Source organism: Nicotiana sylvestris, chromosome 5 (assembly GCF_000393655.2).
Source record: "Nicotiana sylvestris chromosome 5, ASM39365v2, whole genome shotgun sequence".
In the NCBI taxonomy this organism is placed as follows: domain Eukaryota; kingdom Viridiplantae; phylum Streptophyta; class Magnoliopsida; order Solanales; family Solanaceae; genus Nicotiana; species Nicotiana sylvestris.
Genome location: NC_091061.1, coordinates 79,371,747 through 79,443,835, shown reverse-complemented (window position 1 = coordinate 79,443,835; position 72,089 = coordinate 79,371,747). Strand labels below are relative to the sequence as shown.

The following is a 72,089-nucleotide window of genomic DNA, read 5'->3' as shown; positions in this document are numbered from 1 at the left end:
CGTCAAAAGTCGACAAGTTTGGAATGTTATAACATGTACTTTGGGGTGAGACTAGGGTTATTAACATGATAAGGAGGTTATTCTATGAGTTATTTTAGTCGTATGATATTCATTTTCTACATTTTGAAGGCAAGCAAGTTGTGGAACAAGAGTTGGCAAAGGTCATCACAAGTTACATTCATAAATTTGCTGAAATTTAGGTCAAATGTATCTGAGAATTTCTCCAAATATACTTGGAATCATGGGGTGTTTACCTACTAAATTGAATATCTATGAGTCTAGTTTTTAACGCATTAAACTGTTCATCAATACGACATCGGAGTAGAGAGATATTCATGTTTTCGCAAGACCGCGCAAGCAGATCCCAATGGGACCCACTTAGGCGGTGGTTGACCTACTTCAATTTATAAACGATTTGGACGCCTATTTTTGCTCATTTTTCAACTAAAATTCGTCTCCAAACTTCTCCTAACCCTCCTAAACATATACCACAAGGGTTTGAAGTGATTCCAAAGTGATTACACCATATTTCAACATCAAAACTTAGTTCTAGTGAAGAACAACACCTCTTTGAGGTTGTGTTGTCATTGAGGATTGTTGTGGGATGTATTTGGATGAAATTCCAAGTTGTTGCTGCTGTCTAAGGTGAGTATAACAGCCTACTAATTGTGCTTAATCTTTCTTGTATGTTGGTTAAGTTGTTAGGATGATAAACTACAAGATAATACTTGGGTTAGCTTAAGTCACTTCTATGGTGTTGTATTGCTATTGAGGGTTGTTGTAAACTGAATATAACTTGGATTTTGACTTGAAGTTACTGTAGGAGGTATTTATATTGTGTTCTTACTTGTCCCTAAGGTTATCTTGATGTTGATTAAGTTAAATGGATGGGCTAGACATGAACTAGTGAATAAAGTTGCTAATTGAGGATAGTTGAAGTTGTGGATTATTTTCATTGTTATAAATATATGGTATAAGGCTGGAATCATTGATTAATGACTTCATTATCATGTTAATGATACTTTTATGTTGAAGTAAGAAGTCTATAAGGATTGATAAGGGGTATACGGATTCCAATCGGAGCTTGCCGCTCGTCGTAATGTAGTTGTGACTTGTTGTTGTTATATGGTGTCTTGATATTGATAATTATGTATTGATGGATTGCTCTGGTCATTGTTGTTTGTATATGGTATTGGAGGAGGCCCTTGTTACAAGGGAGATGCTGCCAAAATTTACGTAAACGAGCTACTAGCTTAAGTTATAGACTTAGCCTTTGCTCAGCACTGATTTTGAATCTCCTTATACTATGATAGATTGAGTTGACTTGTTTGAAGAGTTGCTTGGAAGTGATTAAGGACTCAACGGGTTTAAGGTATGTTAAGGCACTTTCTTCTTTCTTTTGGCATGATCTAAAGTGAAATGAATACGCTACTTCATAACGGATCTACTCCTAGCAACTAAGGTTGTCCATGTTGTTCTTTCCTTATAAAATTATTCTAAGCAAGTGTGTATGATCCTTGAATCCTACTAAGGTTCATATTGAGGGTATGGATGTCCATAGTGTTCTTAAGTCACTCCAAAAGGTTTAGAAGGTGATTCCATGAGTCTAGCATGCATTATATATAGTATCTATTTTACTTTACCCGAGCCGCTCTATAGTCGGCCGGGTACGGCACCTATTATGAAACCACTGATCAGTTGGGTTTACCGAGCTCTACGTGGCCGGGTACGATTCTACCGAACCTTATTATGGTCGGGTATGCTTTAACCGAGTCCTCTTTGAGGCCGGGTACGATATGATGTTGATGATGCCCATAGAGGCGAATGTTTTAAAAAGTTTATGTATATATATGTATTATGCATTTCATATCAGTAACCCCCAGAGGCACTCAGATGTTACAGGTTGTATCTCCTCTATCTCTCTCTTTACATTACTGTTCTTGTTTATGCTTTCCTGCCTAACATACTCGGTACTTTATTCGTACTGACGTCCCTTTTGCCTGGGGACGCTGCATTTCATGCCCGCAGGTCCCGATTGATAGGTTGACAGTCCTCCTAGTAGGCTATCAGCTCAGCGAAGGTGTTGGTGCACTCCACTTGCTCCGGAGTTGCCTATTTGGTCAGTATGCTTTGGATATGTATTGATTGGTATGGCGGGGCCCTGTCCCGACCTTTATGATTTTATGTACTCTTAGAGGCTTGTAGACAGATGTCAGGTGTATGGATAATTGTATGGCCTTGTCGGCCTATGTTTCGAGTTTACTAATGGTCATGTCGGCCTTATAGGCCCGTATGTCACATATATTAGTTTGTATATCATGTTGGGTCTTCATATGTTGAGTATTCCCTTATGTTTTATTCTTGTTATCTCATGACGGGTTTTCTGACTCATTTATTCATGATAACATGATAAAAAAGATATGTTGCGTTGGTACTCGGTTGAGTAAGGCACCGGGTGCCCGTCGCGGTCCTTCGGTTTGGGTCGTGACAAAGGCCAGCAGACACATTCCCACTTCAATTTTAAGCAATTAAAATAATAAGTATTAAGTCTTAAACATGATAAAAACCCAAAATAAGCAGTGAACATCATAGTTTGCAAAATTAAAACCAACACGGCCCGACATCGGGGTGTCACTAGTCATGAGCATCTATCAATCTACTACAAGTCTGAAGAGTCTACACAGCTATTACAGAAACACTAAATAGAGAAAAGAAATGAGATAAGGGGGAGAAGCACGGTGATGCGTACGCCGAGCAGCTACCTCGTGAACTCCGGAATATGCTGAAAGCTCTCAACCCTCGCCAGCAGGACCTGAAGTGCCTGAATCTGCACACGGGGTGCAGGGAGTAAAGTGAGTACTCCAACTTAGTGAGTAATAATCATAAATAAAAACTTAAAAATATGAAATCACGTAAGGCACATCACAGGTTATAATGAAGCAGTAAAAGCCAGTAAAAAGTAATGAAACAGTAAAAATATACAGAGTCACTTTAGTTCAGTTTAAGCTTCTTAAAATCCTTTTTTAAACAGTTAAGCAAGTAAAAGACAAACAACTCGAGAAGGTAAACACATAAGGAACCGCCCCTCAGGCACAATAGCAATAGAATCAGCCCCTCGGACAACACATGAAACAATACCAGTCCCTCGGGCTATATCTCACATCACAATGGGTACCCACGCTAACTAGGGGTGTGCAGACTCATGGAGGGGCCCTTACGGTCCAAGAGCAATATCAAGCCATCTCGTGGCATCATCACTAAGCTCTCAGCCTCAAATCAACAAGCCACCTCGTGGCGTACAAATCTCAGGCCCTCGGCCTCATAATCATAATCAGGTGTTTCCTTACAACATAAGCCCTCGGCCTTACTCAGTCAAAATTCTCATAAGCCACTCGGGCAACAATAAAATATGATGCTCAGCCCAAAATATCTTTTAAAATATCATTTTAAGTGTTAAGTAGAGTAGACATGGCTGAGTTATTAAAACAATAGAATATAGCATGACTGAGTACAAGTATAAAGTCAAAACAGTGAGGAAATATCAGTAAAAATTCCCTAAGAGTTCAAATAGTTGGCACGAGGCTCAAATATGGCATTCAACCCAAAACATGATAATAGCAAATAGTTTTCAGTCAAATACGCAGTAAAATAGTCATTCGGGACGGACTAAGTCACAATCCCCAATAATGCACGACCCCACGCTCGTCATCTAGCATGTGTGTCACCTCAATATAGCACCACGATATGCAATTCAGGGTTTTATACCCTCAGGACAACATTTACCATCATTACTCACCTCTATCCGGTCCAAATCTCTTGCTCACGATGCCTTTGCCCCTCGAATCGGCCTCCGGATGCTCCAAATCTAACCTAAATCAGTGCAAAACCATCAAAATATGCTAAGGGAACAAAGCCCACTCGAAAGAAATCAAATTACAACACAATTCCCGAAATTGACCAAACCCGAACCCCAAACCCCGTCTCGGATTCCGATAAAAATTACATCAATAGACTCCTTATCACTCCCCGAGTTCATTCATACCAACAACATCAAAATCCAACCACAAATGACCCCTCAAATCCCAAATTCTAGGTCTCCAATTACAAGCTCTAGTTCTTCAATTTTAGGCTTAAATTCCATGATTAATTAAGTGGAATTCACACTAGAATTGAGTATTAAGTCCATGAATCTTACCTCCAAGTGTTTCCCCTTGAATCCCTGTTCAATACTCTTGAAAAAACTCCAAAATCACTCAAAAATGGTGGAAGTTAACCCCAAAATCGGGGACACAATGACTATTTAAACATTCTGCCCAGGCCTCAATTCCTTCTTCGCGAACGCGGTCAACGCCTCGTGTTCGTGAAGCACAAATTATCTTTGACCAAAAATCCTCTTAAGCGAACGCGACCTGACCCTCGCGAACACGATGGTTCCTCAGCCTAACCCTTCGCAAACGCGCTCCCTCTCTCGCGAATGCGATGAACAAAAGACCCTGAAACCCGGTTGCCCAACTTCCTCTACGCGAACGCGCTCCCCTTCTCACGAACGCGATGCATAACCTCCTAGCCCTTCGTGAACACGGAACCTTCCTCGCGAACGCGAAGGATAAAATCTCAGCCTCATCAACTAACCCTTTGCAAATGCGAGGGCCTACTCGTGAACGCGAAGGCCATTTCTCTGCAACACTTAACAGCAATTTTCTGCAACTCTCAACATCTAGAAATGATCCGATTGACCACCCAAAACTCACCCGAGGCCCCCGGGACCTCAACCAAACATGCCAACATATCTAATAACTCACAAATGACACAACGGAACTACTTTAACTCTCAAAATTCCATTCCGACCCCTATATCAAAATCTCACCTATCAACCGGAAAACGCCAAAAATTCAATTTTGCCAATTCAAGCCTAAATCTACTACGGACCTCCAAAACACATTTTAATCACCCTCCTAAGTCCCAAATCACCTCCTGAAGCTATCCAAACCATCGTAACTCACATCCAAGCCCTCTAAGACATAAGTCAACATCCGGTTGATTTTTCCAACTTAAGCTTTCTCAAAAGAGACTAAGTGTCTCAAACCTTACCAAATCCTTTCCGAACACAAGCCAGCCAATCCAATCATATATAGAATTGATAAACAAAGCAATAAGATGAAGAAATAGGGGAAACAGAGCGGTAACTCATGAGACGACTGGTCGGGTCGTCACATGACCATTCTACTAGCAGGGCTATTTCTTATGTGAATGCTCGGTGTATAGTTGAGAAGGTATGCCTAGAATATTTAGCTTATATCCATGATCCTAGTGTGGAGGTTCCTTCCATGGATTCAGTAACAGTTGTGCGTGAGTTTCCAGTGTGAGCACGTGATTTTTGCCTCACGAAAACTACTCCAAAATAAATCAAAAAAATAAAATAAGTTTCTTTAGTGTGCAATTTTTTAAATTTGCGTGGTGTTTGTTAAAAAATTTGTGTTATGTCCGTAAATGTTTACGTTGTCATAATAAAATGAAAAATAAAATAAAATACATGTTGCATGCATATAGGATTTAATTATGCATTTAAAAGATAATTTAAATGAAATCACAAAAAATATGCATTCGTTCTATTTTTAAATATGTCACTGTGTGATTAATGTTTTGACTATGTGTTAAATAGTTGTTATAAAGTAATTAATATTTTTATGTAAGGTTAAAAATTGTTTTATAATTTTTATTAGGATTTTTTATAATTAAGAATAAAATTAGAAAAAAAATAATAAGTTGTAAAAGAAAAATCGGACCTGGACATAAATCCAGGCCCAAACAAAATAAACCCCCTCAGCCCAATCCAGACAACCCAGGTCTGGTCCAATTCAAGGCAAAGACCAAACGACGACGTTTGGTCCCATTTTATCAAGGACCGTTGGATCAAAGCCAACCAACGGCTGAGATCCTACGAACCTAACCCATAATCCTTACCCGATACAATACCCGGTTCAACCTGTCCCCCCCAACTTAAACCAAACGACATCGTTTGGTTAAGTGGATAGATCCTGGCCTTTCATTCTACTTGATCTAACGGTCAGTATCAATCCACCTTCCCCCTATATAAACCCCAAATCCTTACCCCGACCCCCCTAACTAAACACCCCCCTCCTCTCTTGTTCATCGTCTTCCCCGAACCAAACCCCTAACCCTAGCCGCCCTTATTCCTCATTGCCTGAAACACGGCGGAATCAACGCCGCCGGTCACCACATTGACACCCCAGAACCCCCTGAACACCCTCTATCCGAATATGTTAGCCGCTTGGCTCGAATCTTCCTGAAGGTTCTCGAATCTTCATTTGAAGATTCGAGCCAAACTCAGATCTAAACCAAACAGCCCCTAGTTAACACCATAGCACCCCCTAGCATGCCTCGTTATGGATCCGGTGTTTGTTTGGCTCGAATCACTTCAGAGCTTCTCGAATCTTCATTTGAAGATTCGAGCCAAACATGAACTCACCTAGATCTGTTCTAAACTAACACCAAATGACCCCTAGGCTTCCCTCACCCTTGTGTCATCTTTGGTTCCCTTCGAATCTACCCGGAAATGTTCGGATTTAAAATCCAAGATCTGAAACCCTAGATTTTCTAATCTTGAAATTTTTTTTTAATTAAATAGAAGATTGAGGTTTAATTGACCTTAGTCGAAGTATTTTTAGTGGAAAATACTTCGACTAAGGTCTGTTTGATTTCAAACAAAATCCGAATCCAAGTGGAGTTCTAGTCTGAATAAATTTGAAGGTTCAGAGGTATTTTTCTATTTCTTTTGTGTATTCTACGTGTATTTTTGTTTGTTTTAATAACCTGTGTAATTTTTCACATTTTTGTTTATTTGTTCTATGGATTCTGTCTCTTACCCGTCTACTTAATCCAAATATGAATTGTTTCTGTTGGTTATGATTATTTACAATGTGTGTAATCGACTCGATTAAATTCGTCGATTAGTTGTATTATAAATCATGCTTCTGAAAATGTTGACTAAAACAACCTGTTTTGGATGGATTATTTTGCTATAATCAGTTAATTAGTTATTGTTAATCAGTTGGTTCTTGTTTAATAAATCAGTAAATTCAAATGAATGCTGTGTATATGTTGATTTCTGAGCATTAAGTTTCAGGGCATTGTCATTATATTGACAATGCTCCTCTGTTTGTTTGATCTTAGTTCAAAAGCTGAAGTTCAGTTTGAATTATTGTTGAAATTCAGTATAATGTTGTTGAGATGTTAGGTAAATTCAGTTTCACAATTGTTGGATAGATACCACTAGGATAGGAACTTAAGAGAATTGGTATTAGCTGTTTTAAACCAGGTTGATAATTAGGTTTGAACAGATTTTTAAATCTGTTTCATAATAGATTCTGATCTTGTATTAATGAGTAGTAGAAAACAGTAGGTCAGGGGCATTTCTGGGAATGAAACAGTAAAAACAGTGTGTTAGTGCTAGTGTATTATAATGTAATGTTAGTGGCTATAGTTTAAGATAATAATGGGGAACAAGGGATAATGGGGCTGCTGAAAATCAGGATAAAAGCACTTAATAGGATTTAAAGTATTCAAAAGCATATTATAATGGAACTTTCTGATTTTTTAAAGAGGAAAGGGGTCCAGGCAGCACTTAAAAAGAAAGGGGCAGGCCTGTATAAATACAGGAAGCTGGACAGAAAAAAAAAGAGAAAAAATCTGATTTGAAGGACAGATTTTAAAACTGAAGAGGAGGGGAAATCAGAAGGGAATTAGGAGAAAATTGAGAGATTTTGAGAGGGAGATCTTATCAGTTTTCATAGAAAGAAAGAAAAACAGAAACATAAAAATAGAATTCTGTCTCGGAAGTCAGGATTGAAGTTGATTCTATGTTTTAAAATTGAAAGCTTTTTCAGTCTGCTTTGTTCTAAGTCTCAAAATCAGAAATATTATTCTTTTCATTAAATCTGTCCGGATTTGTTCGATATCATTGTTCAGTTAAAAATCTGAAATTTCTTAAGAGTACTGCTACTGTGCATCTGGGTTCCTCGGGTCTTATTCTTGCTCAAATCTGTGGAAAATACTGCTATTCTGCTGACTTTTTATTACTGCTGCAACTGCGGAAATTTACTCCTTCATTTCCAGGTACATATCTTTTAAAACCTATGTTGTGAAGGGTTTCAACATGACAATAAATAAAGTTTGAATTGTAATACTATCTTCTATTCATTTGAGCTCTTTAGTTAAAAATTCAACTTTGTTTCATGATTAAATAAGTAGTATATGTTGACGGGAGGACTGTAAGTTAAATGTCATTTCTTGAAGTTTGTATAAGTGTTGTAATAAGGTTAATTTCTAAATTTTCATTAAAGTATAGTTATGATTGAATTGTTAAGATAGGGAACATGGCATGAAGTTGGCAATTAATTAAGTCCTATGACATTGTTAGTCAGGTATAGAGTATTCTGAAATATCAAGAAAATACATGGTTAGCGTATTTCGATTGTTTGGTTGTGGATTAAGGCTAGATGATGTTGGTTGCATTTTGTCCATATATGGTGTAATAGTGATTATGATTATAATCAATAGTCGAAAGTTGCATTAGTATCTTCTGCTATGTTTGCAAATGTCAAAATATGACGAATAATGTTGTATGCAATATCATCTTATTAAGTCAATTATGTAGATTTGTTCTCTCTCTTAATAACAAATGGCCTAGGAATTTCACAATGCGAATGTTAGTGTTTAGCAATAGTTCACATAAATTGAGAATCAAATCGGTTAGATTATATATATATATCTTACGTTCAACCATAAGAAGAATTAACAAAATAATTAGGCCTATTAGATTAAAAGCAAGTATATGAAAATAAGATGAGATGTACAAGCACAAATTGCAACACTTTATATCAATGGTAATTAGAAATAGAATTTGCACTAAATAAAAATAATGAAAAATTGTTCAAAAATACTTCTTCCCTTCATAAATCAATTTTTTGTTAGTTTCATATACAATTCATTCTTTGGCATATATATATGTTGTATTCGCTAAAAATAGTATTAATCATATTTTTATTCTTTTCTTTGAATTTGAATAGTTTGGATGAATATAATTTATACTCGGAAATTATAATCGACGGGCAACATTTAATAAATTGTGAATTCTTTTAAAAGAATTCAAAGACATCCCTTAAATGTGAATTTCTCAGGATTTTCATATAAAATGTGTAGATATAATAAACAATTTGTGGAAAACCCATAATACCATTAAGAATATTTGGCGTAATTAGGGATACGTTCGTGTAACCTGATTATATTGCTAAAAGCAATTCGAATTATGCGTTCGCGCAACTTCGACTGAACATTTTAATAAAAGGGATTTCTTCGAGGATGTAAAATAATTTCATATAACCCGAGATGTGCAGTTCACTGTTTAAATATAAGGGTGATGACGTTCATAATTTTATTTTAAATCACGAACATATGAATTTGTAATAAAGGACATAATATGGTCAATTATACTGTGTACACGTATGCGTGACATGATCCCCCGTAATTATGAAGGGTATATAATACGAATATACGTACGCGTAATTCGTTTATATAATTGTAAACAATAAGTAAAAGCGGTAGTAAAATCATGCAATAAAAAACGTATTTAGTAAAACCAAGATAATTAAGCCAATAATAAAAACAGTTGAGCGACCGTGCTAGAACCACGGAATTCGGAAATGCCTAATACCTTCTTCCGGATTAACAGAATTCCTTACTCAGGATTTCTGGTTCGCAGAATAACAAACAGAGTCATATTCTCCTCGATTCAGGGATTAAAACCGGTGACTTGGGACGCCTTAAAATTCCCAGGTGGCGACTCTGAAACAAACAAACAAATCCCGTTTCGACTGTCCTTTAATTGGAGAAAACTCCCTACGCGCCCCGCGGGTGCGGAAAAAGGAGGTGTGACAGCTCTGGCGACTCTGCTGGGGATCATGACCCAGAACCACTGGTTCAGGGTTTAAAGAATTCGAGCTTAAAATAACTGTCATAATTGGCTTTATTTATTATCTGATTTTTACATGATATATGCTCAATATGCTAAATGAAATTTTTACTGCTTTAATATTATTTGAATTATGCATATACAATTGCTACGAAACCTCCTTCTTTCTAAGTCTTCTGAATTTATGGTGCACACGTGCGTGTGGCCCACCTTTCTGTTAAAGTCATACCAAATAAGACGAAGTTGGGACAAGTAACTAGGCCGGGTAGACTTTCGTGCTCCCGGTACGTTGCCCCCGCTTCGGCTCAAACTGTCTGTTTGGGTAAGCCAGGTTTAGAACAATCAACCTCAGGTTTTTTACCTAGAATAACTCAGCCATGAACCGGATCCCTAGTAGGAACGTCTATTTGCATCATGTACATTTGGCCTTGGAGACTCAACACAGAGGTTGGGTCTGTCTAGGACAGGTGAACCCGAAACAAAAAGACCATCCTGATGCATCCTACCTGCTACTTGTGCATTCATTTGCCTAGAACATGCTTGTTGACCAGCTTCAATGAAATCATGGTGAGAACCGAGGAATAAAATGGGTTGTTTTAAAAATTTCCAAAAAATAGTTTTAAATCTTGAAATAAAGGTATTTAATAAATAAAAATTTTGAAAATGATTTTTTTTAGTGTATATTTTCAAAATGAGTCTTGACTTTATTAAATTAAATTTCAGATACAAAATGAGCACCACACAAAACCCCTCATCCACGAATACAGAAGAGTTTCTATTTCAGCTTCAAATGTGGTGGTATGAATTAGGCGAAGATGGTCAAAAATGGGTCGTCAAGCATTTGGGAAATCTCATGAATGTCATGAAAGTTAAACCCCGTGATGATCTGATTGCGGCGTTAGTAACTTTTTGGGACCCTGTTCACAATGTCTTTCGTTTCTCTGACTTCGAGCTTACTCCTACATTAGAGGAGATAGCTGGATATGCTGGTTTTGACGGAAGTTTAAGAAATCAAAGCCTGATATTCACAAAGGCTCCCTCGGTACATCGATTCTTCGGTCTTCTGAATATCAGCAGTCAAATCAGGAAAATCAATGTCATCAATGGATGTTGTTCCTTCAACTTTTTGTATTCAAGGTTCGGAAAGTCAGATGGGTTCGAAATTCATGAGAAAGGCCTTACTAACAAGCAAAACAAAGACACTTGGCAGATTCACCGTCGCTTTGCCTTCATGGTGGCTTTTCTAGGAATCATGGTCTTCCCAAACAAAGAGCGAACAATTGATATTCGCACCGCGAAAGTTGTGCAAATCCTCACCACCAAAGAAAATCACACCCTTGTCCCCATCATTCTCTCAGACATTTATCGGGCTTTGACTTTATGTAAATCAGGAGCAAAAGTCTTCGAAGGATGCAAAATTTTGTTGCAAATGTGGGTGATTGAACATCTCCAACAACAGCCCAAGATCATACAGTATGGGCCAAACAATGATAATTGCATCGAGAGTTATGAGGAAAGAATAAAAAATTATCAGGCTTCAGAAGGGATAGAAGCATGGGTATCTCATCTAAGGGCTTTAACGGCAAATCAAATTGAATGGACTTTGGGATGGCTCCCGATGAGGGAAGTGATACACATGTCAACCTCAAATAGTTATCTGCTACTATTGGGATTGAGAAGCATCCAGCCGTATGCGCCACTAAGAGTCCTAAGACAACTAGGGAGATATCAAGTAGTTCCTGATGATGAAGATTTGAGTATGCAAGTAATCGAATTACACCCAGAAGCCACTATTCCTGAGGCTCTACTTCAGCAGATGTGGAATGGATGTCGATACTTGAAAAGTGATACTCAAGTCCCAGACACTACAAAGGGTGAGATAAATCCTGGATATGCAAGGTGGTTTGAAAAACGGTCTCGCGTGGATGATGTACCAGAGCCTGAGCTAAGAAGGCCAACAAAAAGACCCCATGTTCAAAACTTCAATGATAAAATCCAAGAGCGGTTGATCTGGGGAGAAAAGGAAAAAGGGTACAAAGCAACTATCCATGCCCTAAAAGAAAATCTGAGAAGCCTCAGTTTGGAGAAAGATTTGCAAGCACAAGAAGCCGAAGGCGAGAAGAAGAGTCTAGCTTGTGAGAATGAAAATCTTCATGCTCGATTCCAAAAAATGAAAAGAGTTTCTGAAACACCAAAGAGGAGCTGGAAGGATCAAAAAACCATCGCCAATCTTTTTGAAAGAATGCAAGATTATGATTCCATTCTTGCGGAAAACGAAAGGGCGTTGAGCAAAGCAAAAGAAAGAATCCAACAATTAAACGAAGAAGCCAGATCTAATAAGGAACGCCAAGTAAGGCAATCCGAAGAAGACAGGGCACAATTCAAGAAGGAAAAAGACCATTGGATACGATCAGAAGACCAACTTCGTGCACAACTAGAAGAGGCAAGAAGATGCAACAGAGAACATCAACAAGCAGACATCGACAGGGAAAGAGCGCATGCAAGATTAGAGCAGGCTAGACTCCGAGCTCTATTAGAGTCAGCTCTAGATCGTGAAAACCGTGTCAGAGATATAGCCACCACTCGCCAGCAGCAATTGCAGGACCAAGACCAACATCTCCAAGATTTCAGGGCACAAATCCACGACCTGGCAGTCTACACCTCTCAAAGTTACGTAAACTGCCAAGGAATGGATTATGAAAGGTTTACAGAGCATGCACCCATTTTTGCCTGTCATCTAGCAATGGAGTTGGAAAGGATGTATCGTACGCTGGGAGGTCATCCAGGTCAAGCCCCACATTGAGCAAATAATCTAATAATTTACAACACAAGTGGAAAGTGGGGCACGTTGTGAGATGTTAAGAATTGTATCTTTTTTTTTTTGATTTAAGTGTGTGTGTTTCAAAGCCATTTTCTTACAAAGTTTTCAAGTGTAATGTCTGTTCATCTTTCTATAATGAATAAAAGTGTTTGCCTCATGTCCGAACTACGCAAGGTCTGATTCATACGGGGGCATGATACGTAGGCAATCTTTATAAGATTCGACCACTACAATAAAAGGTATATATAATAAATAAAATTAAAAGTGAATAAAAATTTCAAGAAAGCTGGGACGACACAAGCAGCCGAGCAAATGCATAATAGAAAGGGATTATTTGTCTAGGAGCATTGCATCTCAACGTGTGATTATATATGTGTTAAACTCTCAAAACTAACAAGTTTGTTCATTTCCAGAATTCAAGCAGTTAGTTTCTCTAAAGAGTATACTGGCATATTATCATTATCACACAAGATCAAAAGGACCAATACCCGAAAGTATGTCTATCCCAGATGTTGACACAGGTATGGAGCTAGAGGAGATGGATGTCGGGAAAATGAAAGAAGAGATGTTTAAACTCAAGCAACAAATGGCTGAGATGTACCAAGCCTGGTCTACAGGACAGTTACCCCCATCTTACCCAAATAACCCTGCTCCATCAATGACCCAAACTCAGGATAATATTACCACTGAATTATCCCCAAATTTCCCCATTTACCAACACTACCGAGGAACCACCTCTCAGACACCGCAGTCTCCACCTCCGAAACCAGTTTCATACTTTCCTCCACCTGTGACTCCTGTTTTCGTAGCACCTCCCCCGGCTACATTCCACAAATCTCCTAGTTAGCCTACATTCCAGGCCCAGGACAACCAATATTACCCCCGGAGCCCACCCTCAAAGCCTCCGAAATCCATTCAACTGCTCCTCGTTTTGATCTCCCAACTGAAATTGACAAGCCAGCCAAAAATGCGGAACACGAAGAGATGTTCAGGAAGGTCAAGAGTCTAGAACAATCGTTCAGAGATATGCGAGGATTAGGTGGGCAAGTCAGTGTAGCTTACAAGGATTTGTGTTTGTTCCCAAATGTACAATTACCAGTTGGCTTCAAGATGCCTAAATTTGACCTATACAATGGGCACGGCGACCCAGTAGCCCACTTAAGGGGTTTCTGCAGCAAGATGCGAGGAGCTGGGGGAAAGGACGAATTATTGATGGCTTACTTCAGTCAAAGTTTAAGCGGATCAGCTTTGGAGTGGTATACACGCCAGGACCATGGGAGATGGTACACCTGGGATGACCTGGCACAGGCATTCGCATACCATTTCCAATACAATCTGGAAATCATCCCAGATCGACTATCTTTGACAAAATTTGAGAAGAAACACAATGAAAGTTTCAGAGAGTATGGCTTCCGGTGGAGAGAACAGGCAGCAAGAGTGGATCCTCCTATGAAGGAGAGTGAAATGGTAGACTACTTCCTCCAAGCCTTGGAACCAACTTACTATGCCCATTTGGTTTCAGCGGTTGGGAAATCATTCAACGAAGTAGTAAAGATGGGAGGTATGGTGGAAGAAGGCCTCAAGACAAATAAAATCATGAGCTATTCAGCGATTAAGGCGACTACTCAAGCTATTCAAGGCGGGGTAGGAGGAATCGGAAGAAAGAAGAGGGAGGAGACAGCAGTAGTTGATTCAGGAATTTGGTCGGGACCAAGAGGTTCACCGCCTTACTATAATCAACAACGACCTCGCCAATCAACTTACCACCACGATTCATCCCAACACTACTATCACCCTTCGGAGCCTCATTTTTCCATTAACCATGCACAAGCATACAACCAGCCACCTTTTCACGCTAATTGGCATGCTCCTACTATACCAAGTACTTACCCACGAGCCTATCCCGGACCAGGTTTCAGGCCGAGGCCAGCATTCAGGGAGAAAGGGAGCAGAAAAAGAAAACCTACACTCCATTGGGAGAGTCATACACCAGTCTATTCCACAGGCTGAGACAACTGGATATGCTAAGACCAATACAATCCAAGCTACCCAATCCCCCTCCAAAGAATCTGGATTACACCATTAGCTGTGAGTATTGCTCCGGTACACCAGGCCATGATACGGAAAAATGCTGGCATTTGAAAAATGCAATACAAGAGCTAATTGATACTAATAAAATTGAGGTTCAAACCCCCGAAGCTCCCAATATCAATAGAAATCCAATGCCAGCCCATCAAGAGGCCAATATGATAGAAATCATACAAGTTGATGGGGAGACAAAGAAGCCGTCACAAACTGTCATGATGATCAAGTCTCATGAAGCCAAGCTAGATAAGCAGTTAACAGAGGAGAAGCCGGTACCTAAAGAGAGTAGAAATGGTGACGAACCATCTGTGGTAGACGAGAAGGGGTCTTCAAGCAAAGTTACCACAAAACGAGAAAGTCCGAAAGTGATAGTACCAGGGGTTTCCAACAAACCCATTGTATTCGTGGAAGGAGCCCGTACAGATCGGGTTATTATCAAGCCTGTAACCCAGCTACCAGTGATCAACAACAAAGCTATTCCATGGAACTATGAACGGGTGACTGTAATGTACAAGGGAAAAGAAGTCAAGGAAGAAGTCTGTGAGGTGCAAGGATTGACTCGTTCGGGAAGATATTTTACTCCCGAAGAGTTAAGAAAAACTAAAAATAATCCAACACCAACAAAGAAAGCTGTGACAGAAGAAGAAGCGGAGGAGTTTTTAAGAAAAATGAAACTCCATGATTATTCTGTTGTGGATCAATTGAAGAAGACGCCCGCTCAAATTTCATTATTGTCATTACTGATCCATTCAGAGGAGCACCGTCTGGCTTTGATGAAAATCCTGAATGAGGCTCATGTTCCTGAAAAAATCTCTGTAAATCATTTGGGAAGAATAGCCAACAGAATCTTTGAGGCAAACAGAATTACATTTTCTGATAATGAATTGCCTATGGAAGGTACTGAGCACAACAGAGCTATTTACCTCACCGTGAAATGTGAAAACTCCGTAGTAACCCGGGTATTGGTTGACAACGGGTCAAGTGCAAACATCTGCCCTCTCTCCACTTTAAGCAAATTAAAAATTAAAGAGGAGAGGATCCAGAAGAATAGTATCTGCGTACGGGGGTTTGACGGTGGAAGCAGAGATTCATTTGGCGACATAGTGTTGGAACTAACAATAGGGCCAGTTGAATTCACAATGGAATTTCAAGTGTTGGACATAACTGTTTCTTACAACTTGTTGTTGGGTCGACCATGGATCCATGCTGCTAAAGCAGTCCCGTCAACACTACATCAGGCTGTCAAGTTTGAATGGGATCATCAAGAAATAGTTGTGCATGGGGAAGAAAGTTTAAATGCTCGCAGCAGTGCCATTGTACCGGTCGAGGGAATAGAAAATGACCAGGGACCATGGGTATACCAAGTGTCCGATACAGTGTCGGTAGAGAAAATTCCAGAAGGGAAGTACCTTCCGAATCCAAAGATAACCTCTGCGTCAGTCATGGTAGCCTATGAAATGTTAAAAAATGGTTTTATACCCGGCAAAGGTCTGGGCTCATCTTTACAAGGAATTATACAACCAGTATCTCTCCCCGAGAACTGGGGAACATTCGGTTTGGGGTTCATACCCACTATCAATGACCTGATAAAGGCCAGAAAGTTGAAACACAAGGCATGGGTTCTTCCAAAACCAGTCCCACGTCTGTCAAAGTCTTTTGTCAAGACTGGTGCTAAAAATCGCCCGATAACAACAATTCCTAAATCCCGGGTCAATCCTGAGGAGGAATTAATTGAAAGATTCGAGAAATTGTTTAATGATGTGAATATGTTGGAAAGCGGAGAAGGGTGTAGCAACGCAGAAGTTCAATTCGTTGGGCCAGAAACAAAGCTTAATAATTGGAAAGCCACTCCTCTCCCCATTCGAAAGGAGTCTTGGTAGTTTATTTTGATTTTCTTTCAGTTTGTTTGGGTTACCTCAGGGTTGTAATCCCAATGCTTATCTTACAGTTTGTTTGAAGTGTGCAAACCTTGTTATCTTTCATCATCCAATAAAATACAGTTTCCTTTTTCATTATCATTCCTGATAGTTTTCTTTTTCCATTTCTTCTTTATCTGTACAGTTCTTTTTATGCTGGCTCTAGTGATATGGCATGCATGAGGAATCCTCAGCCCAGTCTTAAAAATCAATCTGGTTCCGAAGTAATAATTCAAGAAATATATTGTGATTATGAATCAGAATATGATGAAGATGAGGTTTTTGAAGAGATTAGTAAAGAGTTAATTCACTTTGAGGAAAAAATCAAACCTAACTTGAGTGATACCGAGGACATCAATATAGGGGACACGAGTAATATCCGGGAAACTAAAATAAGTGTCCATCTCGAACCAAAGATCCGAGAAGAGTTAATTAAAGCACTCATAGAATTCAAAGATGTTTTTGCATGGTCATATGACGACATGCCGGGCCTGAGCACTGATTTAGTGGTTCACAAATTGCCCACCGATCCAACGGTGCCTCCTGTCAAGCAGAGGCTGAGAAAATTCAAGCCTGATATGAGTGTGAGAATTAAGGAAGAAATCACCAAACAGTTGGAAGCAAAGGTCATTCGAGTCACTCGATATCCTGTTTGGTTAGCTAATATCGTTCCTGTACCAAAGAAAGACGGCAAAATTAGAGTATGCGTCGACTACCGCAATCTCAACAAAGCAAGTCCAAAGGATAATTTCCCATTACCCAATATCCATATTTTGATCGATAATTGTGCCAAGCATGATATAGGATCTTTCGTGGATTGTTATGCCGGGTATCATCAAATTCTAATGGATGAAGAAGACGCAGAAAAGACGGCATTCATCACACCATGGGGAACTTATTGCTACCGGGTAATGCCATTCGGTTTGAAGAACGCCGGAGCAACCTATATGAGAGCGATGACCACAGTGTTTCATGATATGATACACAAGGAGATTGAGGTATACGTGGACGATGTGATCATAAAATCAAAGCATCAGTCCGACCACGTTGGGGACTTGAGGAAATTCTTCTTAAGACTTCGCAGGTACAACCTCAAGCTTAACCCTGCCAAATGCGCATTTGGAGTTCCATCTGGAAAGTTGCTGGGATTCATAGTCAGTCGACGAGGTATCGAGCTAGACCCATCAAAAATCAAAGCCATCCAAGAATTGCCACCTCCAAAGAACAAAACTGAAGTAATGAGTTTGTTGGGAAGGTTGAATTACATCAGCAGGTTTATTGCTCAGCTTACAACAACCTGTGAGCCTATTTTCAAATTGTTGAAAAAGGATGTTGTGGTCGAATGGACCGACGAGTGTTAGGAGGCGTTTGACAAGATAAAAGGATACCTGTCAACCCACCCGTGTTGGTCCCGCCAGAGCCAGGAAGACCTCTGATTCTTTACTTGACGGTCTTGGAAAATTCATTTGGTTGTGTATTGGGGCAACATGACCTCATTGGCAGAAAAGAACAGGTCATCTACTACCTTAGCAAGAAGTTCACAGCTTATGAGGTTAAGTATACTCATCTGGAAAAGACATGTTGCGCCCTAACATGGGTAGCTCAAAAATTGAAACACTATTTGTCATCCTACACTACTTACCTCATTTCTCGGTTGGATCCATTGAAATACATTTTTCAAAAGCCTATGCCAACGGGAAGACTTGCAAAGTGGCAGATATTGCTCACAGAATTTGACATCATCTATGTGACTCGGACTGCAATGAAAGCCCAAGCACTGGCCAATCATTTAGCTGAAAACCCGGTCGATGAGGAATACGAGCAGTTAAAAACCTATTTTCCCGATGAAAAAATAATGCATATCGACGAGGTGGAGCGAATTGAAAAACCTGGCTGGAAACTTTTCTTTGATGGAGCCGCTAACATGAAAGGAATCGGAATAGGAGCTGTAATCATCTCTGAAACAGGGCATCACTATCCTGTTACGGCTCAACTGCGATTTTATTGCACCAATAATATGGCTGAATATGTAGCTTGTATTATGGGTTTAAGGCTAGCCGCAGACATGGGTATCCAAGAAATCTTAGTCATGGGTGATTCGGATCTTCTGGTACATCAAATTCAAGGAGAATGGGAAACCCGAGACTTAAAGCTCATACCATACCGACAATGTCTACATGATCTTTGTCAGCGGTTTCAATCAGTGGAATTCCGGCATATTCCAAGGATTCATAATGAGGTTGCCGATGCATTGGCTACTTTGGCATCAATGTTGCACCATCCAGACAAAGCTTATGTGGATCCACTACATATTCGAGTCCACGATCAGCACGCTTATTGCAATATGGTTGAAGAAGAATTTGATGGTGAACCATGGTTCCACGACATCAAGGAGTATATCAGGATGGGGATATATCCCGCACAAGCCACAGGAGATCAAAAGAGGACCATTAGGCGATTGGCAAATGGATTCTTCTTAAGCGGAGGAGTTTTGTATAAAAGAACACCAGATCTTGGATTATTAAGATGCATAGATGCCAGACAAGCTACAGCTGTCATGTCTGAAGTACATTCTGGAGTTTGCGGACCCCACATGAGTGGATATGTGTTGGCAAAGAAAATCCTCCGAGCTGGTTACTATTGGCTTACCATGGAGCGAGATTGTATCAGTTTTGTGCGCAAGTGTCATCAATGCCAGATACACGGAGATTTGATTCATTCTCCACCATCCGAGTTGCACACAATGTCGGCACCATGGCCCTTCGTTGCCTGGGGCATGGATGTGATTGGACCAATTGAGCCGGCAGCATCCAATGGGCACAGGTTCATTCTGGTAGCCATTGATTATTTTACCAAATGGGTTGAGGCCAAGACATTCAAATCGGTGACCAAGAAAGCTGTGGTCGATTTTGTCCACTCAAATATCATATGTCGATTCGGAATCCCAAAGGTGATCATCACAGATAACGGTGCTAATCTTAACAGCAACTTAATGAAGGAAGTATGTCAACAGTTTAAGATTACACATCGCAACTCTACCCCATATCGGCCCAAGGAGAATGGAGCAGTCGAGGAAGCCAACAAAAACATAAAGAAGATACTTCGGAAAATGGTAGAAGGTTCAAGACAATGGCACGAAAAACTACCATTTGCGTTATTGGGATATCGCACTACTGTTCGCACTTCAGTAGGAGCAACTCCTTATTTGTTGGTATATGGCACTGAAGCAGTAATTCCTGCAGAAGTTGAGATTCCTTCCCTTCGGATCATCGCCGAAGCAAAGATTGATGATGATGAATGGGTCAAAACCCGTCTAGAACAGTTAAACTTGATTGATGAAAAATGATTGGCCGCAGTATGTCATGGTCAATTATATCAAAGAAGAATAGCAAGAGCATACAATAAAAAGGTGCGTCCACGGAAGTTCAAGTGGGTCAACATGTGCTGAAACGTATTCTTCCACATCAGGTTGAGGCAAAAGGCAAATTTGCCCCGAATTGTCAAGGACCATTCATTGTGACCAGAGTATTATCGAATGGTGCACTATGCTTAACAGATATTGAAGGCAAATGCATAGATATGGCGATCAATTCTGACGCAGTAAAGAGATATTATGCATAACTTTTTGAATGTTTGTATTTAGCATTATTTCGAAGATTGGAATGACAAAGGCAATTTATTCTGCTATCCAAACACTATACCCTTTGCTTCCCATTTTGAGCCACATTTGTTTCTTTCTTACCCTCTCTTGGAATCAATGAAAATCAAATATGAAATAATATATATATAAAAAAAATCACTATCATTTAGTGAACTACGTTTGACCTGATTCCTCAAAGAAGGATACGTAGGCGCCTCATGGCTCGGTCATAGGGTGCACAATATACATAATGTGCACAAAAAGAAAACATCAAGAGACCCCAATCAAGAAACTGGGGCAGGAATAAGAAAAGATTCCAAGAGTTGTAATTTTAAACCCATATCAAAACTGTTTAGCTTTTGATATCTTTCCATTTCCAACCACATACCAAAAAGACCTTTCGATCAATCTTAGAAAAATGTTGAGTCAAGCAAATGAAGATAGTTCATAAAACTCTAGTACAAACAAGAAAAGAAAGTAAAAATGAGAGAGTCTTATAGGTGAAAACCCACACGGGCACCATAAGATGACAGAGGTTGAGAGAAAGTAAAAGGAGAGAGTCTTATTGGTGAAAACCTTCGCAGGCACCATAAGGCGAAAAGGAAGTAAGAAATGAACAAATGAGGAAGGTTTATCGGTGAAAACTCTTTGAGATATTGCAAGTCCAACAGGTTTGTAAAATGAAAAATGAAGTTGGATTACGGGAATTTTGGGGAAAACAAAAATAAGACAATTAAAAGGAGATTGATTAAAAGACTGGGTTGATTAATCCAAAATGCATACCCTGATCATTGGCGCCAGTAACTCCCATCAGATAAGTTTTTATTCCTTCTCCAACAGTCATCCAAATTTGGATTTTTCTTTTCATTCTATAATTGTCGAAATCAGCGCGTTTCGTCACTAATAATCTTACTTTTCTAAAGCTTTGAGATAAGTTTTATTCCAAACAAATAAGAAGGAATGTCAAGGTATACTACCAAGATTCAAGGTTACATGATGCAAAATACGGCCATGAAAGGCGAGAGATAAAAATAATAAGATATGGGAGGAAGAAAAGTGAAATCAAAAGTGGATCAGCAATGTCAGGAGAGACATATGATTACGGTTAAAAGGGTTTGAAGGAAAACATACAGAGGGGAATCCTATAGTCAAGGATCAATTACAAGGACAAAACAGTCTTTTTCAACCATTCCAAGGCAATAAAACAAGACGAAGAAGAAGCCCCACCATCGGCAAGAATACCCCAGTTAACCACCCTGCTTTAAACTAACGAAGTTTTCTTTGATTTAAAACAGGGGCAAAAACAACATTTGTGTCAGGAAACACTTGGTAGAGGATAAAGGAGTTAAGAAGAAGTCAGGCGTCCACCTGGAGAATGAGGATGAGAGTTAAAGAAATCAGGCGTCCACCTGGAGAATGAAGATAAGAATTGAAGAAGTCAGGCGTCCACCTGGAGAATGAGGATGAAGAAGTCAGGCGTCCACCTGGAGAATGAGGACGAAGAGTTGAAGAAGTCAGGCGTCCACCTGGAGAATGAGGATAAAGGAATTAAGAAGAAGTCAGGCGTCCACCTGGAGAATGAGGATGAGGAATTAAGAAGAAATCAGGCGTCCACCTGGAGAATGAGGATGAAGAATTGAAGAAATCAGGCGTCCACCTGGAGAATGAGGATAAAGGAATTAAGAAGAAGTCAGGAGTCCACCTGGAGAATGAGGATGAGAGTTAAAGAAATCAGGCGTCCACCTGGAGAATGAGGATGAAGAAGTTAAAAAGAAGTCAGGCGTCCACCTGGAGAATGAGGATGAGAATTGAAGAAGTCAGGCGTCCACCTGGAGAATGAGGATGAGAATTGAAGAAGTCAGGCGTCCACCTGGAGAATGAGGATGAAGAAGTTAAAAAGAAGTCAGGCGTCCACCTGGAGAATGAGGATGAGAATTGAAGAAGTCAGGCGTCCACCTGGAGAATGAGGATGAGAATTAAAGAAGTCAGGCGTCCACCTGGAGAATGAGGATGAGAATTGAAGAAGTCAGGCGTCCACCTGGAGAATGAGGATGAGAATTAAAGAAGTCAGGCGTCCACCTGGAGAATGAGGATGAGAATTGAAGAAGTCAGGCGTCCACCTGGAGAATGAGGATGAGAATTGAAGAAGTCAGGCGTCCACCTGGAGAATGAGGATGAAGAAGTTAAAAAGAAGTCAGGCGTCCACCTGGAGAATGAGGATGAGAATTGAAGAAGTCAGGCGTCCACCTGGAGAATGAGGATGAGAATTGAAGAAGTCAGGCGTCCACCTGGAGAATGAGGATGAAGAAGAAATCAGGCGTCCACCTGGAGAATGAGGATGAGAATTGAAGAAATCAGGCGTCCACCTGGAGAATAAGGATGAGAATTGAAGAAGTCATGCGTCCACCAGGAGAATGAGGATGAAGAAGAAATCAGGCGTCCACCTGGAGAATGAGGATGAGAATTGAAGAAATCAGGCGTCCACCTGGAGAATGAGGATGAGAATTGAAGAAGTCAGGAGTCCACCTGGAGAATGAGGATGAAGAAGAAATCAGGCGTCCACCTGGAGAATAAGGATGAGAATTGAAGAAATCAGGCGTCCACCTGGAGAATGAGGATGAGAATTGAAGAAATCAGGCGTCCACCTGGAGAATGAGGACAAAGAGTTGAAGAAGTCAGGCGTCCACCTGGAGAATGAGGATGAGAATTAAAAAAGTCAGGCGTCCACCTGGAGAATGAGGATGAAGAAAGAAAAGAAGCAGTCAGGCGCCCACCTGGAGAACAAGGGAATACAATTAAAACAGCCGAAGTCAGGCACCCACCTGGAGAACAAGGGAATACAATTGAAGTGTTGACGTCAAAAGCCCGCTCATATGAGAAAGGAGCACACCTAGAGTCAATAAAGTAGCGGAGTCCAACAAAGTCCCCAGCAGGAAACAACAAGAGTCCCAAACAGATAAAGAAAGTACGGGACACAATGAAAAGGAATACGGAATAAGCCAAATGCCCAAGAGTCACCAAGATATCAAGACAACAAGAAACGCAAGGGCATGATCTAGATAAGATTTTATAATTCATGTACCATAGTCTAGTTTAGCTTTTTGTATTACCTTTGAAGCAAGGTGTAATAAGGAGGTCAGCAAGCAGTAAAAACAGCACGAAGCAGCAGTAACATCACAGTCCCATGGTAGTCCCAGCTACCCAAAACTTCCCGAACTACATTGACCTGATTCCTTTATAGCCAAGGATATGTAGGAAACCTTTGAAGCAGAGGTTCGGTCAAATCTTTCAAAAAATGCTTCCCACGGAGTATTTGAACGGGCAAAAATCGCTAGTATCCGCTCACTTTATCTTTGCACAAAAACTCTTCGAGTTTCCGCGCAAAGAGGGGCAGCTGTGAGCACGTGATTTTTGCCTCACGAAAACTACTCCAAAATAAATCAAAAAAATAAAATAAGTTTCTTTAGTGTGCAATTTTTTAAATTTGCGTGGTGTTTGTTAAAAAATTTGTGTTATGTCCGTAAATGTTTACGTTGTCATAATAAAATGAAAAATAAATAAAATACATGTTGCATGCATATAGGATTTAATTATGCATTTAAAAGATAATTTAAATAAAATCACAAAAAATATGCATTCGTTCTATTTTTAAATATGTCACTGTGTGATTAATGTTTTGACTATGTGTTAAATAGTTGTTATAAAGTAATTAATATTTTTATGTAAGGTTAAAAATTGTTTTATAATTTTTATTAGGATTTTTTATAATTAAGAATAAAATTAGAAAAAAAATAATAAGTTGTAAAAGAAAAATCGGACCTGGACCTAAATCCAGGCCCAAACAAAATAAACCCCCTCAGCCCAATCCAGACAACCCAGGTCCGGTCCAATTCAAGGCAAAGATCAAACGACGACGTTTGGTCCCATTTTATCAAGGACCGTTGGATCAAAGCCAACCAACGGCTGAGATCCTACAAACCTAACCCATAATCCTTACCCGATCCAATACCCGGTTCAACTCGTCCCCCCCAACTTAAACCAAACGACATCGTTTGGTTAAGTGGATAGATCCTGGCCTTTCATTCTACTTGATCTAACGGTCAGTATCAATCCACATTCCCCCTATATAAACCCCAAATCCTTACCCCGGCCCCCCTAACTAAACACCCCCCTCCTCTCCTGTTAATCGTCTTCCCCGAACCAAACCCCTAACCCTAGCCGCCCTTATTCCCCACCGCCTGAAACCCGGCGGGATCAACGCCGCCGGTCACCACATTGACACCCCAAAACCCTCTGAACACCCTCTATCAGAATATGTTAGCCGCTTGGCTCGAATCTTCCTAAAGGTTCTCGAATCTTCATTTGAAGATTCGAGCCAAACTCAGATCTAAACCAAACAGCCCCTAGTTAAAACCATAGCACCCCATAGCATGCCTCGTTATGGATCCAGTGTTTGTTTGGGTCGAATCACTTCAGAGCTTCTCGAATCTTCATTTGAAGATTCGAGCCAAACATGAACTCACCCAGATCTGTTCTAAACTAACACCAAATGACCCCTAGGCTTCCCTCACCCTTGTGTCATCTTTGGTTCCCTTCGAATCTACCCGGAAATGTTCGGATTTAAAATCCAAGATCTGAAACCCTAGATTTTCTAATCTTGAAATTTTTTTTAATTAAATAGAAGATTGAGGTTTAATCGACCTTAGTAGAAGTATTTTTAGTGGAAAATACTTCGACTAAGGTCTGTTTGATTTCAAACAAAATCCGAATCCAAGTGGAGTTCTAGTCTGAATAAATTTGAAGGTTCAGAGGTATTTTTCTATTTCTTTTGTGTATTCTACGTGTATTTTTGTTTGTTTTAATAACCTGTGTAATTTTTCACATTTTTGTTTATTTGTTCTATGGATTCTGTCTCTTACCCGTCTACTTAATCCAAAAATGAATTGTTTCTGTTGGTTATGATTATTTACAATGTGTGTAATCGACTCGATTAAGTTCGTCGATTAGTTGTATTATAAATCCTGCTTCTGAAAATGTTGACTGAAACAACCTGTTTTGGATGGATTATTTTGCTATAATCAGTTAATTAGTTATTGTTAATCAGTTGGTTCTTGTTTAATAAATCAGTAAATTCAAATGAATGTTGTGTATATGTTGATTTCTGAGCATTGAGTTTCAGGGCATTGTCATTATTTGACAATGCTCCTCTGTTTGTTTGATCTTAGTTCAAAAGCTGAAGTTCAGTTTGAATTATTGTTGAAATTCAGTATAATGTTGTTGAGATGTTAGGTAAATTCAGTTTCACAATTGTTGGATAGATACCACTAGGATAGGAACTTAAGAGAATTGGTATTAGCTGTTTTAAACCAGGTTGATAATTAGGTTTGAACAGATTTTTAAATCTGTTTCATAATAGATTCTGATCTTGTATTAATGAGTAGTAGAAAACAGTAGGTCAGGGGCATTTCTGGGAATGAAACAGTAAAAACAGTGTGTTACTGCTAGTGTATTATAATGTAATGTTAGTGGCTATAGTTTAAGATAATAATGGGGAACAAGGGATAATGGGGCTGCTGAAAATCAGGATAAGAGCACTTAATAGGATTTAAAGTATTCAAAAGCATATTATAATGGAACTTTCTGATTTTTTAAAGAGGAAAGGGGTCCAGGCAGCACTTAAAAAGAAAGGGGCAGGCCTGTATAAATACAGGGAGCTGGACAGGAAAAAAAAAGAGAAAAAATCTGATTTGAAGGACAGATTTTAAAACTGAAGAGGAGGGGAAATCAAAAGGGAATTAGGAGAAAATTGAGAGATTTTGAGAGGGAGATCTTATCAGTTTTCATAGAAAGAAAGAAAAACAGAAACATAAAAATAGAATTCTGTCTCGGAAGTCAGGATTGAAGTTGATTCTATGTTTTAAAATTGAAAGCTTTTTCAGTCTGCTTTGTTCTAAGTCTCAAAATCAGAAATATTATTCTTTTCATTAAATCTGTCCGGATTTGTTCGATATCATTGTTCAGTTAAAAATCTGAAATTTCTTAAGAGTACTGCTACTGTGCATCTGGGTTCCTCGGGTCTTATTCTTGCTCAAATCTATGGAAAATACTGCTATTCTGCTGACTTTTTATTACTGCTGCAACTGCTGAAATTTACTCCTTCATTTCCAGGTACATATCTTTTAAAACCTATGTTGTGAAGGGTTTCAACATGACAATAAATAAAGTTTGAATTGTAATACTATCTTCTATTCATTTGAGCTCTTTAGTTAAAAATTCAGCTTTGTTTCATGATTAAATAAGTAGTATATGTTGACGGGAGGACTGTAAGTTAAATGTCATTTCTTGAAGTTTGTATAAGTGTTGTAATAAGGTTAATTTCTAAATTTTCATTAAAGTATAGTTATGATTGAATTGTTAAGATAGGGAACATGGCATGAAGTTGGCAATTAATTAAGTCCTATGACATTGTTAGTCAGGTATGGAGTATTCTGAAATATCAAAAAAATGCATGGTTAGCGCATTTCGATTGTTTGATTGTGGATTAAGGCTAGATGATGTTGGTTGCATTTTGTCCATATATGGTGTAATAGTGATTATGATTATAATCAATAGTCGAAAGTTGCATTAGTATCTTCTGCTATGTTTGCAAATGTCAAAATATGACGAATAATGTTGTATGCAATATCATCTTATTAAGTCAATTATGTAGATTTGTTCTCTCTCTTAATAACAAATGGCCTAGGAATTTCACAATGCGAATGTTAGTGTTTAGCAATGGTTCACATAAATTGAGAATCAAATCGGTTAGATTATATATATATCTTACGTTCAACCATAAGAAGAATTAACAAAATAATTAGGCCTATTAGATTAAAAGCAAGTATATGAAAATAAGATGAGATGTACAAGCACAAATTGCAACACTTTATATCAATGGTAATTAGAAATAGAATTTGCACTAAATAAAAATAATGAAAAATTGTTCAAAATACTTCTTCCCTTCATAAATCATTTTTTGTTAGTTTCATATACAATTCATTCTTTGGCATATATATATGTTGTATTCGCTAAAAATAGTATTAATCATATTTTTATTCTTTTCTTTGAATTTGAATAGTTTGGATGAATATAATTTATACTCGGAAATTATAATCGACGGGCAACATTTAATAAATTGTGAATTCTTTTAAAAGAATTCAAAGACATCCCTTAAATGTGAATTTCTCAGGATTTTCATATAAAATGTGTAGATATAATAAACAATTTGTGGAAAACCCATAATACCATTAAGAATATTTGGCGTAATTAGGGATACGTTCGCGTAACCTGATTATATTGCTAAAAGCAATTCGAATTATGCGTTCGCGCAACTTCGACTGAACATTTTAATAAAAGGGATTTCTTCGAGGATGTAAAATAATTTCATATAACCCGGGATGTGCAGTTCACTGTTTAAATATAAGGGTGATGACGTTCATAATTTTATTTTAAATCACGAACATATGAATTTGTAATAAAGGACATAATATGGTCAATTATACTGTGTACACGTATGCATGACATGATCCCCCGTAATTATGAAGGGTATATAATACGAATATACGTACGCGTAATTCGTTTATATAATTGTAAACAATAAGTAAAAGCGGTAGTAAAATCATGCAATAAAAAACGTATTTAGTAAAACCAAGATAATTAAGCCAATAATAAAAACAGTTGAGCGACCGTGCTAGAACCACGAAATTCGGAAATGCCTAATACCTTCTTCCGGATTAACAGAATTCCTTACTCAGGATTTCTGGTTCGCAGAATAACAAACAGAGTAATATTCTCCTCGATCCAGGGATTAAAATCGGTGACTTGGGACGCCTTAAAAATCCCAGGTGGCGACTCTGAAATAATTAAATAAATCTCGTTTCGATTGTCCTTCAATTGGAGAAAACTCCCTACGCGCCCCGCGGGTGCGGAAAAAGGAGGTGTGACATCCAGCGGTATTTCCCACCAATTTGTCAGGGATGCCACCCGACAGAGATATCGACTTCTGTATTAACTTGGCTCCGAGCACTCAGCCCATTTCTATTTCACTATATCGTATGGCCCCAGTTGATTTGAAGGAATTGAAGGAGCAATTATAGGACTTGCTTGACAAGGGATTCATTAAAACTAATGTCTCCCCTTGGGGTGCATCGGTGTTGTTTGTGGAGAAAAAGGATGGAACAATAAGGTTGTGTATTGACTATCGGCAGTTGAACAAAGCCACTGTCAAGAACAAGTATCCTTTTCCAAGGATTGATGACTTTTTTGAGCAGCTTCAAGTTGCCAAAGAACAAGTATCCTTTTACAGAGATTTGGAGCTTCCTAGGTTTAGCAGGTTATTATCATCGGTTCGTGGTGGGGTTTTCATCTATGTCAGCCACATTGACTAAGTTGACCCAAAAGGGTGCTTTTTTCAGATGGTCTGATGAGTGTGAGTTAGGCTTTCAGAAGCTTAAAACCGCTTTGACTACAACCTCAGTGTTGGTTTTGCCTACAGATTCAGGTTCTTACACCGTGTATTGTGATGTATCGTGTATTGGGCTTGGTACAGTATTGATGTAGGATGTTAGGGTGATTGCTTACGCGTCTCAGTAGTTGAAGGCTCATGAGAAAAATTACCTTGTTCATGACTTAGATTGGCAACCATTGTTCACCCATTGAATATTTGGAGGCACTATCTGTACGGCATTCATTGTGAGGTCTATACTGACCATCAGAGTCTCTAGCACCTGTTCAAGCAGAAAGATCTTAATTTTCAGCAGCGGAGATGGTTAGAGTTATTGAAAGACTGTGATATCACTATACTATACCACCCGGGGAAGGCCAATATAGTGGCCGATGCATTGAGTAGGAAGGCGGAGAGTATGGGCAGTTTGGCATATTTATCGGTAGCTGAGAGGCAATAGCCATGGATATTCAGGCTTTAGCCATCCGATTTGTGAGATTAGATGTTTCGGAGCTCAGTCACGTTCATGCTTATATTGTAGCACAATCTTCGTTGTTGGAGCGTATCAAGGCTCGCTAGTTTGATGATCCTCACTTGTTGGTGTTAAAGGATACAATACAACGGGATAGTGCCAAGGATGTTGTGATTGGTGATCATGGTGTTATGCGGCTTCAAGGTTGGATTTGTGTTCCAAATATGATGGTTAAGATATTTGATCCTTGAGAAGGCACATATTTTGTGCTATTCTATTCACCCAGGTGTCATGAAGGTGTACCGTGACTTGAAACACCACTATTGGAGGCAGAGAATAAAGAAAGATGTCGTTTCTTTTGTATCTTGGTACTTGAATTGTCAATAGATGAAGTATGAACATCACTAATCGGGTGGAATGATTTGGAGATTAGAGATATCAGAGTGGAAGTGGGAGCGCATTACTATGGACTTTGTGGTAGGCTTGCCACGGACCTGGAAGAAGTATGATGTGGTATTGGTTATTGTGGACCAGTTGACTATGTCTGTGCACTTCATTCCAGTAGCGGTCACTTATTCTTCAGAGAGGTTAGCTCAAATTTATATTCAGGAGATTGTCTGCCTGCACGACGTGCCCATTTTCATCTTCATATGGATATCACGAGAGTCGTGCGGCGTGAGTTGGGAACGCGAGTTGAGCTGAGCACAATGTTTCATTCTCAAACGAATGAACAGTCTGAGCGCACCATTTAGGTCTTGGAGGACATGTTACGTTCTTGTGTTATAGATTTCGGAGGTTCATGGGACCAGTTCTTACCGCTTGCGGAGTTTGCCTACAACAATAGCTACCAGTCGAGTATTTTGATGGTGTCGTATAAGGCCTTATATGGGAGGCGATGTCATTCACTGATTGATTGGTTTGAGCCCGGTGAGGCTAGTTTATTGGGCACCGATTTGGTCCGTGATGTTATGGAGAATGTTAAGTTTATTCAGAATCAACTTTGTACAGCTCAGTCTAGGCAGAAGAGTTATGCTTACTGGAAGGTTCGGGATGTAGCTTATATGGTGGGAGAGAGGGTTTTGCTCAGAGTTTCGCCTATGAAGGGCATGAAGCAGTTTGGGAAGGAGGACAAGTTGAGCCCTAGGTATATTGGGCTTTTTGAGATCCTTGAGCAAGTTGGGGAGGTTGCCTACAAACTTGCATTGCCTCATGGTCTATCAGGAGTACATTCGGTATTCCATGTTTCGAACGTATCATGAGGATAGCTCGCATGTTTTGGACTTCAGCACAATTCAGCTTGATGAGAATTTAGCCTATGAGGAGGAGCCGATGGCTATTCTAGCCCAACAGGTTTGACTGTTGAGGTCTAAGAGTTTTCCTTCTATGAAAGTTCAATGGAGGGGTCAGCCGATCAAGGCATCCACGTGGGAGTCCGAGTCTGATATGCGGAGTAGATACCTACACCTTTTCACCAGTCCGTGTACTTCTCTATGTCCATTCGAGGACGAACGTTTCTTTTAAAGATGGAGGACGTGATGACCCGATAGGTCGTTTCAAGTAGCATGCCTTATTTCTAAGTTCTAAGACATCTAATAGATCTATTTGATATTCCTCGATTTGCATGCACAGTCCGTGTCTTTTTCCGGAAAGTTTTAACGTAAAAATTTGAAGAAGATATGATTTTTGGCGTTAAAAATAACTTGAGTTGACTATGGTCAATATTTTGTGTAACACGCCCCGGATCGATATTTTGATGATCTCGGTGGCTCCATATCGTGATTTTGGACTTGGGCATATGCCCGAAATTAAATTCGGAGGTCCCTAGGTTAATTTGACTTGTTTTGCCGAAAGCTAGTAACTTGAAGGTTTGGAAATTTTTTAGGTTTGACTGTAGGTTGACTTTATGGTTATTGGGTACAGATTTTAGTTTTGGGACTTGGTATAGATCCATTTTTCTATTTGAAACTTGTCTGTAAAATTTGGTGCAAATCAGAGTTGGTTTGATAGGATTCGGACGCTCGGTTGTGATTTTAGTGTTTCTTGAGTTTTCTTTGAAATTTCATGCATTTCGATGTCCGATTGATAGTTCTATATGTTATTTTGGTATTTTGATCGCAAGAGAGAGTTCTTTTGATTTTATTACACTTGTGTGCATGTTTGGTTTGGATCACAAGGGGCTCGGTGAGTTTCAGATAGGCTACAGACCATTTTTGGACTTAAGAGATTGTTGGTTCAGTTGTTTCTGGTGTCTGATGTTTTGTGCTTCGCGATCGTGAAGCTACTCTTGTGATCGCGAAGGGGAAATTGCTCTGGGCTGGAATTTCTTCTTCGCGAATACGGGGACTGGGTCGCGAACGCGAAGTAATGGGGGATTTACCCTTTGCGAGCGCGACCGTCTTCTCGTGAATGCGAAGGGTTGTGGGAATCTGGGGGTTGTGCGAATGCATTCTTTGCCTCGCGAACGCGAAGTCAAGGGGATTAAGCCTTCGCGAACGCAAAGGCCTTTTGGTCACTGAAGAATGCCTGATGCCTGGGTATTAAAACATTCCAAAGTGAGGATTTGAACCAATTTTCACCATTTTCAAGTTAGAGCTTGGCCTAGAGGCGACTTTGAAAAGGTTTTTTATCCCAACTTCATTGGTTAGTAGATTTTAACTTGTTTAATTACATTTCCATAAACACCCATTAATTTTAACCTTTAATCTAAGATTTTTTATGGTAGAAATTAGGAATTTAGGTAGAAATAGGGGATATTGAGAAATTTCAAAACAAATCACATAACCGAACTCGGGGGGGGATGGATAATTAGGTTTTGACCAAGTGAGCCTGGGGGTTGACTTTTGTTGATTTTTTCTAAAATCATTAAAGATTGAATCTTTTTCACTCGTGGATAATTTCTAAAGCCTATTTGAATTATTTGAACTATATTTCGCTAGATTTGATTGGTGTAGAGGCTAATTCTAAAGGAAAGGCCGCAATTGTGCCTTGATTTGGTTGCTGAGTGAGGTAAGTGTCATAGTTAACCTTGACTTGAGGGATTATGACTTGTTGTTCTATTTGCTAGGGGCGACGTATATGTGAGGTGACAAGTATATATGCGTTGTTATTTGGTTAAAGGATGCGGGTAGAAACTTTTTCTTTGTACTAGTTATTTCATTGATTACGTACATGCTTAGATTAGCTTATTACTTCTTTAATCATCTGTCTCGTATTTATTGTTTATTTTGAAGATGTTGGGAATTTTGAAAGTTGAGTTTGTTATCATGGAACTATAATGAAAGTGAAATTTCTTCCCCCTCCCCCCTGCATTGTTAATTCAAATTTGTAATGTTTTTTGGTGAGGAAGAGTGAAAAATACGAGTGTGATGTCGTGCCTTATTTGCATACATTATCATCTATTTGAGAGATTGTGAGGATTAAAGCACAAAGGGTGATATAGTGCATTTGTTTGCTTATCATCATTTATCATATCACGTGAGGTTGAGAGTAAAAGCACGAAGGGTGATGCCGTGCCATTTTATTTGATATTACATGGTGAGAACGCGAGTAAAAGCACGAAGGGTGATATCATGCTATTTTTATTTCATTGCCTTATTTAATTCCTGGATTGGTGATCTACTTGGTTACAATGTTGCTCATTTCGAAGAGATATTATTTGGTAATTTCATACTTGTCGTTCTTATGATATTCTCCCTTTTGCATGTCCCCTCCCAATTAATATTTTAATTGTTCTACTTGTTATTTTGTTGCTTTATGTATATATTTGTACATAATTTTACATAGGTGTCTTGTCAAAGCCTCGTCACTACCTCGTCACTACCTCGTCGAGGTTAGGCTCGACACTTACGGAGTACATTGGGTTGGTTGTACTCATGATACACTTCTGCACTTCTTGTGTAGATACTAGTGTTGATCCCAGCGGCGTCTAGTGGTGTTCTGCTCAAATTCAGCTACATTTGGAGACCGAGGTATAGCTGCACGGCGTTCGCAGCCGTGAAGCCCCCTTCTTTCTCCATTATATTGTTTATCTAGTCTCAAACGGTTGTCCTTTATTTCAGACCATATATGTAGTATTCTAGTTTGTCATACAATGGTGGCTCCGAATTTCTGGGAGTAGTTAGCATCCTGTTATTGATGTTAACACTATGTTAAATTCTGAGTTTATTTATCGTTAAATATCATTACCCTATGTTAATTGTTAAAAACTAGATAATTAGTTTAATAATGTTTGCTTGCCTAGCAAGTAGATGTTAGGCGCCATTACGGTCTCAAGGTTGAAAATTTCGGGTCGTGACAGTATGAATGGTCCTTATTGAAAGCAATTAAAATAAAGGGTGGATGAGGCATAAAATGTATTGGACTCCACTGCAATTGGACATCAGAAGGAGTTAAGCTCATGCCATGTTTAGCCGGTGTGTCTGCTACACCAATTGCCTCCCGGGTAGATGTGATCAAGTGTGGTTGTCCGCAGTTGGCAGAGTAAGGTCTTGCAATCAAAAATCAGATGTGAGTATGCATCATTCCCATTATGGATTAGGGAGATGAGTACTTGTGAGTCTGTTTAAATCTGTAAGGGAAGAAGAAGTAAGTCATTAGCAGTCTGGAGACCTAAGAGTAAGGCGCGTAGTTCAGCTTCTAAAGCAGTAGAGCAGATAATGGGCATAGTGAATCCTCTGATCCACTGTCTGTGGTGGTTACGGATAATTCCTCCAGCAAAAACTCATCACATTTGAGAATGGAAAGAACCGTCAGTATTAAGCTTAAAGAAGGGAGGGTCAAGGGGGGTGCCATTTGATGTGTTGGACATAAGTACGAGGAGGTAGCGGTAGGTTGGTGAAAAGGTTCTCATTTCTGATTTTCCAAATATGCCAAAGGATAAAAGGAACTAGGAGCGACGCAGGAACATTGATATCCTGGTAGGTAAAAGATTCTTGTAGGGGTGGTGCAATGAAGCTTGAGTCAGGCTGGGAAATTGGTATTTGGTGGGGGGATGTTGAAGAATGACCAAATGTGGTGCACATTCGGGCAATGGAAGAATAGGTGGGATAGTGTCTCAGGGAGCTGGGACAGGAATGGCAGTTTGGTATGGGAAGAATGTTAATGGCTACTAGATAGGATGTTGTGGGGAGTCTGTGTAATAGAAGAAGCCAGAGGAAAATTTTGAGTTTGGGGGGAATGTTTAACTTCCAGGTCCAGTGTAAGTCTGGTGTGACCGATTGGTCAGGGAAGATGGGGAGGAGATAAAGGTTGTATGCTGATGTAGTAGAGAAGCCGTTGTGGGGGAAAACCCAAGATAGTGTATCGTTGCAGTTTCGGGATTGGAGAAAGTATGTATTATGGATTAGGCAGAGAATGGTGGAGAGAAATTGGAATGAGATTGGGGAGACATTCCATTGGCCTTGGGTGAGAAGTGTGTGTCGTTAGGGCCGATTCTGAAGAAGTTAGTGGACCTTGAATAAAACTACGGAGAGAACAGTGATTTGGTAGCCAGATGTCATTCCATACATTGATGAGCGATCCATTACCTATCTGCCATCTGACAGCTCGTGTGGGGAGGTGTAGGTCGGAAGGACCAGCACAGTTAAAAGAAAGATCAAGGCGTCAGGCCATAGAAAGATTGCTTAAAAAGCATGTCGTGAAATACATTCATTACGAATACAGCACAATATTATCCTGTATAAAATGGTCTTAATGGTCCACTATTCATATATAACATAGCCCGCGTACTAAACCTATGTAAATCTATCAGTTTCACTTGAAAAATTAGATCCTGTATCTGAACTTATATCTACGAAGCCAATCTTCACCTTTTTCATAGTAATCCATTCTACTGAATGTTTGCTGTGGGAATTGCATAGCAGCAGCATACGTTGAAGCACCTCGCCATGCATCCATAATTGGATCTGTTGCTCTGAGAACCTTTATAGGAGTTCCACATGGCCTGATCATCCGAATTCCTGCTTCCAAGCGCTCAGCCATACCTGGGTAGAGACAACTCCCGCCAGTCATAAGTATTGAAGTTGTCATTTTATCCCCCAAGCCTTGTCCCCAAGTAGGCAATCTTCTCAAAGACACTCCAACCATTTCATCCAACCCTGACTGGTCAATTCCAATTAAGTTGGGTTTGAATAGAACTTCAGGACATCTAAATCTTTCAACCCCAAGTATGATTTGAAAATCCTCCTTTGTTAGAGGACGGAAACGTGGCACCTCTGAGGCAGAGGCTCCAGACTCTGATCCTGGGAAAAACGAAGGGTCGATCTCCTGCGCAGATATGTTACATCAGGATACATCTATTAAAGAACAACCCAACGTAGACTAAGCACTGCATGAAGTATCAGGAAATGTACTGACCTGAAGCCTAGAGGAGATGCGAGCCAACTCAGCTTCATCCTGATCTGGCTTATCATCGTCATCATCATCATTATCTCTACTCATTAGCTTGTAGAGTTGCCAATCTTCATCCCTTTGACCAAAAGTATCTTCACCTTTCCCTCGATCAAATGCTGCCGTGGTTAACAAGCGCATCCTCTCCCTTTGGGCAGCATTCAACCTCTCCCCACGACCGACACCTCCAGAAACATTATTATTGCCATTTGCATGGTTCCCACTTGTCTTCAATCGCTTTCGCTGCTCAAGTTTTTCCGACAGCTCTTTGTATTTGGCTCGCAACTGCTCCGTATAGCGTTCTGGGTTTTCCCTACACAAGATAAGATGAATGCAGCAAAACTGTAATTATAAAATATTAGTTTTTACCTCATCAATATAAATAACTATATCCATTTTGAGAAGAAACATAGATATTATAGCACATCATTGTAAACAAGTTTAATAATGCTACAATAAACTAGTTCAAGTATTATCTGACAAGAAATACAACATACAGGCGCCTTTGTTCCTCAAGTTTCTTTTCCTTCTCCTTTTCTAACTCCTCCTCCAAACGCTTTTGTTTAGCTCGCTGCCGTGCTTCAGTTGTGGACTTCAGAAACACTTGTCTTCTCTTCTCCTTGAGCTATTAATAAGTTTCAGCATTTTCATTTGTCAGTTAAAAAGTCCAACATAGAAAATGAACGAGAAAATAAGTGGAAGATGATTTTGCACAAAGCTGGCCAAGAATGAGGTGGAAGAGACAATTGCAACAATAAATTTAGTAAGCAGCAGCTCTACAATAAACAAGTTCAAGTATTATTTGACAAGAAATACAACTACCAATATGGAGATTTACGTGCATACCTGCTCTGCTGAAAGTTCTTCATCAGGTATATCAATAAGATAATACTTCTCAGCTGCAGAAGCATCTGCTTTCTCGTCACTAGGAACTTGCTCACCCTTGGCCTTCCGAAGTGTTTGAGTAACTTTTGCAAAAGCAGCTTCCACTTCACGTTTAGAAGCATAACCTCTACTTGCAAGGAACGACACAATTTGGTCATCCTCAGTGTCCTTGAGCTCCTCTAAGAGGAATTCCAAACCTTTTAATTCATTTTCAAGTTCATTTATTTTTGAGGATCTTTTCGCTTCAGCCATCTCACGCAATCTTTGACTTTGTTTTTCCTTCAAAGCCGCCTTTCTAGCAAGTTCTTCTTCTGATGGAGGATCATCGGCTGGTGATGGAGTCCAAGGAAGCTGCCAACATCTGGTCTTTTCTTCAGCTTCCTTATCTCCCCCCTGTCACAATAGAATCAAATATTTTACCTCTGGAAACCAGAAGGACGAGAGAAAAGTGCTAATTACCTGAAATAATTGAACCTCTGAAGCATAGTCTGCAGCTATGTAACAGTATTCCATCTTCAGTTCTTCAACCTTTTCCCATGTAAGCTTTGATCTGTTTAAGCATTCAAGGATGAAGCCTGAAAAGCAGGCAAAAGAGTATAGCAACATCATGAATTCACAAAACTATTAACACCTACATGTGATGAGGGTGCTTGAGTGAAAGAAGCTGCTTCAGATAATCAGTGACATGGTATCCACCAACATTAGTTCGACAGCACGCTTCATAGACAGGTTCTCCGTTAATAAACTGAAAATGCAACAAATTTTGTCATATATTAGTAGCATATAATGAGAAATGACAGCCTACCGCTAGCAAAAACTGCATCATTATATGTCAAACAGAAATTAGCCTGAAAGTGTATAAGGTCTTAACATTGATCTCTTTCACATGCTGGGACCTGCACCAATCGAAAAATATCTTTCAAAGATGACACTTAGTTGTATTACATTGGCATCACCAGACAGGGGCACGGTTGACACCTTTTAACATGTGATAACCTACCAGTTGAAATATAATTAAGTAAATAAATCTGTGTTCTCTCTAACAATTTAACTTTTAGAAGAGATGGTCACACACCGAAAATATCACTACTTACCAGCGACTAGCAAGAAAAACTCGAAACCATGCAACTTTCCCGTGACTTAAGGGGCTGTTCATGTCAAAAAAAAATTTCCATCGGTATTGTACAAAAATCACCACCACAGGGTTGCTCAGCCTCCAGTGACTCACCCCAGCAGAAGCTCCGCCAAATATTGCAGCGTGTGCCGCCATACGCCACGGGCAGTTCCAATTCCCACGACGCGGCAATCTCACGCGCCGGTGGGTAAATCCTTTTCCGGCCACTTTTTGAGGGAGATTTCTATTCCTTAGGGTTCATCCACCCATCTAAATTCCTGCAATTTCCGACCACCAGAAGTAGGGTTCTGGCTTTCCAGAATGTTTACCAGCCAGATATCTCTTCTCTGGCAATTTTTCTGCAGATTTCTGTCAGTGTGGAAGTCGGCTGTAGCCACTGCATCCTCCCATTCAGTTTACAGAATTTCTCATTGATTCTCCAGCCAGTTTCACACAGAAAAGCAGCTCTTCGGTCGTTTAGCGACGAGTTTTCCCAGCAAATCTTATACCATTCTCTGAAATACACTCTCTGATCAACCTTTAATCTATATTTTGTGGTATGTTACTTTGGTTAGAACTCTCTTCAATCCAACATTATGTCGCTTTGTTTTGACGTTTTTGGTTCCAAAAAGGGAATTCGGAAACTCGAGTCAAATGATTAATTCGGACCCGTTACTTGGAGGTTCTAACTACTTAGTTTGGGAGACACGGGAGATACAAGAGATAAGTTGAGAAATTGAACTATCTCAGATTCTCAGTTACAACCTGATATCTCTTTTTCACGGAGTATTGTCATTCAGTTTCTCCTTTTTATTTTTTATAACAGTGGTGTCCAGACCAGAACGTCAGTTTCTAGATCATTATTCAAAGGAATTTTTACGTGCTGACTTTTTAATACAAATATCTTTTTACGATAAAAAAGAATTCTTACGTGCTTGGTTCAATAAAAAGAAGGAATCAAGCCCGCATGTGAGGGGCATGTTGAAGGTATAATTAAGTAAATAAGCGTGTTCTCACTTCTCTTAAACTTTTAGATGAGATAGTTACACAGCTAACACTACCCATAATTGCTTTTTTTTCCTTCTAAATTGATAAGGTACAATGCATTTTTAACCTTAAATCAAATTTTACCATGCAATTATCCTAATACCACCTCTAATTCATAAAAGCTGCATAATAGGCCTCTAAAGCATACCGGAATGACATGACTTGTAGTAAATCCTGAGCTTATTGCAAGACCTATATCTTTGCAAATTCCAAGCTGTTGGTTGTATTTATAGCTGAATGCAGCATCTACACCAAATGCTGCAATATAAAAAAATGCGACTATTGTGAGCAAAAAGTGCACATAAACGCCACAGAAAGTTATGTTCTTAATTATCAAATCCACGAACTGTTGTTTGGTGAGAAGTGAACCAAGTGAATATTGTCATACATGAAGAACTTTCAAGAAGATCAAGATAAAACAAAGCAATCTTTAGGATGACAAAAAAATGACATGACTGCAAGTGCACCACAAAAGTTTAACAACATTAGAATCCAAAGCAATGCAAACAGCTCCAGGCAACCGATATAGGTGTTCATACCTACTGAAGGAACTCCATATGACTCAAAAAGAAGCTCAGCCATTTTGCCACGAGACTGAACTGGATTGCAAGCACATTCAGTAATTAAGATAGGATGGTCAATCTGTCCTGCCACCGAATTGGAATAAGAATTGGTTTAAGGGACTACAAGCTGAAGTTTAATAACAGGACATATGCAGCAGAAAGTAAATGTGCAAAATCAGATGGACATGATACGTTTGAAGAAAAGGGGCGGGCAAAAAGTGAAAGGTCTGTTTTTCACCATATCTTAAACATCTTAGCTTTGCCGCTCCAACTTATTTTGTTCTCAACAAAGGTAATGGTTCTACTGATATGATAGGAAAACTGTGGATGTATACATAGAGAATTCTACCAAAGAGACGGTTCTTTAGAAAGAGCATTTAGTCATGCTCACTGGAATATCATATGGGCTCCAGAACTTCACACTGTAAAAAAGGAAAGTTTCGTCCATGTGTACAAAAGAATATTCAACAGCCTTACACTCTCTCTCTATATATATTGTTCACATAAGCGCCGGAGGAGTCCAGTCCTGTTTTCTCCTTATCTTAGGGTAGTAACTCTCTGACCATCCCTCAGATCACCCACTGAATCCCAAATATACATGCTATGCACCATAATCTATGCCGTAATAACCAGTTTGGAAGTATAAAAATGGATTGTAGGCAAATTAGCTCAAGTAGTGGTATCTCTGTGCATATATGTATGTACGCCTTATGAGAAACAAAGGTATGCAAACTGAAGTGCATCTCTTCATTTACATATATGCAATACATATGCAACATATATCATCACCCAATTGTTTAAGCCAATGACATCGAGAAAACCTACAGATGGAGGCACATCAATTGACACGGAATCTCTTGCAAGAGGGAATAAAAGAGAGAAGAGAAAGAGGATAGTGATTAGTGTCAGAGAATCTCCTTTAACAAAAATTGTGTCACACCATACAATTTACTTTAATGTGTAAACTGATTATATTGATATCATAAGGTCAGTAAAACTATAAGGACTTATATGATGCTTGTTTAGCCCATGTTTCTTCTAATTCTTTTTATTTTTATTTTAAGAAAGTAACATTTGTATTAAAATCACAGCACAAAGATTGTGCTTGTACCCATGTACCGTTTCCAAAAAAGGGTAGCAAAAACCTATCCTTGCTCTTCTCACAAGGATTCTAACATGTCTAATATGGATTCTACATCATTTATGTAACTTTCTTCACATCAAAACATAAACAGCAAGATACAATTCATCGTTAGCTTCTGAGTAGAGCTGTTTCTTCTATTTCTTTTCTGTTTTAGCATATCAATTTGCATCCGGTACACGATTCCCAGAAATTACAGTTGGATAAAAATTCTGCGGGAAAAAATAGAAGATAGAATAATTTGACAATTGACAAGGATCAAAACATCAACGATCGACATAAACAGTTTATATCAAATAATCAAAGAGAAGCAATAGTCAAAGGCCACAACAAGGATTTTAAAGCTTCACTCCGGACAGCAAGCACCAAGAAAATCTTAATAAACCAAGCTGAATGTAATAGCATCAGATCCGTCTATCATCCTGAGTAACAGTTGAATGAAAGCAAACATACCTGTGACTGATCGGCACCTAATCGATCAAACCCAAAGTCCAGTATCTACATACAGCAAACCGTGAACATAATGGTAATGAGTACCATTGCAGAAAAAAAGATAATAAGAATAATGGTAAGATGATTAATGCAAACAAGACAAAGCATAAAGACAAGTTAATCCACAATCATCAATGTTTCATATGTCAGACTCTGCTTAGCAACATAGCATCACATAAACCAAATATATGATCCAACTATCACTTACACCAAGAGTACCATGTATGGCATCAGTGCCGGCCAAAAGGAGGAAAACGAGTCATTATCGAGAAGCTTTCCGCTACAATTGGCCGCGCATCAATATCTTAGTCAGATTGCACTGTCTTGACACTCTAAAATAACATCGTGAATTTGCCTTGCCCCCCAAAGAGGTTATAGTTAAAATCCAGAGAGGGTATTCTCTCTTGAAAATAGGAATGAAAACATAGAACACAGTAGTTAGACCTAAAGTCTAGATAAATTGTCAGCTCAACTAGCTTTCATGCTCCGGTAGGTCGTCGATATTTCTCTCTCTGTTTTGGGGGAGAGAGTTGGGAATAAAGTTTACTCATCACAAATTTCATGGTCAAGCTTACAAACTCAACAAAACCCATTTACTCAGAAGCTGAATCCCAACAAATAGAAGTCTTACATATTCCATTATCTCAAACTGATAAACAACATTGCTCTCAAATGCTGAACGAGGTCCTGAACGCGTGCAATCAAAGTACTTCAGTAGTGCAGGATTGTGATCACCGACAACTGTTACCGTTTCACCTGCAATATGATAAGAACATAACAAAACTTGAAGCCAATATTCACCAATCAAATGATGATGCATTATATGCATTCGCTATTTAAAAACATGTTTATAGTAGGTGTTGTTTAGCAAGAAGTAATTTCGATAATTTCTTCACCAATCTTCACTACAGTCTGTTCATTATGGATTTTTTTTCCTGATAATGGCAGTGTCCCAGCCAGCTCGCACGCACCTCGACTATTTAAAAACATGGTCATAAGAAGTGTTGTTTAGCAAGGAGTAATTTTAATCATTTCTTCACCAAACTTTTCTACAATCTGATTGTCGTAGAATTTTTTTATTTTTAATAAGATAGTGTTCAGATCAGCTTGCTCGCACCTCAACAATCTACCAAGTGCCTATTACCTCCCACCGGCACAGGTATAACCGGGTAGCTCTATGGGGATTTGAACCCTGGTTTCCCTTGGTCCATTTCAACTTCATTGACCTCTAGGCCATAATCTTATGTGCTTGGTTATGGATTATTTTTAATCATAAATGGATTATTAAGCACTTGTCAAATTACAAATTATAGTATTGGGAGGGCAACATTTGGAGCCCATCTTTGAGAAGGCACCTGCAGGATTGGGAAATTGATGACCTAATGGCTCTTCCCGGAAGTTTGGAGTCTCATCCAGTGAACAACCAAGCAGCAGATAGATTGAAGTGGGGTAATACTAGAGATGGAGTATACTCAGTTAAAGCAGCCTATGCAGAGAGCTCCAACAAAGTTCTAATAGATTTATGGCCTTGGAAATTAATCTGGAGGACTAAACTTCCCACAAAGGTTATGTGCTTTTGCTGGATAGTATTAAATGGAGCTTGCCTAACCCAGGATAACCTTATCAGAAGAGGTTTCCAACTAGCCAATAGATGCCATATGTGCCACACAAGTTCAGAGTCCATCCCACACATGTTCATTCATTGCACCGTAGCAGCAGATATCTGGAACATGTTCTTAACCATTTTTGGACTGAACTGGTCTATGCCTAATTCAGTCACAGAGCTCTATGAAGCATGGGGTCTCCGGAGAGTTGACAAAGCCATCAAGCACATCTGGCTAATGGTGCCTGCCTGTATCTTTTGGTGCATTTGGATTGAACGAAACCACAGATGTTTTGATGGTATTTCAACTCCTAGAAGCTAGCTAAAAGCTAGATGTTTGGTTAACCAATTTAGTAGGGTGAATCTTTCTCCTGTAAATAACTATGATATGTTTCCGGATTTTGTCAGCTCCTAAGCCTTATAATAGTCTTTTTGTATTAGAGCTGACATTTTCCTTCTTTTGTAATCTTTGCATCTTCTTGATGTCTTTAATGACATTTCACTTACCTAGTTATCTTATCAAAAAAAAAAAAAGTAAACTCAACATCCGAACTGGTCTCTACATTGCTTCCAAAAGAGTTATCATTTTTCAATCAACTACCAAATGATCAATTAGTTACATGATCAGTAAAAGTTTGATATCTTAACCAAACAAGCCTTTAGTATCACTTCTATCCTTCATGCAAGGCAGAGAGGTCGATCACATAGGATAATATAACCAGCCTAATGACTCAGATTATTAGTGTTCCAATTATGCAGAACAGACATAGATAGAGAAAATTAAACATCGTTGTTATACGGGAAGATAAAAGTTAGATGGTATGAGTTAAAAGTTGTCCGGTTTATCTTGGAAGAGTTATTTTGAGCTTTGAGCAAACACTTCTATCACATAATGTCAGACTGAAAAGAACTACTCCAACTGATGGGAAGGTTAAGAAAGGAAAAATGAAAGATGATGATATTGAGGTGCCTATTAACATGCCATCCCTTACATGCTATCCCTGCATCAAAATACAAGTTTTGTGAACATCTATTGTTTACAACAGAAGTATGATGTCTTTGGCTGTCAAAACATCTCTTATTTCTTCCTAAACAAATAGTCCACATGATATGTAGAAGAATGGGTTTTCATATCTCCTTCAATCTTCTGCATACTCTTTGACCCTGCCAACACTCTAATAAGCTTCTAATACTCATACGCATCACCCATTGCACACCAAAAAGACTTGGGAAAAATTCCCAAATCTACCTTGTTTGTCTGCAGTGAAGAAAAAAAATGACTTGCAGATTCTTGAGCTTCCTCACAGGAAAAGCATCTGCTACATAAAACAAAACTTATGTCCTGGAGCCTGTCTTGGGCATCTAAGGTAGCAACCCATCCAAAGCAAGCAGTCTTTCATGGTGCTTTAGCTTCCAAAACATGGCCCAACACCAAGTTAAGTCCCAATGGCCAACTTGTTTCTAAAGAAGTCTGTAACAGCTTTTGACAGAAAATTTCCTTTCTTTACTAGCTGTCCAGATCTGAGAGTCCAACCTGTTAACATCAAGGGTTAAGGTTCCAAGAACAGCAGTAATTGACTAACTTCTACCTCCCAATCATCAAAATTTCTCCTAAAGGTAAGCTGCTAAACTGAGTTAGGAAAGCAACCTGCCACTGTACAGTATTTGTAGGTGGTTAAGCTATACAAAACATGAAATCTATCCGCCTAATACCAACCTTCCATCTTATGTTTTGCTGAAATTCTGCCAAAATTTACATATTTGTTTTAAGGCCAAATGGCCTCCGAGCCCCTTAAACTTGCACCCAATTTTAAAGCCGATATATGAACTCTCCATTTTTCCATTTGAACACTTACACTTGACAGAATAACTATTAATTAACACCTTTGACCATTGACTATGCTTATGTGGCGGTAACTTATCTTACGTGGACAAAGTGCGTGCAAGTCACATTCATATGGCGCGTAAATCTATTAATTTTCATTAAAAAGATTGTAAAATCAAAAAAAATAGAAACTATAAGGAAAAGCAAAAAAAGAAAAAGAAAAAGAAACTTATCACTTTCAACCTACCCCTCCCCCTTCGTCGTTCTTCCCATTCCCCCGTTCCCGTTCCCGTTCCCCTTCCCCTTCCCCTTCCCCTTCCCCTTCCCCCCTTTCTTTTCCCATTATTCCCGTCCATCCAATTTTTCCTCTACTTCTTTTTCCTAATTAGTTCTATTCCCATTTTAATGTTCCTTTCCCCCTTGCCCTCCCCCCAAATGTTCCACTCCATTAATGAAGTTAAGGATTTTTTTTTCTTCACCATTTTTTCTCTAGTGTGTGCTCCTTCTAATTTCAAGAGAGAATAAAATTGTCAACAATCGAGCTCAAAATATATCACATCCAAATGTGAATTTGCGTGTAACTTTCGCCAGCAAAACAAAACAAAAGGGCAAAAGGGACAGCGGGTTTCATTCCATTCATGGGGTCCAATCATACCCATTGTTTCTAGTTTTACAAAATGCTAGCAAATGCTTTGAAGAGGAGAAGAGTAATTTTTCTTGAAGTTGTATTGATTTTTCTTTTATTTTGACATTGGGTTTCAGAATTGGACTCTGATTATTTTTTCTTTCTTCTTGATGTTTTTCGATTCTGATTTTTTCGACATTGGAAAGTCCCACTTATAATGGATCAGATCATAACTTTCACCATTGGAAATGGTGGCTGGGCGGGGAAAGTTCTTCTAGCATAGCTATGGTGAAGAAGAAAAGAAGGGAAAGAGAAGAAAAAGTAGAAATTTAATAAATTGGTTTTGAAAAAAGATGGGACCCACAAATTACAAATGTCAAACAATTGAGATACACGCTCTGAAGAAAGAGTTTATCATAAGTATTGTTATCGAGTTGAGGTGCCAAAATGGGAAAAGTGAGAGTTTTTATATCGGCTTTAAAATCCGATCCAAGTTTAGGTGGCCCAGAGGCTATTCTGCCTTGTTTTAATAAACCAACTCCTGCAGCTAAAACAGGGCAAAGACACCAGAAGTTTTTCCTACCATGCTTGACAATAATTATTTCCTTATAGAGTTATTTGTCATCCTCATTATATCTCCAAAGCCATGTAAGCAACATGTCAAGTTTTCACACCCAAAGTACACCTTTCTTGTTTCTCATGAGAGCTTGCAGTTTTACTAAATGCATCTTCGTCTTTTCTACATTTTCTTCCCATAAGAACTGACTTCTCATATTATTTCTTCTCAGTGTTCAAAATAGCGACCGCTTCCTCACTTTAAGCGAGAAGCGAAGCGGAGCGCCGGGTAGGTTGCTACCCTAACTAAAAGCGGCTCAGGTGGTAAAAAGCGACCACTTCTGCCAAAAAAGCGAGAAGCGGTGAAGCTAAAGAAGCGAGCGCTTCTGGAAATAAAAGCCCAAACGAGTCCTTTTCAATTAAAAGACCCAAATCGAGTGAGTCTTCTGTTTTAGTCATTCTTCAGCAGCAACCTAGGGTGATAAACCAGCGATTTCTTCCTCAAAAAACCAGCGATTTCTTCCTCACATGAAGCAACAATTTGTTCAAGCAAACTAAGGTTCTTCTTCTTCTTCAACATTACAACAAGTCAACAACAGCTTTCAAGTTTCAACAGGTATGTTTTTATTTTCATTCTTCTTCTTCTTCTTTTTCTTTTTCTTTTTCTTTCTAAACGTCCAAAAAGCGCCGAAATGCGGGCGAATTTTTTTCAGAAAAATTCTGCCCCGTTTCTGCCCAGATTCTGCCCAATTTCTGCCAAATTATATATTTTTTATTCTTAGTTCTTATTGCCTTTCTTATGTGTTATGTAGTTGATATTTTAATGGCGCCAAAAGAATATAGGAAAGACCCGGCTTGGGCTTACTCGGCAAGAGTTAGCGAGACCAACAAGATGGTCATTAGATGTCTTTTTTGTGATAAGATTACAAATGGAGGAATCTATCGTCAAAAAGCACATCTAATCGGTGGTGATCCAAATGTCGCATCTTGTCTCAAAGTCCCGGGGCATGTGAAGGAAGAATTGAAAGCATACCTTCAAAAAAAGAAAGAGTTAAAGACTCAAATGATGCATGAACAAGAACTTTATAATCTTGATGATGATGATGATGAAACAGAAGAAGGTGACGATGCTTCGTCGCTTCCACCAAAATCACAAAAGCGGGGAAGGATGCTTCCACCAATGTCTTCTAGTTGTGGATCTACTGGCAAGACCAAAGGTCCTATGGATTGTTACTTCCCGCAAAATTCTGGAGATAAGGGAGGAAAAAGTGGTAATCCTCAAGTTGATGCCAAAGCGATTTTGAGTGGTCGTGCAGTTACCTTTTTGCGCGGTGGATGTATGATGCAGGTCTTCCCTTTAATTGTGTTAATTATACTGACACTTTTGCTGCTTTTATTGAGGCTGTAGACCAATATGGCCCAGGAATGAAGCCTCCAACTTATTACGAAGTTAGTGGGTCATATCTAAAAAAGGAGGTGGCAGAGGTGAACAAAATCGTGGAGGAGCACAAAGTAGAATGGAACAAGTTTGGTTGTTCCATAATGATGGATAAGTGGACAGCGAGAAATGGAAAAATGATCATCAATATCTTGGTGAATTCTCCTAAGGGAAGCCTGTTTCTTGAGTCCGTTGATGCAAGCGACTCTTCGACTGATTCAACCAAAATGTACTCCTTGTTCAAGAGTACAATAGACTCTATTGGAGCAGAAAATGTCGTTCAAGTTGTCACAGACAACGCCAGTGAAAATGTTAAAGCTAGTGATATGATGTCTGCTTGCTATCCGCATATCTATTAGACTCCGTGTGCAGCACATTCTCTTAATTTGATCTTCGGGTGATATTTTCAAGGAAAGACCCTTCAATACTGTCTTTAATCAGGCAATTAGAGTGCATTCCTATATTGTTCAAAGGCCTTTGTTATTGAACATGATGAAGAGATTCACTAAACAAAGAAGCTTGGTGAAACCTGCAAAGACAAGATTTGCTACTGCATTCTTGACTTTGGCTAGGATGTATGAGCAAAAAAGCAATTTAAAGAAGTTGTTTGTTTCAGATGAGTACACTAGCAGTGCCTATGGAAGGGAAGCTCGAGGGAGAGAATCTGCAGATATTATACTTTCTCCTTCATTCTGGAACAATGTGGTTCATGAATTGAAGATTGGTGGTCCTTTAGTTAAAGTGCTTCGTTTGATGGATGGGGAGCAAAGGCCACCAATGGGCTACTTGTACGAAGCAATTGATAGGGCAAAGGAGGCTATTCAAGCCTCTTTTAGTGATCAAAGAAAATACAAAAGAGTCTTTGAGATCATAGATAAAAGGTGGGATAGTAAGCATCATAGCCCTTTGCATACAGCTGGACTTGTTTTGAACCCGGAACTGTTTTATGACAATGAAGAGAGGATTCTAGGAGATGAACCTTTGTGGAATGGATACTATGAATGCATTGAGAAGTTGATACCTGAAGAATCCTTGCAAGATAAAATAACAGAGCAATTTAGTATTTATAGGAATGCTGAAAACCTTTTTGGAAAAAACATGGCCATTAGACAAAGAAAGACGAAGTCACCAGGTGAGCGGGTGCTTATATGTTGTTTTATAGTTAATAAGGTATTTCTTTATTAATATTATGTTTTGAAAATTTGTTCTACTTCTACAGTTGAATGGTGGAAGCAATTTGGTCATTCCACTCCAGATTTACAAAAGTTTGCCATCAAGGTTCTAAGTCTAACATGTAGCTCATCCTGGTGTGAAAGGAATTGGAGCGTGTTTGAGCATGTAAGAACTAATAAGAAAGATTTAGTATATTGAGATAATTAAATTATATCTCAATTGTCCTAATCTTACTAATTACTTATTATTTGCAGATTCATACCAAAAAGAGGAACAAACTAACCATGAAGCGTCTCAATGATCTAGTCTTCATTAAGTACAATAGAACATTGAGGCGTCGTTACAACGCTCGCAATGTAATTGATCCAATTAGTTTGGACAACATCGATGATGCTAATGAATGGCTAACTGGAGTCCCCGAAGATCATGCAGATGAAGAAGTATTTGAGGATACTTCTGATATCACTTGGGGTGATGTTGCGGAGGTGCGTGGAATTGGGGAGAGGATTTATGGTTTGAGGGGGAGTACCTCAACTTCAAGTTCACAGAGGAAAACAGGCAGCTACTTTTTCCCTAGTTGATGAAGAAGATGACGAGCAATATAATAATGATAGTGGAATACAAGAATTTGACAATCTTGTAGAAGAATAGGATGCTCATTTGGTGCTTTAATTGATGCTACTCTTGACAATCTTGTAGAAGAATAGGATGCTCATTTTGTGCTTTAATTGATGCTACTCTTTAGTTTTTTAATTCAAGTATTGAACATTTGCTTACAATTACATGTGTTGTCTATGCCGTATTTATTTTAATTTTTTTTTTAAAATTCCGCTTCACTTCAAAAAACGGGCGCTTCGCTTCTCGCTTTTCGTGAAATGGGGGTTGTCGCTTTTCCTTGCTTTACACTATTTTTAACACTGTTTCTTCTCTAATAATAAAGAGATATGAAATAATGACATCATGAAGGTGAGAATCCTATTCAATACATTGTTAATTAAAGTAAGTCTTTCACCAAAAGAGAGGTATTGTTTCTTCAAGGAATTGACTTGCACATTTGTCTACCCTGTCCTACCTCTCATTAGAGGTTGGAAGTTCCCTTGAACAACCAAACCTGCTTTTTTATCTGAAATGATAAAAAAATGTTAATTTTGCCCCATATGTTGTTTAAATCATTTTAACTGAACAAAAGAAAGCCACTAGGAAGATATATTGCGCGGACTCTCCAAAATACTGCCGCATCCGTGTTGGATTCTTCAAAAATACACTGCTTTTGGAGAATCCGGCACGCACCCGGCGATATTTTCGGAGAGTCCGAGCAACATAGCTAGGAAGACATTTCATAGGTTTAGTAGGTCGTATTAATACTATTTTTTTAGAAGAGTAGGTCGTATTAATACTTTCAAATGTATCTTTCTAATTGAGATATAGTTTCCATGATAAGTTAGTGCATAATTGCATATCAAGATTTAGTGTATTGTTTCTTAGGATTGGGTAAAGGAGATTCTAGATTGACTCCTTGCGAGGATGTGTTTATTCCAGTTAGGTAGCACTCGTAAGGACTAAGGATCAAGTCTTAAATACTTCCTTGTGTATACATTTAGCCATAGTTATGAAGTTTAAGAACAAAACCTAAGGTGGCAACTTTATTTTCTTTTCTTCCATAACTAAGTGGAGCAATAAAATTTGGTAGAACATCAATCTACACTACATGGACTTATGGACGGTATACATCTAGAAAAGGTACTACTAGGTATCCAAGATGAGAGTGTTCAACTTTTAAAACTTTTTAGTCTATTTTGAAGGAGCCCCCAAAACCCATACTCATGTCATTCTCGTTTGACACGTATTATTAAAAGATATCGTTTGTCTCTTAAAGTGATGAGGTGATGCAAAGCGAGGGGTTATTACTTCATTGATGAAGTCATGCTTTAGAGAAATTTGCACTTTAAACAACGATTCGCAAAGTGATCCTAATAAGAAGAGATCGGCTATTTGAATCTCAATTTTAAGGAGTTGGCATATTGTTTTTATTTTTTTGATAAAGTTGAGGAGTTGGATTAATATCGTCAATATTGTTCATTATTTTAATTGCAATTACATTATTATAGTACTAAATTCATATGTGTTTGCCATTTTTTCAATTTTATGTAGCATTGTGCCTAACATCAACAATGACTGCACTTCGCTTCCCCGTTTTCGCTTCTCCTTTGGATCTTGTCGCTCTTTTCGCACTATTCGCTTTTGAAAACACTAACATGCACATCAAGGATAGACATCAATGGATGATCATGAAAGCATGTCAACCATGCCATGCATCCTAGATATTTAAACAAGTGAAATTATCGAAATTCAACATTGTCGCTTAATTCCATTTAGTTTCACTATTCACAAGGACCAAAATTTTCCTTTATCCTCATAATGCCTTTTAACTACTAGTTTTTTTGTTTTTAAGAAGAAAAAAAGCACCTTTAAATTAAATTTACCAACAAATAAATAAGAGCGACCAGGTAAGCAAAATGGCAAGATTCTAATATACCAAATCTAACTACTATTCATGCCTTATTTGAAACTGTAATGAGGAACTTAAAGTTAAGTGTCACATAAAAAAATCAAAAGATAATATCTCATTTTCCCAAGAGCATGCTTGCAAAAGTTTATCATTCTGGGACTAGAGATAAAAACAACTGCTAGAAACAACAAATATAGCAGCTACTTAAGCGTCTCATAAGCAAGGAATAAAAGTTTAACATAGGGACTCAGACAGGTATCTTTGTGACAAGGGTACAGGTAAGCCCCGATATGGGTACTTTCAATTTTCAGCAGTTTAGAGTCTATTCTGAAGGACCTGAGCAGAGCACCAATACACATGTCAGCCTGTTCTACTATAGTGCATTAAAGCAAATGAAAAGTCAATGCCACATAGGAAAGACTATGTACCAGAAAACCCTGGTCTACCAATTTTTTTGGATAACCAAAACTGGGTCTACCATTTCTCCTAATTAATAAACTTTCTCTTACTTTTCCTCCTTCGTAGTATTCTTTTGCGAAGAAGGAGGCATCTGCCCCTGTTAACAGACTCCTCGTTATATCCATGAATCTCAAGAAAACAAATAATTACCATGGCCTTGAGTCTCTTGACTTTTGTGTTTTCCGAATATTATGAGCTGCTATCTTGATACTGCTCCCTCATCACCCTTGCTGCATGACACTTAATTCAAGTTTGTTTGCTCCCCCCCCCCCCAACTCCACCCCCAAAAAAAACAAATTGGGCTCATGCAGCTTTTAGAATGACCGGAATACAACATGGTTATGGTCTCAATCACAACCTCCATGTATAATGGCATAGAAACCAAGCAATTCTATCTGGGTTGTGCATTTGCTTTTGAGTATTGAGCACTCAGAAAAGAAATCAAAAGAGGAATATGAAATCAAAGTACATGAATTCATACTGTAAAGTATTCCAAAACAGAAAAATGATTTCTTTTCATGGGAAAAAAAGTTTGTGAAAATTTCATAAGAGGTGTTAAGTTAACCTTCTGATGTTCCTTTCACCTATCAAAAGAAAGTAATGGCCACAGGATTAACATTTAACAAGATAGAAGTTTAGAGGCAATCCAAACAGGTGAAAATGCTAACATATCTATGGAGACAACCGGTCAACACATTCTGAAGTTAAGAAGTTAAATGCAAATCCGTCCTTCTCAATCAGCTATCATAATCTAAAATCTCCCCAGTCTTGTAGAGAATCATGAAAATGTGGTTCATTTTTGTTATTCTCCTTGACCTCAATTGGAAAAAAAAACATACCAGTCGTTTTGTGGCGAGGCCTCTGAACAATGTTTCGAAAGATTACGCGAGGATCACTCTCTCCTGCCCACCTGTCAATTGACAAATCCCAAGCTAAATAAACGGAAAAAAGAAGAAACTCAAGCACAGAGAATTTGGGAATTTAGGGATGAATACCCAATACGGAAATAGGAAGCGCCGTTGTCAATGACAATGGGGCAACTAGAGCTGAAGGAACTGTAATCTGATTGCCTCTCTATTTTCGAAATGAACGGCATTTTTTTGCTCTCTTTGCACTTCGTCTGTGTGCCCTAGAACACTGTCTTAATGGAGTGCCATCCATGGTAGACAAGTATCAGCGGGTTATTCGTGTCTACTTTTCGGGTCACCTATACCCGCTTATTCGACCTAGTATTATTACTCGATTGAGATTTCAGTCCCTTCCCGATTTTCCCTTCCCCTTTACCCTCCCCGTTATAATAAATGAAAATTTTAAAAAAGCTTTCTAGCACAAATAATTTTAGAGTAACCCTATAGGACCTACATTTCTTAGAAAGAAAAGTCTCAAGTAAAAAACCAATACAACAAAATTTCCCGAGGAGTTTGTATACAGGTAAAATCAAGCCCGTTGAACATCACGGTTTGCCGGTAAGACAAATGGAGCATGAATGTTAGGGGTGTTCATGTAAAAATAGCACGGTATAGCCAGTTTTCGGACTGATCATTCAAAAATAGCCAGCGTTTACGAAATCAATGAAAAATAGTCATTATTTTGCTGCAACAGAGACCGGTCCAGCATAATATACTGGAGTTCGGTGCACCTGTGTATGAACTCCAGCATATTATGCTGGATCGGTATACTTGACTCCAGTATAATATACTGAAGACTGGAGCACCGGTGCTCCAAACTCCAGTATATTATACTGGACAATTATACTTGCTGGAACTCCAATATATTATGCTGGAGTTCTAGTGTACTTATGCTGGAACTCCATCATATTATGTTGGAGTTCCAGCATACTTATCCTGGAACTCCAGTATAATATGCTGGAGTTCCAGCATACTGTTTTGAACAATATTTTCGCTCAGATTTATCTTTACATGAAAAGTGACTAAATTTCGATTACTTTTGAAACTGGGCTATTTTTGAACGACCAGTTGTAAATCTGGTTATTTTTGAATTTCTCCTGGTGTTCGTCGGTCGGTATGGTATTGTATTTAGATATTTTGGTTCGGTATTTTCGGTATTCGATTTCTTAAAATGCTATACCGATACTGTACCTAATTAAATTTGGTATGGTTCGATTTTTCTCCTTTCGATTTCGGTTTATTCGGTTCGGTAAACTTCAGTTTATTCGATTTGAATATTAACTAGTGCATAGAGTCATAGACTGTAATATTCTTAATTAAAGTACTCAAAAGTACAAAACTAAAAATGTTTGTTGATAAAAGTTTTATCCAAAACCATCAAATATCAACCGAGAGAGAGAAAACTGTACATAGAGGAATAAATTTGATTATTAAAAATGTCTTGTTACTTGCTTAGAGTTAATTGATGAACTTAGAGAATAAAGAAAAGTAAATTTTTATATTTTTTATATTTATGTTATAATTAATAATATGTGTATTATGTAATATAAAATATATTTCAGTACGGTATCGATATTACGGTATTTTATTTTAAAATACCAAATACCATACCTAATACCAAAAAAATTTAAAAACTTAAACCAAATACCATACCGAATATTAAAATATTGAATACCAAATACCAAAATTTTCAATTTCGGTACGGTAATTTGGTATTTACCAAATTATGCACGGCCCTAAGGAACATGATCGTAAGGAATCAAAATCTGGGCGAGGAACCTCTCGTATCGGGTTTCGAGCAAAACGCCTGCCCTCGGAGGCATCGAAACCACGTTCTCCGGGTCCGGTTCGAGCCTCAAGACTTCGGAGAACATTATCAAACGGCTGCACACGACTAACAAAAGATTGTGATATCCGTGCCCAACGGGCTATCACGGCATGAATCTCGGTCGGCAGAAAATTATTGGTTAGCGAAACGAAAGATTTTTACTTTTTTTAGAATTGTACTTAGAGTAAAATTCCCTACTATATAAAGGGGGAAGATTATTATTCATGAGACACATGTAACATGCATATCAAGGCAATATACTCATATTCTTTCTGTTATTCGAAATTGTTACTTTTGTTCATCAGTTCTTCATAAGGATAAGCTCGGTCTCGAAGGCAGGCTCCTCATTAAGCCTTTTACCGAGTCCGAGATCACTCTTATTATTGGTTTGACAATTTATTACATCTTTCATTTGTTTAATATAATGCCATTAATTGTTTGTATTGAATTAATCCGCATATCCTTAAAACCGCATATAAATTCAATTGTTATCCATTTTCGAGGGTAAACAGTTTGGCCCCCACCATTAGGCTAAGGATAACAGTGGCAATTCGATACAAATTCCTATAATACACTCTGTTTTACGCTTGTTCTTTGAGATTTTAATTTCAGGTAAAATTTAAGAATGTCAAACTCTCAATCTGCTCACTTGAACGTTGATGTTGAGTCTGGCCACTATGGCGAGAACAACAATGTGGTACCCAACAACAATTTGCTCACTTGTAAAGGCGCACGCCGGGGCCATCAAGGTCGAGGCCAGGAAATCAGACCTTATCAAAGTAAAGCAAAGAGATAACGAGATGCTTAGGGAATTCGTGTCGAGGTTTCAAATGGAACAGATGGATATGCCTCCGATCGCGGACGATTGGGCCATTTAGGCATTCACCTAAGGACTTAAGCCTAAAGCTCATTGGCTTCATAGCAGTTGAAAAAAAATTGATAGAATATCTGGCGGTAACTTGGGCCGACGTCCATAATAGGTACCAATCAAAAATCAAAGTCAAAGATGATTAGCTCAGGGCCAATTCTGGATCCGTGTATCCCGTCAGAACTAATGATAGATCCAAAAGAGTCGTCGATCATAAACCAAGACCGAACAAAGATCGGTATCAACCATATAACGGAGATCCAAGGGGTAATGGGTCTGAAAGGAACCCATGTGAGGAGTGAAAAAAGGAATGATCGAGGCCATAATAGTCGGGGACTGATGAGTAAAAACGGTTTCGACAGGCCACTCGGGGCCAGGGAGGCACTGAGATTATCGGAATACAACTTCAGAGCCGATGTTGTCGGCATCGTATCTATCATCGGACGCATCAAATATACCAAATGGCCTCGACCATTGCAGTCTGATCCTGCCCAAAGGGACCTCAACCTAATGTGTAAGTATAATGGCACTCACGACCACAGGTCCAAAGATTACCGACAACTAAGAGAAGAAGTAGCCCAGTTATTCAATAACGGACACCTCCGAGAATTTCTAAGTGATCGAGCCAAAAATTACTTCAAGAATAGGGACTCCAACAAAAAGACCAAGGAAGAGGCACCCAAGCACGCCATTGACATGATCATTGGTGGAGTCGACGTCCCCTAGAGGCCGATGCTAAAGCGCACTAAGGTGTCCATTACAAGGGAAAAATGGACTCAAGATTATATACCAGAGGGGACCGTATCTTTCAATGACGAGGATGCTAAAGGCATCGTGCATCCACATAATGATGCTCTGGTAATATTTGTACTCATAAATAAATCTCGAGCTAAGTGTGTGTTAATTGATCCAAGTAGCTCATCCAATATCATGAGATCGAGGGTCGTGGAACAGCTGGGTCTATAAGACCAAATAGTACCTGCAGTCCGGATTTTAAATGGATTCAACATGGCATGCGAAACTACTAAAGGGGAGATAACCCTTACAGTGAACACCACTAGGACCATTTAGGAAACAAAATTCTATGTGATTGAAAGGGATATGAGATATAATGCTTTGTTTGGAAGGACGTGGATTCAAAAATGAGGGTAATACCCTCGACACTACACCAGGCATTGAAGTTCCCACACTAGAGGAATCAAAACAGTTTAGGGAGAACAGCCGGCCGCAAAAGAAATGTTCGTGGTCGATGAGGAGACCCCGATGTCCGCACTCTTGACATCAAAGAATCCGAAGTCGGTTAGGAATGAATAAACTAAATAACAATCACTGACACCGGCCCCAATCGAACCGGAGAAGCAAGAGGCAGGCGAGGATGATGACTATGGAGTTTCTAGGTCGTTCATATCCCATGTTGATTCCGATGCCACCATGTCGACAATCGAGGAAAGCCTGCTGGCACTCCGGGGTTCACGAAAAGTTATTCTTGTAAGGCCCCGAAAAATTTCGCCAAGTAATTTAAGATTTCGTGGTGCCAAGGTAGGGTAATTATTTTATTTTAAGTGAAAACGAGGATTATTAATATGAGGGATATCAATTAGATATGGTAATAAGTGTATAAGTCCTATTATAACTGAATTGGAGTCTAAGGAGAGACCTAAATCTAATCCAAGTTGGAAAATTATATGATAGACTAAAATTCCAAATGAGTACGCACAAGACCAAACTTTGGACGATCGTATCTACATATCTATAAAGAGTTATATGATACACAACCTATCAAATAAAGCCCTTTGAGCTAGTTTCCAATGCATCACATCGTTCCTCATTTGGATATGTATACAGAAAGTTATGGCCATTTTACTGGACCTATGTCATATGCGCAGCCGGTGCGCGGCCACGCATATTTGAAAGTTTCTTCCTTGTGTGTGTGGCCCGAGCGCAGCCGTGCACATAGCAGCCCTACAAATACCCCCCAAGACCGGGTATGGAGAGTCTCTAAGTCATTTTTTGAGCTAGGGCTTGCTTTATCAAGGGGAATCCGTTCCATACTTCCCTTCCATGAACCAAGGTAATGTTTTTGGAGTATTTTGAGTTGATTTCTACTCCTAAACACTTATATTAACAAGGATTAATCTTGAAGATCCATAGATTTCTATTTAAATCCCCAAATTGGTCAAGAACATTACAAGTGGGAATTCTCAAGATTCTTACTACAAGAGTGTTTACCGTGAAAATGGTAATAACAATTAAATTTGATTATGGGATTCTAAAAATACGTAATCTATTTTTATGCTAGTTTGTTAAGTAGTTGATGCTATGTGTGAAGTTTAGAAATGGGATAAGAGCAAGGAGCGAAGTGATAACCAAACCGATAGGCCAATTATCGGAGCCTCAAGATTGTCGATTCGGGGCCTCGAGGTCGATTCCGGAGCTCGGCAGGGAGCTATCGAGGGGGGTTGAAATATGACTAACAGTTGGGATAAAATTAACAGAGGCTCTTTATGGCCAATGATAAGCAATAAATGAAGAACAACTATGAAGATAATAAATAAAAGTAATAATATCAAGAGAGTATGTTAGAGAACAAGTAGAATGTTCTTGCATATATCGTGTGGAGAAACTGAAGTAACGGTCCCTTACAACGTGACAAGGATCCCCTTTATATAGGAAAGGAATCCCATCATAGTATAACAAGCATTAATTACAAAGATACGAAGATGTGACAACTAGATGACACCCTGATTCGGGTCTTAGACTAGTCCACTAGGCTTTGTCAGTCCTAGTCGTACGCCTAGGGAGTGACGAGTGTCTAACGTGTATATAAAATTCTAACTCGTACTCTGTCAAATAATAGTATAGAAAGATGTCGAACCCACAGAGAATGGTTTATCTATTCTACAGACGTTTCTTGTTTAATTACTATTTGAGAAAATTAGAAAGAGTTGAGTTGTAAATTAATTAACTAAAAATGCATGAATGGAGCAATAGAAAATATTTTATTTTTTTCACAAATATAATAAAAAGGTGTTGGGATCTTGACTTCACTTAATATTTCTATTATATAGTAAAACTATTATTCTTCAATTTCTATTTCTCAATAATGTATAAATGCATCTCACGATTACAAATATATATTATTACTTAATTTGAATAATTAATTGCACTCCTCTCGGTTATACAAATTAATCTTCAAACTAGTAATATTAAAGAACCAGAAATATATGATTGAACTAAAACACGCTCTCGTTAGTAAGTCCCTTTCGGTTACTCTACTTGTTATAACTGATTATTACACTATTAGCCTCTCTCGATTACAAATAAGTGTAAAATTAATTATAACATAAAAGAGATAGATGTTACTGAATAAATATTAACATTTATCAATAATACACTTAACTATATTATTTTTTCTGCCTCTCTCGATTACAGAATTAATAAATAGTTAATACGTAGTACAAGATAGATAGATGTTAATAAACTAAATAACGTCTAATTGTAAAAGCAGATAAAAGTTAAATAAATTCTAGCTCAAGCATGTGAATTTGAGGAATAATATCTATTATTATATAGAAATATTAAGATCCGTCTTTCTCCCAACACAAGAAAAGTTACTCTATAGTGGAGCTAGTACTGACAACGGAAATAATCTTGTCCATTAATAAGGAAATAGAAAGAAATATTCAACATAATAATTCTCCCTATTTAATTAAAAACAAGAACTAGAGTAATTTTCAATATTACAATTTATTCGGAACTAGAAATAAAACCAGAGTAATGGCTAAAAGAAGAAAGGAAAAGAAGATCTCAAAGAATATTTTATGCCTAGCTCTCTCGTTCCCATAATTAGCTCAAATGAGCTCTATTTATAGACTTTCCCAAAATGTGATACATCTTAATGTAGCAAGTTGCAAGTTACAACTTGCAATTAATTTAGTTTGAAAATGGTTTTCAGAGTAGTCTTCAATCAAGTTGGCAACTTGCAAAAGCTTGTTGTAAACTTGTGCTTCCGAAACTTCTTCTATCAATTTGGCAAGTAGTAGGCCAAAGATTCATGTCTACTTCTTTTTCCTTTTTTTTAAATACCATAAACTTGTAAACTTTGCTCTTTGCGTCCAGATTTCCAAAAGATCAATCATTTTCCTTTTTAATTAGTTAATTATTTCCTGCAAAGAAAGTAAAAATATTACTACTAAAAGTTAATGATAATAACTAAATTTATACATGATATTTTCTTTTATCAAATACCCCCACACTTAAATGTTTGCTTGTCCTCAAGTAAAGGAAACAAATAAATATATTAATTAAACACTTTAAGAAAAATCATGAGAAGTCATAAGAGAATTAACTAAGACCAATTCACCAGTTTAAACAACTTTTAACCGTACTCAAATTCACTTTTTGAGAATCGAAATCACAATATTTTCTAATCCCAAGTGTGTCTCACTAGATGAAGAGAGATGCTCATATATCACACAATGTATAGATAAAGAACAGAGAAGGGTATGAATAGAAAAATTCGCTCACTCACAACAAAGAAGTACCTCAAGCTACTGGAAATTGCCATAAGCTTGACTATTATGTGGTTCTCTACTAATATAGGAGTCTCTAAGTTGAGATCATGTAGGACTTTTACAAGGTTGTAATGTAGGCTTAGGAAATGGAATGATACATATAGATAATAGTGACTCAAATTGTCACGACCCAGATTTCCCACCCTCGGGAGTCGTGATGGCGCCTACTAGTGTGAGCTAGGCAAGCCAACTAAGTGAACAATTTACCTTTTATTTTTACCCATTTTATATTCGTTAATAATTGCGAAGTAATAACATTTAAACAACGGAATTTAATATAAGCAGAATGAAACAATAAATCATCTGAACATGAATATCTAATACAACTGTATGAGTCTCAACTACCCAGAACTGGTGTCAAAGTTGTACAGTCGGTCTAAGAACACTACACATAAAGGTCTGAAAGAATTAAATACACCATTGTCTCTGGAAATATGTGTAAGAAACAAGAAAGTAGATAGAAGGAGACGCCAAGGCCTATGGATGCCTACAGGGCTACCTTGGGTCGCCTGATGAACGAGATTCAGCAATCTCACTGCGATCCAAAGTCCACACCACTGGAGTCTGCACAAAAGAGTGCAGAGTGTAGTATCAGCACGACCGACCCCATGTGCTGGTAAGTGCCTAGCCTAACCTCGGTGAAGTAGTGACGAGGCTAGGACTAGACTACCAAATACTTGTGCAGTTATATGATATACAGCGGAAAGTAAAACAGAAATAAACAAGTAAAGACAAGAGGGGGAAACATGCTTCGGGGAATAACAAGCAAGAATAGATTATCAAGAGAACTATAAAGGAATCAAAATCCAACCACTAATAAGAGTAAGGAAAACAAAGGTAGATTCCACTTTCTTTTCACATCTCGTGGTAGGCGTACCACCCACTCCATTTCGTTATATCTTGTGGTAGGCGTACCACCCGCTCCCATTTCATTATATCTTGTGGTAGGCGTACCACCCGCTCCCATTTCATTATATCTTGTGGTTGGCGTACCACCCGCTCCCATTTCATTATATCTTGTGGTAGGCGTACCACCCGCTCCCATTTTATTATATCTTGTGATAGGCGTACCACCCGCTCCTATTTTATTATATCTTGTGATAGGCATACCACCCGCTCCCATTTCATGATATCTTGTGATAGGCGTACCACCCGCTCCTATTTTATTATATCTTGTGCTAGGCGTACCACCCGCTCCCATTTCATTATATTGTTGCGGCGTGTAACCCGATCCATATATAATATTTACAATTATAACGAGTGTCCCGACAAGGGATCAATAAGGTCTACACTATCCCGGCAAGGGATTCGACAACACAAGTAATTACATCCCAGCATTGGAAAAACAGCTATAACCAAACTTGCTACAACACTTAACTACCTCAGCTATAACCAAACTTGTTACAACATCTAACTACCTCAGCTATAACCAAACTTGTTACAACACCTAACTACCTCAGCTATAACCAAACTTGTTACAACACCTAACTACCTCAGCTATAACCAAACTCGTTACAACATCTAACTACTTCAGCTATAACTAAACTTATTACAACACCTAACACAAAGAATCATCAACCTAATCATCCGTAATATCAACTAAGAACACAATGCAAGGGAACCACAACTCAACAATAGCCCGGGAAGGGTGCAACGTGATAATCTCTTCCCTTTCTTATTTTTACTTTACAACTCACTTCACAACTCGAGCCAATACTAGAGAGTTCAATTATCACTTATACTTTCACAATTCGTTATACAACTGGAGTCAACGCTCCTCAATGTTCATAGGTCACAATTCTTTCCACAACTTTACACAACAAAAATATAAATATTCACCAAGGCATGAATAATACAATGAAATCATGAAAATCACAATATAAGACCCACGGTCATGCTCGACACCAACGTATAGATACTCGTCACCATGCCTATACGTCGTACTCAACAAGAAGCAAATAGCAAATATGACACAACTCCTAATCCCTCAAGCTAAGGTTAGACCAAACACTTACCTCGAACTTCCACGGCCAACTCAAGCCTCGAACACCGCTTTTCCTCTCAAATTCAGCTCCAACCCAATCGAATCTATACACAATTGACTCAATATCATCAATAAGTGCTAAACAATCCAATTCCAATGTTCAATTATAACTTTCCAATCATTCTTCCCAAAATCCTAAAAATCGACCCCGGGCCCGCTTGGTCAAAACATGAGGTTCGAACAAAAATCAAATCACCCATTCACCCACGAGCCCAAATATATAATTATTTCCAGAATTCGACCCTAAAACGAGGTGTAAATCACAATTAATTAAAAAGCCCTAACTCTACCCAAATCCTTAATTTTCTACCCTTAATCATATGTTTTAAGCCTAGAAATTCAACAGATGTTGATGAAAATGGAAGAAAACGAGTTAAAAATTACTTACCCAAGAAGTTTTGGTGAAAAAGTGCTTCAAGGATCACCTAGGAGCTTTGGAGAAGAAGAAGTTTTGTAAAATTTTGAGAAATCCCGTAAGTGTTCTGTTTTTGGGTCTTTAAAATAACTGGGCGAAAATATTCATCATGTTCGTGACAGACCCTTCGCGTTCGCGATGGGTTATGCTGCAATGGCCTTCGCGTTCACGGACAGTGGCTCGCGTTCGCGAAGCAGGAACTGATCGAGCCTCGTGTTCGCGTTCAAGAGACCGCGTTCGCGGTTAACAACTTGGTGGCCCCTCCTCTCAACCTTACGCGTTCGTGAGTGAAAGGACGCGTTCGTGAAGGTTCTCCCCCCCCCCTCAGCTTTGCGTTCGCGTAACAACCTTCGCGTTCGCGAAGAAGACTTTTGGCACCTGGGATCTTTGCCTTACGCGTTCGCGAAGGGGACCACGTGAACGCGAAGGGTAAAATCCCTGGGCACTGACTGCAGAAAATATGCAACTTCTCTTAAACTCAAAACTTTCCAAAACACATCTGAAACACACCCGAGCCCTTGGGGATCCTAGCCAAGCACACGTACTAACTCAACAACATCATACGAATTTATCCGTGCGATCAAATCGCCAAAATAACCTCAAAAATAATGAATCAAACCTCAAAATCAAAGGATTCTTATCAAACTTCATAAAACATCGACTTTAGCAATTTAGGTCCGAATCACGTCAAACGGACTCCATTTCAACCAAATTTTACAGAAATGACTTAAACCATATATGAGACCTGTATCGGGCGTCGGAACCAAAATATAGGCCCGATACCACCATGTTCTAATCAAATTTCATTTCAAATTTTCTTAAACAATTTTAGAAAACAATTTCACTTAAAAATTAATTTCTCGGGCTTGGGACCTCGGAATTCGATTCCGGGCATACGCCCAAGTCCCATATTTTCCTACAGACCCAAAATGTTGACCGATGTCAAATTTACTCATTTTATAATCAAAACTTAGCATTTTTCACAGATTTTCATACTTAAGCTTTCCGGCTATGCGCCCGGACTGCGCATGCAAATCGAGGCAACCCTAAATGAGGTTTCAAGGCCTCGAAAGCACAGAATGCAATTAAAAGCAAGTGATGTCCCTTTGGGTCATCACATTTTCCACCTCTAAAACAACCGCTCGTCCTCGAACGGATAGAAGAAAGAAGTACCTGAGTATGGAAAAAGATGAGGATAACGGTTCCGCATATCGGACTCGGACTACCAGGTCGATGCCTCAGAGGGATGACCTCTCCACTGGACACGAACAGAAGGAAACTCTTCGACCTCAACTGACGAACCTGCCGATCTAGAATGGCTACCGGCTCCTCTTCATACGCCAAGTCCTTGTCCAACTGGACAGTGCTGAAATCTAACACGTGGGATGGATTGTCGTGATACTTCCGAAGCATAGACACATGAAACACTGGATGCACGATTGATAAGCTTGGCGGCAATGCAAGTCTATAAGTCACCTCTCCCACTCGATCAAGAATCTCAAACGGACCAATGAACCTAGGGTTAAGCTTGCCCCTCTTCCCAAACCTCATCATGCCCTTCATAGGCGACACTCGAAGCAATACCCTCTCACCAACCATAAAAGCCACATCTCGAACCTTGCAGTCTACATAACTTCTTTGCCTAGACTGAGCTGTACGAAGCCTATCCTGAATAATCCTGACCTTGTCTAAGGCCTCCTGAACCAGATCTGTACCCAACAACCGAGCCTCTCCTGGCTCAAACCATCCAACCGGAGACCGACACCGCCTACCATATAAAGCCTCATAAGGAGCCATTTGGATACTCGACTAGTAGCTGTTATTGTAGGCAAACTCTACTAAAGGCAAAACTGATCCCACAAACCTCCAAAGTCAATGACACAAGCTCGGAGCATATCCTCCAAAATCTGAATAGTCAGCTTGGATTGCCCGTCCGTCTGAGGATGAAATGCCGTACTCAACTCCACTTGAGTGCCCAACTCTCACTGAACTGCTCTCCAGAAAAACAAGGTAAACTGTGTACCTCATTCTGAAATGATAGACACAGGCACACCATGAAGACCAACAATCTCCCGGATATAGATCTCAGCTAACCTCTCGGATGAATAGGAGACTGCCACAGGAATGAAATGCGCTGACTTGGTCAGCCTATCAACAATGACCCATACTGCGTCGAACTTCCTCCAAGTCTGCGGGAGCCCAACAACGAAATCCATAGTGATCCGCTCCCACTTCCACTCGGGAAGCTCAATCCTCTGAAACATTGGCCTTTCCCGGGTGATATAAGGTAGTGATATCATAATCTTTCAACAACTCCAACCACCTCCTCTGCCTCAAATTCAACTCCTTTTGCTTGAACAAATACTGAAGACTCTTATGATCCGTGAACACTTCACATGCCATGCCATACAGATAATGCCTCCAAATCTTCAATGCGTGAACCATGGCTGCCAACTCTAAATCATGAACTAGATAGTTCTTCTCATGAATATTCAACTTCCGCGAAGCATAGGCAATAGCCTTGCCATCCTGCATCAACACTACACCAAGTCTAATACGAGATGCATCACAATAGGCTGTATAAGGCCCTGAACCTTTGGGCAAAACCAACACCGGTGCCATAGTCAAAGCTGTCTTAAGCTTCTGAAAGTTTGCCTCACACTTGTCCGACCATTTGAACTAGGCACCCTTCTGGGTCAACCTGGTCATAGGGGCTGCAATAGATGCAAACCCCTCCACGAACCGACGATAGTAGCCTGCCAATCCCATGAAACTCTGAATCTCTGTAGCTGATGCTGGTCTAGGCCAGTTCTTGATTGCCTCAATCTTCTTCGGATCAACCTGAATACCCTCTGCTAATACAACATGACCCAGGAATGCAACTGAACTCAACCAGAACTCATACTTCGAAAATTTAGCATGCAACTGACTATCCCTCAAAGTCTGAAGAACCACTTCGAGATGCTGCTCGTGCTCCTCCCGACTACGGGAATATATCAAGATATCATCAATGAAGACTATCACGAACGAATCCAAATAAGGCTTGAACACTCGGTTCATCAAATCCATAAAAGCTGCTGGGGCATTTGTCAACCCGAATGACATAACCAAGAACTCATAATGCCCATACCATGTGCGGAAGGCTGTCTTAGGGATATCGGATGCCTTAATCCTCAACTGATGGTATCAGATCTCAAGTCAATCTTTGAAAATACCTTGGCACCCTGAAGCTGATCAAACAAATCATCAATCCTTGGCAATGGATACTTATTCTCGAGTGTAACCTTGTTCAACTACCGGTAATCAATGCACATTCTCATCAAACCATCCTTTTTCTTAACGAACAACACCGGCGCACCCCAAGGCGAAACACTGGGTCTAATGAAACCTTTCTCAAGAAATTCTTGCAACTACTCCTTCAACTCTTTCAACTCTGGCGGGGCCATACGATACAACGGGATAGAAATGGGCTGAGTGCCTGGAGCCAGATTAATGCAAAAATAAATATCCCTATCGGGTGGCATACCCGGCAGGTCTGAAGGGAAAACCTCAGGAAACTCACGAACAATGGGCACAGAACCAATAGAAGGAACCTCAACACTAGAATCACGGACATATGCCAAATAGGCCAAACACCCATTCTCGACCATACATCGAGCCTTCACATAGGAGATAACACTACGGGTAGAATGACCAAGAGTCCCTCTCCTCTCTAAACGAGGCAAACCCGGTAAATCTAAGGTCACAGTCTTGGCATGACAGTTCAAGATAGCATGGTAATGTGATAACCATTCCATCCCCAATATAACATCGAAACCAACCATGTCCAGAAGAAGCAAATCTACACGAGTCTCAAGACCTCCAATAACCACTATACATGAACAATGGATGCGATCCACCATAATAGAATCACCCACCGACATAGACACATAAATATGGGCAGTCAAAGAATCACTAGGCATGACGAGATACGGCGCAAAATAAAATCGAAGCTTCTCTACTACAAACCAGAACAGTACCTGCACCTCCACCTCTAGCATCTCTACCTCCACCTCTAATACCTCCCTCTGAGTGATGTGGAGAAACTTCTCCTGAAATAGCTACGTGAACTATTCTCAAGTCAAAGCTGATGACCTAACTGGTATAGCCAATCAATAATCCCTCCAATAGGTCTTGGCGGATCCAAACAAGCAAAAAGTAGCAAAATCGACCCCATTGGTTTCCACGATCCCCATGTTCCTGAGAACCTCATGACAGCTGTCTAGATAGTGTCGGGGATCCTCAGAAGATGCATCGCTGAAAGTAGTAGTGAAGAGCTTGGTGAAACCTATCCAACTTCCACAAAGCCTCCGGAGACGTAGTTGATCTATCACCGGTCTGTGCTGCTGCTCGGCTGAAGAAGCGGTACATGACCTCGCCATTCATGAAAGGACAAGAGTAGAGGTTTCAATTAAGTATTGAGAGAACAAAATTGCACGACAAGGCAGAATAGAAGTGAAACTTTTCCTAACTCTATAGCCTCTAGGGATAAATACAAACGTCTCCGTACCGATCCCTCAGACTCTATTAAGCTTGTATGTGAACTGTAAGACCCATGTAACCTAGAGCTCTGATACCAACTTGTCACGACCCGAATTTCCCACCCTCGTGAGTCGTGATGGCGCCTACTAGTGTGAGCTAGGCAAGCCAACTAAGTGAACAATTTACCTTTTCTTTTTACCCATTTTATATTTGTTAATAATTGCGAAGTAATAACATTTAGCAACGGAATTTAAAATAAGCAAAAGAAACAATAAATCATCTGAACATGAATATCTAATACAATTGTTTGAGTCTCAACTACCCAGAACTGGTGTTACAGTTTCACAAACGATCTAAGAACACTACACATAAAGGTCTGAGAGAATTACATACAACACTGTCTCTACAAATATGTGTAAGAAACAAGAAAGTAGATAGAAGGAGACACCAAGGCCTGCGGACGCCTGCAGGGCTACCTCGGGTCGCCTGATGAATGAGATTCAGCAATCTCACTGCGATCCAAAGTCCACAACACTAGAGTCTGCACAAAAGAGTGCAGAGTGTAGTATTAGCACAACCGACCCCATGTGCTGGTAAGTGCCTAGCCTAACCTCGGTGAAGAAGTGACGAGGCTAGGACCAGACTACCAAATACCTGTGCAGTTATATGATATACAGCAGAAAGTAAAATAGAAATAAACAAGTAAAGACGGGAGGGGGAAACATGCTTCGAGGAATAACAAGCAAGAATATATTATCAAGAGAACTATAAAGGAATCAAAATCCAACCACTAACAAGAGTAAGGAAAATAAAGGCAGATTCCACTTTCTTTTCACATCTCGTGGTAGGCGTACCACCCGTTCTCATTTCATTATATCTTGTGGTAGGCGTACCACCCTCTCCCATTTCATTATATCTTGTGGTAGGCGTACCACCCGCTCCCATTTTATTATATCTTGTGGTAGGCGTACCACCCGCTCCCATTTCATGATATCTTGTGGTAGGCGTACCACCCGCTCCCATTTCATGATATCTTGTGGAAGGCGTACCACCCGCTCCCATTTCATGATATCTTGTGGTAGGCGTACCACCCGCTCCCATTTCATGATATCTTGTGGTAGGCGTACCATCCGCTCCCATTTCATTATATCTTGTGGTAGGCGTACCACCCGCTCCCATTTCATGATATCTTGTAGTAGGCGTACCACCCGCTCCCATTTCATTATATTGTTGCGGCGTGCAACCCGGTCCATATATAATATTTACAATTATAAGGACTGTCCCGACAAGGGATCAATAAGGTCTACACTATCCCGACAAGGGATTCAACGGCACAAGTAATTACATCCCGGCATTGGAAAAACAACTATAACCAAACTTGCTACAACACTTAACTACCTCAGCTATAACCAAACTTGTTACAACACCTAACTACCTCAACTATAACCAAACTTGTTACAACACCTAACTACCTCAACTATAACCAAACTCGTTACAACATCTAACTACTTCAGCTATAACTAAATTTATTACAACACCTGACACAAAGAATCATCAACCTAATCATCCGTAATATCAACTAAGAACACAATGCAAGGGAACCACAACTCAACAATAGCTCGGCAAAGGTGCAACGTGATAATCTCTTCCCTTTCTCACTTTTACTTTACAACTCACTTCACAACTCGAGCCAATACTAGAGAGCTTCAATTATCACTTATACTTTCACAATTCGTTATACAACTGGAGTCAACGCTCCTCAATGTTCATAGGTCACAATTCTTTCCACAACTTTACACAACAAAAATATAAATCTTCACCAAGGCATGAATAATACAATGGAATCATGAAAATCACAATATAAGACCCACGGTCATGCTCGACACCAACGTATAGATACTCGTCACCATGCATATATGTTGTACTTAACAAGAAGCAAATAGCAAATAAGACGCAACTCCTAATCCCTCAAGCTAAGGTTAGACCAAACACTTACTTCGAACTTCCACGGCCAACTCAAGCCTCGAACACCGCTTTTCCTCTCAAATTCAGCTCCAACCCAATCGAATCTATACACAATTGACTCAATATCATCAATAAGTGCTAAACAATCCAATTCCAATGTTCAATTATAACTTTCCAATCATTCTTCCCAAAATCCTAAAAATCGACCCCGGGCCCGCTTGGTCAAAACATGAGGTTCGAACAAAAATCAAATCACCCATTCACCCACGAGCCCAAATATATAATTATTTCCAGAATTCGACCCTAAAACGAGGTGTAAATCACAATTAATTAAAAAACCCTAACTCTACCCAAATCCTTAATTTTCTACCCTTAATCATATGTTTTAAGCCTAGAAATTCAACAGATGTTGATGAAAATGGAAGAAAACGAGTTAAAAATTACTTACCCAAGAAGTTTTGGTGAAAAAGTGCTTCAAGGATCACCTAGGAGCTTTGGAGAAGAAGAAGTTTTGTAAAATTTTGAGAAATCCCGTAAGTGTTCTGTTTTTGGGTCTTTAAAATAACTGGGCGAAAATATTCATCACGTTCGTGACAGACCCTTCGCGTTCGCGATGGGTTATGCTGCAATGGCCTTCGCGTTCACGGACAGTGGCTCGCGTTCGTGAAGCAGGAACTGATCGAGCCTCGTGTTCGCGTTCAAGAGACCGTGTTCGCGGTTAACAACTTGGTGGCCCCTCCTCTCAACCTTACGCGTTCGTGAGTGAAAGGACGCGTTCGCGAAGGTTCTCCCCCCCTCAACTTCGCGCTCGCGTCACAACTTTCACGTTCGCGAATAAGACTTTGGGCACCTGGGATCTTTGCCTTACGCGTTCATGAAGGGGACCACGCGAACACGAAGGGTAAAATCCCTTGGCATTGACTGCAGAAAATCTGCAACTTCTCTTAAACTCAAAACTTCCCAAAACACATCCAAAACACACCCGAGCCCTTGGGGCTCCTAACCAAGCATACGTACTAACTTAACAACATCATACGAACTTATCTATGCGATGAAATCTCCAAAATAACCTCAAAAACAATGAATCAAACCTCAAAATCAAAGGATTCTTCTTAAACTTCATAAAACATCGACTTTAGCAATTTAGGTCTGAATCACGTCAAACGGACTCCGTTTTCAACCAAATTTTATAGAAATCACTTAAACCATATATAAAACCTGTACCGGGTTCCAGAACTAAAATACGGGCCCGATACCACCATGTTCTAATCAAATTTCATTTCAAATTTCCTTAAACAATTTTAGAAAACAATTTCACTTAAAAATTCATTTCTCGGGCTTGGGACTTCGGAATTCGATTCCGAGTATACGCCCAAGTCCCATATTTTCCTACGGACCTTCTAGGATTGTCGGATCACGGGTCCTGGTCCGTTTACCCAAAATATTGACCGAAGTCAAATTTACTCATTTTATAACCAAAATTTAGCATTTTTCACAGATTTTCATATTTAAGCTTTACGGCTATGCACCCGGACTGCGCACGCAAATTGAGGTGACCCTAAATGAGGTTTTCAAGGCCTTGGAAGCACAGAATGCAATTAAAAGCATGTGATGACCCTTTGGGTCGTCACATAAATTCCCTGTAGGCACTACACTTTTACTTTTATCGCTCAAGCACGATTGTCTTCCATATTCTTTTAAGCAATCGACCTTCCTTTTTAAAAACCCATATGCAACTTTCATATTTTTTTTATTTGAATGGAGCTGACAATATCTCTTTGTTGTTCCCTTTTCTTTTGTAACTTTTTTTTTCGAGAAGCTACTTTTTTTTTCGAGAAGCTACTTTTTTTTTTAAAATTTTAGTTCTCATAAAATCATCTCAAGAGATCAACAGGCTCAAATTATTGTTCTTTCATCAGTTCTTTCCACAATTACATCTCATGCCTAGATTTTTACATTCAGATCAACTCTTAAAGTGCCCAAAGGGAATTGGATGAACAAATAATAAGTCGTAACAACAAACAGGCTAAGGGTAAAAGCTTGACGACCAACAAAAGAAGAGATAATTTATTTAGGCTCAACTGGGCTAACTAGGGATAAAGATCATCAAGGTAGGTTAATTAGGCTATGGCTCAACAAGAAAGCCTACTTTCATTTCACAACTCAAAGATCGCTTCAAACTACATTCAAAACAAGTTCTAGATTTCCAAATAAGCAGGAGAACTAGACAATATAAGCTAACCGCACAATACACTTGGAACCAACAAAAACTATGATTTCAATCACCAAGAAGTAAGTATGAGCTTAGAAAAGTTATCATAAAACCCATGAATGGTACTTAATCAAAGTCTTTTCTAAGTCTCATGTTTTTCAAGTCAAATCAAGTTTAGCCAACTTATTTACCAAAACTAGTTAAAACAACTAAAAGTCCTAAAAAAATGTTCAGTTCTAAATATTACGACCATGGCAAAGAACTGAACAAGAAATCCATGAAAGTACATGAAATAAGTAGGCAACTCAAATTTTATTTTATTTTTTTCAGTTTTTTTTTTCAATTTTTTTATATATATAATTTACTAAAACACTTTTTTTAGTTAAAACATATACTCTTTTTTTTATAACCAAAAAAAAAACTTCAAAAAAACACATATGACAAACATATTCCTCTACCCCCAAGTTTAAATAATTTCATGTCCTCATGACAAAATAAATTAACAGTAAAAGGAGATAAAGGAGCTTTCGTGATTTTTTCCGATGCTAGCCTCATTTCCTTTTTCTTGGCTTTTCAAAGTTTCTCTCATATAACAAAGACAAGATTATAGCAAAAAAATATTCTTTTTCATGATAGGAGGATCGAAATCATGGGAGTGCTTTTTTTATCATGGCTAAATATATTAATACATACTACATATATATACACACACACACACACACACACATATATATATATATATATATATATATATATAGTACAAATATGCAATTATTATTATTTTTTCACTTTTTTTTATAAGAAGGAAAACTAATTTAATTATATATATATTTACTGAAAAGAAAATATTATATTTTACTACTAATAATTACTTAAAAGATTAAAGAGAAAGGAAGAAAATAGTTTTGAGTTTAACGTCGCCGACTCGACTTATTTTAAATATTAGGCAAAAAGAATTGTTGAAGTCTGTTTGTCGAATAATCTGCTGATATAAGGCTTCAAACGATCACCGTTTACTTTGAATTTGTCACCCTCATCTATATGTTGTATTTCAACGGCACCATAGGGGGTAATTTCTGTTACTGTATATGGTCCTGTCCAGCGTGACTTAAACTTTCCTGGAAATAATCTCGATTGGCTATTGTACAATAGAACTTGATCTCCAACTTTAAAATATTTACGGCGGATGAGCTTGTCATCCCACTTTTTGGTCTTTTCCTTGTACAATTTAGCATTTTCATATGCTGTAAGCCTGAACTCTTCCAACTCATCAAATTGCAATAGATAATTTTTACCTGCATCTGGCAAGTTTAGATATAACAATGTTATAGCCCAATATGCTTTATGTTTTAATTCCACAAGTAAATGACAAGCTTTTCCAAAAACTAGTCTATAAGGAGATGTGCCTATGGAGTTTTATAAGCAGTTCTATACGCCCATAAAGCATCATCCAATTTTAAAGACCAATCTTTTTGAGAAGAACCAACAGTTTTTTCTAAAATTCTTTTTAATTCTCTGTTGGAAACTTCTA

General features: G+C 38.9%; 1 protein-coding gene across 2 annotated transcripts; it reads right to left on the bottom strand.

The window, feature by feature from the left end:
* Window positions 1–34,988: 34,988 nt before the first annotated feature.
* On the bottom strand, window positions 34,989–52,496 carry LOC104234004 (actin-related protein 5). Of its 2 annotated transcripts, XM_009787492.2 has the most exons (12): window positions 52,219–52,496; window positions 52,063–52,133; window positions 41,668–41,792; window positions 40,998–41,042; window positions 39,380–39,482; window positions 38,989–39,098; window positions 37,315–37,424; window positions 37,139–37,229; window positions 36,641–37,072; window positions 36,292–36,419; window positions 35,762–36,107; window positions 34,989–35,671 (listed from the first exon to the last, which is right to left on the bottom strand). In XM_009787492.2, the coding sequence occupies exons 1-12, from the start codon at window positions 52,317–52,319 to the stop codon at window positions 35,171–35,173; spliced, it is 2,163 nt and encodes a 720-aa protein (XP_009785794.1). In that variant the 5' UTR covers window positions 52,320–52,496; the 3' UTR covers window positions 34,989–35,170. The 2 variants fall into 2 exon arrangements, with proteins under 2 accessions (XP_009785794.1, XP_009785795.1); XM_009787493.2 differs by lacking the exons at window positions 52,063–52,133; window positions 52,219–52,496 and having other exon boundaries at window positions 39,380–39,487; window positions 41,668–41,708.
* Window positions 52,497–72,089: the final 19,593 nt, after the last annotated feature.

Bases quoted from the DNA above. Each gene is read 5' to 3' on its own strand.
- LOC104234004 (XM_009787492.2), bottom strand. From the start codon at position 52,319: ATGCCGTTCATTTCGAAAATAGAGAGGCAATCAGATTACAGTTCCTTC. The intron at 39,483-40,997 runs GTATGTTTGCTT...GTGGCAGGACAG, and splicing joins TAGGTGCCGATCAGTCACAG to ATTGACCATCCTATCTTAAT. The intron at 37,425-38,988 runs GTATGCTTTAGA...TTGCATTTTCAG, and splicing joins CTACAAGTCATGTCATTCCG to TTTATTAACGGAGAACCTGT.